Source organism: Haemaphysalis longicornis, unplaced genomic scaffold (genome assembly GCF_048455015.1).
Source record: "Haemaphysalis longicornis isolate Haplotype H1 unplaced genomic scaffold, Haemaphysalis longicornis Haplotype H1 scaffold_142, whole genome shotgun sequence".
NCBI classification, from domain to species: Eukaryota; Metazoa; Arthropoda; class Arachnida; order Ixodida; family Ixodidae; genus Haemaphysalis; species Haemaphysalis longicornis.
In genome coordinates this window covers 357,076-429,164 of record NW_027526248.1, presented here as the reverse complement: position 1 = coordinate 429,164, position 72,089 = coordinate 357,076, and the positions used below count along the sequence as shown (strand labels likewise).

Sequence of the window (72,089 nt, the reverse complement as noted above, 5' to 3'; positions counted from 1 at the left end):
TTACAAACTGAATCCTCTGCCTTGTTCCGTGGCATCACCTAGAAACAGAAAGAAGAGAAAACAGAATAGCAATTAGCCACTCCACAGAAATTTAAATTTAAAACTAAATTTATTTGTGTTACAACTTTCTCTGCTCCATACATACAGAGAAAAAAATTCCGCCATCTCCACGAAGTGAATGATGATGAGAGGGGCGAAGCTAAAATGCTTATCGGTAAAACCGTGGAATATTCGCCCGCACATCATATAAACACTCGACACGTCAAGCTTACCACCGCTCTGTTGACAAGCCCGTAGACGACGTTGATGTTTGTGTTGATTATGTAGGGCTTGTTTGGGACGATGAGAATCTCCATGGGTAAGTTGGCGAATTCGGTGTGTGACATTTTAGCCACCTTGGCTATTGCCTTCTGCAGACCGTCTTGTGTCGCGTACCACGGTACGTGTCTTGAGCTCGCAGGCGACGAACGACAACCTCTTCTTCTTCCTCTCCTCCTTGTTGGGTAGCAACGAACGCGTTGAACGTTTTGACCTCTTCGGCCAATCTTTGGTTGGCCAATCCCTAGGGGGACCCTGCCACAATCATCATTAATGTGCTGGATACAGCACTAGGGACGGGACAGGGCCCGAGCAAGAGAAGCTTCGCCCTAAAAGGGAGTAACAGAACAAAGGTCTGGTAGACAGCTTTAGTAGGCCACAGCCCCCTTTCTACTCAACAGCAGCGTCGTGAAAAAGTAAACACAGTTATGAGAAAGAAAAAACCTCCGTCACATGCCCCCGCGCGAGGGACACGAGTAAATGCAGAGCATTGGGGGTGGTAACGTGACGTAGGTTGTGGTAGTTGGCGGTGGTAGTTGTAGGTGTTGTTGTCGTAGGGGTTGTGTAGTTGGGTTGCGAGACGAGAGAGAGAGAGAGAGAGAGAGAGAGAGAGAGAGAGAGAGAGAGAGAGAGAGAGAGAGAGAGAGAGAGAGAGAGAGAGACGTAAGGACGTAACGTGTTATTTATTGCCATCGTTTGCACCCCACCCTCTCTGCGGGGCAATCGGTTGGATCTTTATTATTATTCTTTTCTTTCTTTTTTTTTCTTTCTTATTATCCCTCTCGGGAGGGCAGTGCGCCATCGTCGAAGTTCATAAGCGATGGAAGCAACACCTTCAACCAGTACCGCGACGCGAGCCAACGTCAGCGTTGCAGTACCAGTTCAAGACATCGTGCCATCCTCTTCATCGACGGCGGCAGAAGACAAGGCGGCGAGGCGGCGCGCTGCCGACGCCGAACGCAAGCGTGTGAAGCGCGCTGCCGACGCCGAACTTCCTGCACGAGAAGCCGCGTCCAAACGTCAACGTCGGGCCGCGGATCCTTCGCTCGGGCAACGAGTATATTCGTAGCGCGCGCAGTAGAGGGAGAGGAGGCAGAACCTGCTGCTGCAACGCCTCTTTCAGCGCCGGAGCACGCGCATGCGCGCCCGCACCTGTTGTTGAGAGCGAGGACGAGCGGGGGTGGGGCGCACGTGCTGGCTGGCTGCGGACGCCGAGTTACGGACGCATAACATCGTGAGTTAAACAAATGCTCTGCATTTAAAACAGTAAAGAGCTTCCAGTACTACATTCCTTTGCATCACACGTAATTCCCGTTAAATTGAACGGCTGCACAAAACTAAGCAAACAAGAAAGCGAGAAAAACACACAAAAAAAGGCTAACCACACATTTTGCTACACATGGCACATAGTTGATGCTTCGGACATGTGCACACATCAAAGTTAGCACACTCAAGCATATTTAAGTGAGAAGTCAGAGCACTCAGTAACCACTCTTTCCCAGTATTCAAACGCGTTATGGGGACCACCCAAGTATCTTTATTCTTTAAAAGGTAGTTTTTTGACGAAACTGCGCCAGATTAGGCATATGGTTTATATTAGCGTTTCTACTTTAAATGGGGCATGAAACTAGAATGCCAGTTTTGGTTCATTTGAATGCCTCGTTAGAGTAACACTGACTTAACAGAAACTTTACTCCCATAAGCTATATAAGTAGGAAAAAAGAGAAAGGTTATGCGATCAACTACATCATTTCCTGCACTCGAACCTATGACGTAATATGGGCAGCTGTGCGATTGGCTGAGGCCGCCAAAAGCAAACACAAGTTAAGCCAGCCTTATAAGCTTGCAGAATGAGCTATTACACTTAAATTAAATGCATATTATTTTTATAGCAGTAAGAATTGTTGGGCTAAGCAACGGAAGTTACAAAACTACGCTGTCCGCACTCGCCCTGTTTTTGAGTGCACCTGGTTTGTTAATGTTGTGGTTGACAGTAATCGTTTCGTGAAACATTGGATTTGCTCAACAAATAGTGTCCCGTAAGACAATGTCGCTTATTTCGATTGGTCAGTATCAGGTGAGACCAATCCAAAGGCGCCGGACTGCGCTGTGCAGCTGTAACTAGCATAATGCGCGCAGTATGCACTGGTGCTTCTAGTACATGTAAACATAAAACCCCAATCTGTAGTGCATGTACTATGCTTGTTATAGCTGCACAGCGAAGTGACATTGTCTTACGTGACCCTGTTTGCCGAGCCTACCCAATGTTTCACTAACAAATTACTGTCAGCTGTAACAAAAATAAACCAGGGGAAAATCTGGTCAAAAACCGAGCGAGTGTGGACCATTCAGGGTGCTGAGTGGTATTGTAGTGCAACCTATGAAGACTGCAGTAAACAAGGCTTTCCGCCATACACTGCAGTTCTAGCCGGCCTACTAATGTTCGCTTAAATACTTGCCCTGGATACATAATCTCACACATGAAGAAACAGGATTCAGCAGGAGAATCAAAATTTGGTCTTAAAGCGGCCACGAAGAGAAAATTCTTTTGTCTTCGCTTAATTTTGTCTGCTTGAACGACCTAGTAAGACCATCAATTCCAAATATTTTCCCAATTCATTGCTTATGGAATTTAGGAGACGTCTTTAAAATTCTAGTTTTGAGGCGCATCGCAAGCGACCATGTGGACATAGTCGGTCGGCAGCGCAACTAGCACCGACGTCACAGTACGAACATTCAAAAGTTAAACAATCTTTGTATATATTGTTCTGCACAAGTGCAAACCCGATATTTCAAAAATAATGCATTCTTTATTCGTTGCCATAAACAGTGTTCTATTGACGCGACCAGTATAGCGAGCGCTTCAGTTGTCTGGCAACCATTGCAGAAGAACTCCGGTCTACTGGCTGTTTGAACGATTTGTAGGCAGTTTCCCGGCTATAGTTTACGTTGTTTTGCCGAATTCTCGATGGAATCATATCTTTTTTGTAACACATGGCACAAAACCGTTCAAGCAAAAAAAGTGCCCCGTGTGTGATTTGAACTTGTTACCGCCGGGCCAGCCCAACGTTATGGCTAGCCTGCGTTGAAGTCAGATGGTTTGCTCCCCGCACTATCGACACGAAAAGCGCGCGTAGCAGAAAACTGCTGCATGATAGCCTCTTCACATTTGTAACGAAGCACTCTGGTGTGTTTTGAAAATTTCTAATCAACCCAGAGCTTCAACCGCCAACTTACTGTTCAACGTTTCTGCAGTAAACCAGTGGGGAGCATATCCAATCAACGAAACAAGGTTAACAGCATTTTTTATTGGAGGAAACCGGAAAGCAATCGAACTTCGGTATGGTGGAACTCGGCGAATCGGCTTATCACTAGTTTTTTTTTTGCGCTTGACGAGTAAACACAGGTTAGTTTTAAGTTCAGACTAATCGAAGTTCCTTCGATAAATGCGTTTTTGTAGTAAGTGCTCATTTTGAGCTATCGGTCAATTATCTCGTCAGGTCACAGGTGTCATGTTCTCTGTCAATTATCTTGTCAGGTCACAGGTTTCATGTTCACACAACTCGCATTACAGGCTACATGAAACCGACATCAGCAATTTAGAGTCGTGCGAAACAGCGCGAACAGTTTACAAGTACCCAATTTACTTCAAAGGGGGCTACTTCTGCCTGCGCCACTCACCCGCGTTATTGACTGAAATTTTGACCGTGTTGATCAGTCTGATCAGAGCTTAGACATCTTCCGTTCAGTTGCAGGGGGAGTTTCATCATGGCGCCGATGCTGTAGCTTTATCTGACCCTTTGCAAACCCGCTCTATGCCGATATGTTGTGCAGACGAGGGGTAACTGCGATTGGCTCCTTACCAAGACGTCACTTCTCGAGTTGACAAGCAAAGCCTCGGCGAAGCCGTAACTGCAAATCTTTATAGGGACCATAGTAACTGCATATTTTTTTCCTATTTGCCCATCTGGCGCAACGAAACGGGTATGCATTGTTTGTTCACGGCCTCCACGGTCGGCTGCCAGTAGCGCGCGGTTGTTCCGGCCGTCCTGTTCAGCGTGTCCTCGGCAAACATATGTAATTCGCCTCAATCCACAACGTGCCGCGAGGTGGCGTTGCTAGCCGATGGCTCGGCCACTCGCACCGATTCTGCTGAATGCTTGGCGGAGGTGGGCGACTGGATGTCTTCGCTGTCGTAATTCCACTTAACTCCCCCGCGGGCGTTAGTTTTGATGAAGTAAGAGACTTGACAATGATGTTATGAAGTCGCCTTGTCTCAGCAGCTTGGAGAAACTGAACTGAAGCAATGGTGTGCCAGTGATCAACGAAAAGTTGACCATATGTTTCAAGCGTGGAGCGAGCGTGCGGAGTGGTATGCAGTGCTTTCTCCGAGGGTATTTATAGTGTTATCATGGATAGTCATTTCTGGTGATGAACAACTTTGCGGTTGCCATGCCATGTTGTTGCAACGGCTTCATCCAGGCCCCATCGCGCAAGAAACTTTATGATCCAGGCCACTGCACCGCAAATTGAATATATAAGCATATATATGAAATTTTCTACCACACTGAAATGCGTTGAAATAGAACACAGAACCCACGACTTTTCTATAGAACCCACGACTCTCTGCGGACACTGCCTCATCGTCCTAAACATTTGGTGGGAACTCTTCTTTGTGTTTTTGTTAGGTTTGGTATTTCTTAGGGTTATGCACGTGTCGTTTAATTTGAGTTGTAACTGGCTGACGAGCGTGTGTTTGTTCAAGGATATATGCGTCTTTGTTCCGTTTCAACGCGCCCTCTTCTGGTTATTGGCACTGCGGCCAGCCCCAGTCGCAGCAGAGTATATCCGAAAAGATCCTGCGATGTTTTCCCTGACAATTCCAAGGATTTCCAAATGACGGGTGGTGGTCAATAACGGATGACAGTGTTTTCGATCATTTTGACGTCTTATTTCTCCTCCGGAAATACAAATTAGCGGTCAAAATGACGAACTTACGTCTTTTCATAGTACACGCGAGCGTCATTTTGACGTGTCCACGTCAATATAAAGTACTAATGACCCGTCATACTGACGTGTCATTAGGTAATATGACCAGTCAATTGCGCACATTGATGCATCACTGTCAGGTGCATCGGAACAGGGGGTGCAGAGCGAGCAATGGCTCCCCCTCTTTTACAGATGGAGTAGAATGGCTCCCCCAGTGAAACGGCGCCTCAAATCTCCTGCTGAGCCCCGGACGGCTCAGAGGAAGTAAGGTTGGTTTCAACAAGGCAAAATGCTTAAGGATCAGACAATATTTGGTCGAAATCCCGGTGGTGCTGGTAACTTCTTAGACGTTATTTTTCGCCTTTGTGTATGCCCTCAATTGTAAAAACAAAGTGATTTTGACCTTACCTCTTTCAGCAGATGTACAGTTTAAAGGAATTGGCATGAAACATTTGACAAGATAATCTCCCGTCTTAAATAATCGATGTTTGCGATATCAATCAAAGGATGGGTGCTATATCTTTTCGCTCTTTGTATCTGGTTTATACTATCATGATACGAACGAGCTCCTCTAGAAAGTATGGCCAGTATCTCTGTACACTAACCAGCGCAGATGTCTTAGGAAACCGTGGTTACATAAGCTGCTTGCACCAATCACACAATTCCTCACGCTCAAAAAAGTTGTCAGGAGAGATGTCAGCAGCGCGACTATATAGTCGAAATATGAATACAACCGCGTCGTACCGCTGCAAGTTTCCTAACATAATGGCATGCCAGACAATAAGAAATAATAGGAACAAAATTAACACACATGATCCGTTGTGCATAATCATATTAATGTACAAAAATCATGTTATAATTCTGCTTGTCTCATGACGCAATTTTTAAGTGCCATCAGTACTAAAAGGAATAAAATGTTCAGGGACTACTACTGATAAGTCATCGGTATTTTTTTCCCGCGTAACAAACGTTAATACCGTAACAATAATTTTATTCAAATATGAGGGGGGCCGTATTGCTTCGAAAGGAGAGGCTACGGTGGTGGACTTGAACTTCTTCTCCAATCGGTGAAGTGGGAGTGCTTAAAACTATGTATATTACCTGAATACCCATCGCTGTAATCAAATTACACACACCCATTTCCCACCATTTCAACAGCCGGCAGGGAAACCATGGCTGTTGCAGCCGGTCAACACGGCACACCAAAAGGCTGTAAATCCTCAAAATAGGCTCTTGGATCCCAAGAAAAGGGTGTAATGAGATCCCAGCCCCCGTATTACACTTGTACTATACCTTTTGTAGGAGATCATGTTGTAAAATAAATCATGCACCCCTCCGTCCAGCGACGACGATGGTTGAACGCGAAGCTCTCTCGTGACTGATTCTTTGGCTGTCGTCTGAGTTTGGAAGGAGTTCATAACGCGAGGGACCCGGGTTCGATTCCAGCCACGGGAAGCGTTTTTCTCCTTTCACTTCACCCGAGGTCATTCATCATCATCGTCAGAGGGAATTGGCTTTCCTGAAGGGCGCTTTGACGTTGCCGACGCCGCCATTGAGAATACCGAATCCTCCGTTTAAATGTTTAGTGTGTAATAATAAAATCCACATGGCTGAAACTACGTGCACGTTTTAACGCATAGCATAACTTCTTTGTTCAGCTGATCTGTGCGTTTAACTCTCTTGCTTTCCAATATTCATAGCGTAGGCCTTCATTTTCTAGCATGAACGCGCAAATGTCGTAGCATGTTCGCGGTTAGGAGGCATGCAAATAAATTTGCTGGAAGTACATATTCCTTTTGCAAAGCTTTTTTTTACTTTTCTAATTAAATGTACACTTTTTTTTTCAGAGAGGAAAAGGTCTAGAACCGTGGGTGCAGCCATTTCCTCGTGTAGAGGGTGCAGTCACCGTGAAGTCTATAACTGGTCTTTTTACTGTGCTCTCCGGCATCTGTGATCAATACTTGATAGGGTTTGATTTGGTTTTGTGCTGTTGGTTCTGTTTTTATTGGTTATGTATAGTATTCACTGTAGCACCGCTGAACAGCCACTGGAGAAGTACAAAAAGAAAAAAAAACGTTGGAATGTTTAAAAAACTACCATATTAATGATAGATTGATGATGGTGATGATGATCATGATGATTATGATCATGTCAATAGGAGCGTAATTTTTGCTCTCCCATGCAAAAAAATAACTGCGATGGCACTGATCAATGTACGAAATTTTCAGTGCGCTGTACGTCTTCCAGAAGTTTCCAATCTGATGTCTACATTTTCATACCCGTGTCGCTAATCGTAACTAGCAGATGCCATCCGAATATCTACTCCAGTTTGGTCGGCTTACCTGCCAAATGAAGCTCGCGTTCAAAATTGCCCTAAATATTCTACGCGACTTAGTTTTGTACTTGACTCTTGTCATTTATGATGTTAAAAGTTCGTTTTCTATTCAAGGCAAAATTTCCTCCTTTTTTTTTTAATGCGTGCATGTGCAATTGAGACTGTGCGGTCGCACCCATCATTGAATTGTTTACTGCTTCTTCGGGATATCTGCTCTACGGCAATGTGACTCGTAGATGCTTATTTTGTAACCTCTCCTTGCGTAATTCTAGTACGCGCTGTAAGTGTGATTGAAAATGAACCAAAGGAAAACACAGTCTCATGCACTAAGCCGGATCAGATCTTCAATTTATTGGGGTTCAGTAAAAAAAATTCTTCGCGGAGTTCAATTAACGTTTCAAGAGTTTCCGCCTTAGCTGTGTAAGCGCTATTTGTGTAAGAAGGAAGGTGGCAAGAAAATGTTACAATAGTCAGTTTCAACTTTGTTTCACCACATTTCTGAGAAGGGAAGCCCTGTGGACGAATGGGGACGAATGGGTGCGGTAGGCCAAGCCAATCTGATTTTGTTTGCTAAAGATGTCTAGCGTTCCTTTTAACCGTGAAGCTCCATTTCATCTGGATATCATCAAATTTGTATTCGCAGAAATCCTTTCTACATTGCGAATTTCCACTCCATTGGGTGACTGACAGATACTCTGTCGGACCAGCTCCGGCTCACCTGCAGGGCCGCCGATGCTAAAGCGACTCAAGGATTCCTGCGGAAAGGGAACCCCTGCTAAAATAACACCGCAAATGCTGGCAGTAAACGTTTTATCTCTTTCAAAAGGCGAGACGATAACACGGCACAGCTCAAGCTGACCCTTCACTCTATCTGCCACACAATGAACACGTGCGTGACATTCCAGTGTCTGCGTGCGTTTGCAAACGCCAGAGCGGAGTGCTTGCTGCTCCCCTTCGGGCGATCCTATCTTTTCGATAATGATGCACCGGCCCCAGTGGTTCCGGGTTCATCTATGGACGTCTCAGGCGTTCAACGCCAACCCAATCCCCCGCCCCTTACCCTTACTTTTCGCATGCTTCCCTCTTCCGTTCCCCCCTCTCCCAGCTCAGCTCCTCTCACCTCCACCTCTTGCGAATCATCAACCCTTGACGTTGTGGTAGGTGTGGGAAAAAACGCCCCCCCCCCCTCCCCCCCACTCCCATCCGGTGCTCTTGCTATCGTTGTGTCGTGCTCACCCAACAGCCAAGTGTAGCTTGCCTTTCTCCACACTCTTGCAACCCCCGAGAATACTTTCAGGTGGCTAATAAACGTTTATTTAGCACATGCTCGGCTTGTTTGTCATCCGCAGTTTGACAAATATCCATCCGCATCCGGGTTGTAGCCGGAGCCGCAGGCAGGTCGCAACCTACTTTGTCTTAAAATGGAGGACTTAGTAACTGAAAAAAGCAACGTACTCGGGAGGGGGGAGGCGCGATTGACATGAATAGCTTATCAGACGCCATGGGGACTATTTCTCGGGTGTGCTGAGCTAAACGTGAAACTACTTACAAAGCTGCACATTAATTGTGGTAGGCCTCCATTAACCTATTTAGAATATTGGAATGCCCTTAATTTTACTCAGGAAAACAACCCATAAGCCAGCCCAATCATCTGACAGCAACCTGTTGAAACGTGCCGAAACAACATTATAACCTACGTTCTTCTATGCACATCCGAGATGTTTGGTGACAGAGACACCTGTACACCTGTGAAGGTGGAACTCACCGCAGAGGCGCGTAGGGCGCATTAGTACTTTTTTCTGTCCGCCAACCACCCTCACTTGGCTTAATTTATTATAATAATCTGATGTCAGTTAGCGACATCTCTGCAACAAACGTCACGGGGCCAATGAATGCGTTTATCCTTGATTTGATTCTTAAAAGCCGCCTCGATTATGCGTAAGAGTAGATGATTTATCTAATACTTGAAATTTTGTACCCCGGGGACAGTTGTTGGGCGGTAGCGTTTTCGTGCGCGAGCGGGGAGCAGGTCCGAACAAAGCAATTACGATGGAAAGAGAGCACTTGTTCCATATAAACCCATCTGGTACACTCAAACTGTTCTTCGTATTCGTAAAAATAAAGGAACACCAGCTTTATACGGAACATTATTGGAACTTAAGCGAAACGAGATCAAGGGTGTACACGACCCTGGCAACATTCCACGCACGAACCCCCCTAGCGAGGGAAGGTTAGCTATAGTACTAGAGGAGCTCGCGGACATCACGGAGGATACTATAGCGTTAAACGAAGTTATAGAACTGGAGAGGGCTTTATGAATCTCACTAGCGGGCATATTTTGTGCACAGAAGACTCCACGAGAACAGACAACACGGAGTGAGATTCTTAATCCATAAAGAATTAGCGGGTAACGTAGAAGAATTCTTCAGCATTAGCGAAATAGTTGGAGCTGTTGTGGTCACACCAAATAAGCGTTACAGGTTAAAGACAGTGCAGGCCTATGCGCCAAAAACCGATTGTGATGGAAGACTTCAACGCGAAGGACGGTAAGAAGCAAATGGGAGAAAGGTCAGTGCGAAAAGTTGGAATAGACAATCGCACCAATACAGGAGATACACTGGTGGGATTTGCGGAGATAAGCAATCTGCGGTTGCTACAAATAAAGCAATAGGAAATGTACATGAAAAAGTTCCGATGGTACAACAAAAAACAATGCTGCCATTATTTTAAGTAACAACCAATGTAATCTGCAGGACGTAGAGGTGCTAAGTAGAATTCGCGGCAGGGACCATAGGATGATACGATAAAAGGTAAGGATTAATCTCAAGCGAAAAAGAAGAAAACTCGTGAAAACTAAGAAAGCCAGCATGTAGGCAGTCTGCGCCCGGGTGGAGGAGTTTAAAATAATTGCTCAACTCAAATTTGCGCTTCTAAACGGGGAGAAAAAAGATACTGCAGACAGGCTAAATGCCAACCTAACAACGGCAATTAAAGAATGTGCAGCAGATGTAGGAGAAGCAGCACGCAGAAACCAAACTGGAAAACTAAGAAAACAAAGGAACTATCTGCAAAACTTAAGAACATGACAGTGTCCACTACTGTGCACCAGGTTGAGTTAGCAAAGGTGGTGTAATTGATTAAAGGATGTAGAGGAACCGAAATTGGGGCCTATAACATGGCAGTGATCGAGAGAACGCTGGAAAGAGGAGGAAGTTGAAAGCAACTAAGTCGAAGGTACGCATCGGAAACGGCAGAATGTCCGCACTCAGAGACGAGCAGGGTAACATTACGCAATATATGGAAGAGGTAATAAAGGCAGCAGAACGATTCTACCCAAAACTGTATGACAGCGACGTTAAATCAGGGGAAACTACGGACAGTACAAGCTTAACTTGCGATGTCCCACTAGTTACTATAGATAAAGTAGCAAAGGCTTTCAAGGACATCAAAAGAGGAAAAGCCGTAGGTTACGACGGTATAATCGCAGGTCTTTTGAAGGAGGGGGCAGATATTGTACTGGAAAAGCTTGGTGCGCTTTTTTCGGAATGTTTGAGGACTCAAAACGTGCCCATAGCCTGGAAAAACGCCAACATTATTCTTCTTTATAAAAAAAAAAAATACTCCCACCTCCCCTCGCGGGAACCCCTGTGTAGATGTGACGCATAGGGGGTGCCGTTGTTGTTTCCGTTTGGTTGATTCTCCCATCGCGTGAAACGTGCCGTGAACCCCCTGCCGCGGCTAGGACGCAACGTGGCGCGGCTATGACGCAACACAATCCAACACAATCCAAGTCCAATCCAATCCAATACAATACAATCCAAGCCAGGCCAATCCAATCGAATCCAATCCAATGCCCCTCACGAGAGAGTGTTCGCTATCAGAGAGGAGAGGGGGTGAGCGGCGGAGAGCGCAGCTCGCGTGGCGAGGAGAATGGGGGAGGGGTGTGGACGGACAACGACGCCGTATGGAGGGACAAGGCGAGTGAATGAGATGCAGTCGCATCTAAAAGGGGGATACCAAGGACCTTACGAATTACACACCCATAAGCTTACTCCTAGTTGTTTGGAAACCATTTACCAAAATACCATTTACAAACTGTTTACCAAAGTGACTCGTATTCAGCCCGCTCTGTGAACGCGATTTGGGTATTATATAAAAAAAACTTCTTGAATAACAGAACATATTTATATCAGGGCTAACGGTAACCTCCTACCGCAAACAACCACTTGTCCAGTGGGGAACTCAAATCCATTCTAAACCGAAAAAAAAGTTTCTACAGACTTGCTAATACAAGAAAAACAACAACGCGGCCATATGGAGAAAATACAGCACGCATGCCAATCACTACATCAAAGTACTTACCGAAGCAAAGAACAGACTTCTTGTTCTGATCTACTATCACTTATGAAAACAAACCCCAGCAAATTTTAGGGTATCCTATTTCCAAAGTCCAGGGCCTGTTGAGTTTATTGTGTCGCACATAGCAAAGTAACCCAGAGGAAGAAGAGGAGATGGCTCGAGGACGTTAGGGAAGAAAGAAATTGAGAAGGAAGAGGATCTTTTGGACGCCATAATCGTAGTGACAAGCAAGTCAATGTGATTGAAATACAGTTATTCGGTCGTTGCGGTGGCTTCGGACTCCATTCTTCCTCAACATATGGTGCCTGTAAACCCGGGAATGAATTCGGAGCTACGAGATCGGCAGATCAAGAACCAAGCGGACTGAAAGCGGTGACTGTGTCTACCAGGTAGAGGCAAGTAACGCAGCATGCACAAGCTGAAAGAAAAGAGAACGGCTCGTAGGCAGCAAAATACCAGGCTCATCAATGAAGCTAAGACGGTGCTGGATACCGCGGATGTGCAAACGTTGGGTTCACTCATAGAGCGTCTGCAGTCGAACAACGATGCGTTGAGTAAGCTGAATGCCCAGTTTGAAGACGCTATACCAGACGAAGATTTCGCGGCTGAGTATGAATCAATGCTGAAATATGAGGACGCCGCCAATGGAATGCTGGGCCAGCTGAAGGCCAAGAAGAAATTACTTCGGAGTGGTTCACGCCTGCCTGGGTCGACAGCCCCAGCTACGCCGGCGGAGTCTCACTGTGACGAGCGTCATCGGCTGGTAGGCTCCGTGAAGCTCCCGACGCTGCAGCTGCAAACCTTCAACGGCGAGTTGTGCTAGTGGCTGAGCTTTTGGACGCAGTTCAAGGCAGCCGTCCACGAAAACCCCAGCCTGAACAATGGAGAGAAGTTCAATTACCTTCGGTCACTGCTGGGTGGGTCGGCGGGATCATCCATTGACCGGGTTGCAACCCACGGAAGATTGTTACCCACACGCCGTGGAAATTCTTTCGCGGCGCTTCGGTGACACCCGCCGCATTGTGCAGGAGCATTTAGCGCAGCTTCGAGTGCTTCCTTCAGTGGTGTCCTCGAATGATGTCGGCGGACTGCGACGACTGCTGGACCACGTGCAGTGTCATGTTCGTGGACTCGCGGCTTGAAAGTTTCCTCGGCCACGTACTCCACGATGATGACTGATGTGCTACTGAGAGCCTTGCCATCAGACATTGTCGTTGCTTATCACCGACAGATAGCACATAGCTCGCACAGATCAAGCCTTCGAGAGGGTGAGTCCTCCGTCGGCGGAGCAGCTGCGCCTGCGACACCAGCGTCCTTTGATGGTGAGCTTGACGCGCTTTTGACCCACCTTATGATCGAAGTAGAGTGCCGAGAACGGAGTGTGGGTGAAAGCAAAATGAAAAAAGCTCGGCCTAAAGCGCAAGATGGAAAGGGAGGTATGGGCATGCCGCCTACAGCAGCGGTGCTACATCCTAGCCCCTCGGGCGGGTCCAATTGTCTGTTCTGCGACTCAGACCAACACGCATTTATGCGACGGCAACATCAGTCATAAGGATCGGATAAGGAAGTTGGCTGCTGACAGACGGTGCTTTCGGTGCACTTTGAAAGGACATTTTTCTAAAGAGTGTCGCCGCAATGTCACGTGCGCAAACTGCAACGGGCGAGATGTGCCACCGGTTTGCGATCCTACCTGGCAGCGCAGAGAAACTGACAGAGCAAATAACGTGATCAAATTGAATGCCAGTACCCTTCACTCTAGCAATCAACATATTCTAGGCGCGGAAATACTGCTGCAAACTTGTCGGCTCTGGATTTATGGGGGTCGGCAGTGTGCGTACGTCCGTGGCATCGTAGATGGGGCAAATCAGCGCTCTTTCATCCCAGAAGATGTCTCCCGTAACCTTGGTTTGCGGGAGCTTGGGAACACCTGCTTGCAACTGAACATCTTCGGTCAGGATACGTCAGCAACAAAAAAATGCCGTCTAGTGGAACTGGCCGTCCGCAGTGAGTACAATGACGAACTGTTCTCTGTGGAAGCCATCGAAGTTCCTTTCATTTGCAAGGATATCGTGCAAGTGCCAATGGAAAGTGACTTTGTTTTGTCTCTAGAAGCTACCGGTCAGCCTATTGCGGACAAGCTTCTTCAGTCAGGCATGGCGCCGGTGCCTGGAATTAGCCTGCTGTTGGGAGCTGATCACCTCCGGAAGGTTATGACAGGAGAGGTGCATCGTCATCCCAGAAACAATCGATTAGTTGCACTCAACTCTGTCTTCGGGTGGATGTTCCAGGGTCCCCTTTCCGTACTCAGTTCATCGGTTGGTGCATCAAATGTCTGCGTGTTGAAAGTGAGCCCCAACTGTGAGGCGGTGGGCGAAGTGGTTAGTAGATTCTGGGGTCCTAGAAATCTCGAAATGTTTGAAGCAAAGCCACTAGATGACGAAAACGAAAGGAGCGTGCCTTCCAGACACTGTAAAGGCGACGACAGCAAAGAACCAACTCTGCGAAAATGGCATCAAGCTTGTGACCAACGCAGGCGTAAATCTTATAGCGATCAGTACCAGGAGCGACCGGCAAGTACGACAGGGCTCCAGTCAAAACGCAAGGATCGTACACTTTTCCGTAGCCAAGGTACACCATCTTCACAAGTTCAGTCTAAGAGCTCCCGCGGCAATTGCTTTCCACAAAAGGCGAGCCAAAATTGGAGCAGTGAAGTTGTTCCGAGTGAGCAATTTACCGTCCATGGCACAACGCGAAATGAAACAAGCTACAAAGAATCGACATTCGGTCGTCTCACGTCGTAGGTCACATTACGGTTCATCGCCTGAAAGCTTGTATTCTCAAGTTGCAGAAAACAATGGGGAACTAAACTGCGCACGTCGCAACGAGGGGCGGAAGATGAAAGGTAGCGAGAACAACAGAAGAGGGCGTACATCACTGAATGAGAAGGAAGTTTAAAAAAGTTGCACTTCTCGGTGGAAAGTAGTTGGTGTGACACCGAATAATTTTGCTCCACGAGACGAACTCGATGTGCAGTGTCTTAAGTATACCGGGAATGGCATTTGAGTCAAAGGCTGCACGGCCAACGCCAGGAGCTTGAACTACATTTTTTGTGAGGAGTGGATGATGTTGAGTTTATTGTGTCGCACATAGCAAAGTAACCCAGAGGAAGAAGAGGACATAGCTCGAGGATGTTAGGGAAGAAAGAAGATGAGAAGGAAGAGGATCTTTCGGACGCCATAATCGTAGTGACAAGCAAGTCAATGTGATTGAAATACAGTTATTCTGTCGTTGCGGTGGCTTCGGACTCCATTCTTCCTCAACGGGGCCATCCAACTCTAACTACCGAGCGCTGATGGCGAGCTAATACTCAGTAATCAATGTGCAATCATTCTGAACAATAACTGTACAGCAGTTTTTACTTCTAGCTACGACACCATCCCACGACGAGAATATCTTTCCTCGGACGCTTTCCCAGATATCCTGGTTAACCCTGAGACAATAACTAGCCTAATTCTTAATCTCAAGCTGTTATCATCAACAGGGTGCGACAAGATTAACAGCAAACTCTTAAAACACACAACATACGCCTCAATCCAAATCCTGTATTTAATATTTACACAGTCATTTTAGTAAGGCTGCGTACCAGGCGATTGGAAAATTGCCTCGCTTGTGCCTATCGTAGAAGCTGGGAACCGCTCACTAGTATCCAACTACCACCATATTCCCTTAACTAGTATATATTTACAACTACTTGAGCATATCTAAACTTCTATTGTAATGACTCATCTACAATGTGTTAATTATTTTACCCGCACTTGCGCGGCTTTCGCCAACACTATTCATGTCAGACACAACCTGAAGAATTCACCCACGACTTACTAGAACAAATGGACAGTAATCTTGAAGTAGGCGCTATCTTTTTAGACTTCTCGAAAGCCTTTGCCTGTGTCAGTCATAACCATTTGCTTGCAAAGCAATCCGCCTTAAACATTGCTTCTAACTTACTCTCATGGATGGAACAATTTCTGAATGCTCGCGCACAATTTACCTCTGCTAATCCTCGCGAGTCTGACCTAACCAACGTAACAACCGGTGTACAGCAGGGGGAAGTCTATCACAAGTACTTTTTCTAATTTATATAAATTACTTGCCCCTTAAACAACAAATCGAAACTCAGGCATTTTGCAGACTATTTCATTTTTACGCAATTATTCTCACGACTAACGATCATAATAACCTACAAACCGAATAAGACAATATCTCACTGTGGTGTAACAAATAGCACGTGCCATTCAATTTAACGAAGTGCAAATCACTGTAATTCGAGCGCATAAACATGTCTTATCTCAGTACACCTATCACATCAACTCTATTCCATTCCGCTAAGTCTCTTTATACAAATACCTCGGCGTGCACTTGAGCTCATCGCTAACATGGGCAACGCATATCAATATCATTTGCCCCGAAGCCCCTCGGACAATCGGGCACCTTCTCCACGATTTAAAACTTCTTTCTCCTGAAATTACGAACAAAACCAGCTTACGTAACCTTAGTAAGGCCGAAACTGGAATAAGCCTGAGCTATTTGGCATCCATCACCGACATATTTAAACCTCCAGTTCGAAACCAATTAAGAAACACGACGGCGGTTTTATCATCTCGCACTGTTCCCGCATTATCAGTGTCACCGCCCTTAAGCTGTCCAGAAAACAGCACAGCAAGCTTTTCCACTACAATATCTCCTCCCTCCTTCAAACGAACTACGGTCATGCCGTCATCTCCTCCCACTTTTCTTATTTTCGTGACATGAGAGCCTTTCCAACTTCCTCTTTAGTTACTAGTGGGGCATCGCAAGTTGAGCTTCAACTCTGAGTAGTCTCCCCCTGGTTTAACGTCGCTGGCATATAGCCTGGTGTAGAATCGTTGTGCTACTCTTACTATCTCATCCAAGTTTAGCGTAACGTTACCCTGTTCATCTTTTGTGCGTATCTTGTCTTTGCCGACGGCTAACTTTCTCTTAGTTGCTTTCAAGCTTCCCCCAATTGGCACCGTTTCCTCGGTCACTGCCTATGTAATAAGGCAGCTATCGAGGATCATGTAACTGGGATCATATAACATGACTTTATTCAGTAGCAAAATTAATTATAAAATGTTCTCCTCTCTGCATCCTTTTTGCCGATTTCCTGTGACGTTTCAAACGACGTCAAAACAAGATGGCTTGACTTGACTCCGGTACTGCCTGGCTCGCCGACCCTCCGATAGAATCCGTCGGTCAAGCATTTATCGACCGGCCGCCGGCGAGTCGTTGCAATTCGCTCGCTCAGTTGAAGTTAAGACCAGGCACGTTTGCGCCAGGAGGAATGTGCCTTTAGCTTGTTAATTTGGAGAATGTATGGAGAATAAGCCTGAGCTATTTGGCATCCATCACAGACATATTTAAACCTCCAGTTCGAAACCAATTAAGAAACACGACGGCGGTTTTATCATCTCGCACTGTTCCCCCCTTATCAGTATCGCCGCCCTTAAGCTGACCCGAAAAGAGTACACCAAGCTTTTCTAGTACAATATCCTCTCCCTCCTTCAAAATATCTATGGTTAGGCCGCCATCTCCTGCCACTTTTCCTATTTTCGGGACTTTAGAGCCTTTCCAGTTACTAGTGGGGCATCGCAATTTAAGCTTCCATTTTGAGTAGTTTCCCCTGGTTTAACGTCGCTGGCATACCGCCTGTTGCAGAATCGTTCTGCTACTGTACTAGCTCGTCCAAGTTGTGCGTAATGTTACCCTGCTCATTTCTAAGTGCGTACATCCGAACTTTGCCGACGGCTAGCTTTCTCTTGGTTGGTTTCAAGCTTCCTCTATTAGTACCATTTCCCGATCACTGCCTATGTAACATGGCAGTGATCGAGGACCATGTAACTGGGACCATATTACAAGACTTCATTACGTAGAAAAATTATTTAGAAGATGTTGTTCTCCTCTGTGCATCCTGCTTGCCGATTTCCAATGGCGTTTCGTATGACGTCAAAACAAGATGGCTTGGCTTCACTGCACTACTGCACGGCTTGCCGACCCTCCGACATAATCATTCGGTCCAGCATTTAGTCGACCGGCCGCATGCGGGTCGTCGCATTTCGCTCGCTCAGTTGAAATTAAGCCATGGCACGTTTGTGCCATAAGGAATGTGCCTTTAGCTTGCCAATTTTTAGACTGTATCAAGCTGTCAGTCCAAGTCGCTCCACACAAGTGCACATGCGGCGCTTCGGTGACTGGCACTTTATAGTTGAAATATCTAAGGCTAATTGAAGGCGGAAGAGGAGTCAGCGAAGCTAAAATAATTCCTGAGGAAGTATAATGAACCGAAACCTTTATCGTACAGCGTTAAATTATCGTGCGGGAAACACATTTTTAGCTTGCCGAACTAGCAAAGCGGTCAGCAGCACGACCAGACTTTTGTGAACGCTTTTCAGTCTAAGGAATGCAGTTGCTACACATGACCTATTGTGTAAATTTGGTTGACGCTAACTGTAGGAGCGCTATACAAGAAATAGTCATCTAAGCTGCCTGAAATGCTAAACCTAAATAAAAATGTGAAAGGGCTATACATTATAGTCTTTGTATTTCCGCCCCTCGCATCCCTAGTATATCTCATAAGATAAGATAATGGGTCTATGTCTCCATAGTATATGGAAAACAAGGATGGAAGTCAATCAAGCTGATGTGACTGCGCGACCTGTGCGCGAGAACTTCATTGGAAGTGTTGTGTATACCTGCGGGATGGTTATCACACTCAGACGGAACGGTTGCCAGTTATCGATCAGATAGTTTCTTTAAAAAAAAATTATGTAAAGGCGTCGGTGGCAAAATCACTGCGCGTTATTGTAGTGTTTGTGTTGAGTACCTCTTTTTTGTCTATGCAGGTCATAACAGAATAACAAAGGCTTATGTCTGAGTGGTCCGGGAAAATAGGTATATATTGGTTTTCGAGTCGGAAGTTCCAATCCCGGATAGTGCTTTTTTTAAGTTGATTTATTTGTTTTTGCGCACCGTTTTCTCTACTGAATGCAGCATTTTTTGCGCTTTAAAGGTCATTGCTGCAAGAACGAATCAGCAGAACGCGTGCAGACTGACACTGACATGCTGGCGAGTACTCGTTGGCGGGATGTTACCGTAAGAACCGTCTGCTTGCGGGTACAGTCCCGAATATGCCAACCCTTGGCCTGGTGCGAACACGCCTTACAATACAAGGACCAGCCAAGCAAGCCCCAAATGTGGTGGAAAAGCGCATCGCATTTGAGCGTCTGCGGTGACGCGGTGGGCGTTCATCCACTGCGTACGCCTTGGCTCCAGATTGTTACGATTCGAAACCGTGCTGGTTGGCTTATCTGACGTATTTTACAGCCGAAAATATCGCAGAAGCGCTGTATGCCGGTTACTGAGATCGAGAACGCCCATCCAACGATAACGCCGGATGCCAAGCATGTTGTTTCACTGATCTGAAACCGAAACTGATTTGAATTTTAATATTGCACATCGTCCAATCACGTAGCAGCTTGTACTGACGTCACTGCTGGTATCTGGTGTGGCGACCGCAAACGGCGCATGGTAGTTTGTCTTCTTTCAAGCTTCATAAAAGAAATACTGCCTTATCACCCGGATAAACAATGAAAAGTGTGTTTATTTCAGCAAGTCTACATAGTGCAAGCAATAACAGGAGCTTGACAAATTCACTGCAGTGTCCTTTTGAGGGTATAATAAATGAAATGCAATGAAGTTAAAGTTATAGTTGGCCGAATAGGTGACGGCCTGAATTTATAACAGCTCAGGGAGAAGGCTGCGTCTAGGGAAGGTAATCAAACATTGATCACAACCATGTTGTCAATCAAGTAATAAAACAATCCGCAAAATACACTAAACCATTTACATGGCATTTATTAACTATGGGAAAGCCAGCACAAACACCGCATCCATGCCAAAAGCATTAAAAGACCAGGGAATAGAAGAAGCATAATAAGACTTCTAGACGACATATGTAAGGGATCTATGGGCACAATAGCACTTCACAGGCAAAGAGAGAAATTCCCGATCTGAAAGGGAGTAAGAGAGGGAGATACCATGTGGCCAAAACTGTTCAGTGCATGTCGGGGAGGGGGGTGGGGTCTTCAGAAAGCTTGACAGAGAAAATACAAGATTCATGGTAAACAGAGAATGCTTGAACCATCTGAGGTTTGCAGACGACATAGTCTTGATGAGTGAGTCTGCAGAACACCCGAAAAAAGCTTGAGGAACTACAATCACAAAGCGTGGCCGTGGGGCTAAAATAAATATCAAGAAATTTTAAGTGATGGCAAATTAGTATTCCAATAAAGTCCTCTTCTCTTCAGCGCTGACCCAATCACGAGAGATAAATCCTGTGCAGAATATGTATGCCTGGAGAAAACTCGACAAGCACTTCGAAAAAATGAAAAGTAAACGACCTATATCACAGATTACAATAATATACCACCAATGCATCCTGCCGGCGATAACATATGAAGCGGAAACTTGGCGCCTGACTAAACAACTAGAGAGAGAAAACAACTAGAAAGCAAACTTAAGTCTGCCCAACGGGCCACGGAACGAATAATGGCAGAAGTAATACTAGGGACCGAAAATAAGCTACCTGTATCAAAGAACAAATCACAGTAGAAGACATCATCGTTCAAGTAAAGAAAAATAAATTGACTTGGGCTGACTATGTAGTGAGAGGAAGCGACAACCGGTGGACCATTAGGGTGATGGAGGGAATACCAATAGATGGGTCTAAAAGCAGGGGAAGGCCACTAACACGATGGAGAGACGATAGGTGAATGTGGTGGCCAACAGTGGACTCGAGCGGCACAGGACAGACGTGGCTGAAAGTCATTGAGAGAGGCTTTCACCCTTCAGATGACCTAAGTTGGCTGTTGTTGTTGCTGCTGCTGCTGCTGGTGCTGCTGCTTCTTCTTATGATAATTATGGCTCGGTACCAAACTGACATGCACGATTTTTTGCTGAAACCCTTATTAGGGCGTAGGCCCGTTCGACCCATGGCGTTCATGTATAGGCCAGTTCGTCACACCGAGTTTCGTCATAGGCCGGTTCGTAACAGGCCGTTTGGTCTCATAGACATATAGATGGATAGAAACTTTATTGTTCATGGTGTGGTGGGGACGAATCAGCCGCCTCTGTCCGGGCAGCCGCTGAGGGCCCTGATGAAGTGGGCCGCCAGTTCCCGTTGCTCTTGGGGACTCGTCGCAACAGCCAGTCACTCTCCGGTGTAATGAAGTGGTTGAGTAGGGTTGTTAGGGCACTCCCACAGAATGTGGTTGGAGAATAGCCGGCGGTGTCATGGCGGGTTGAGTTTTGCGCGAAAGCAACGTACGGCAACGTGACGTCTCAATCCAGATGGTCCGCAGAAATATACATCGCCAGCTAGTCGGTGATGGTCTCGTTTAGTCTTTTAGTCAATTCATTAGTCTTGCGATTGTAGGTGGTGGTTAGCTAGTGCTTAGTGTGACAGGAGCGAAGGGGATCGTCAACAACCTGAGGCAGAAACTACCGGCCACGGTCCGTAAGGAGCTGACGAGGAGCACAGTGGTGTAGGATGGCGTTGTGAAGCACGAAATCAGCAACGGCCGTGGCACAACTTGTGGGTAGGTAGACACGCGTAATAGCGTATCGGGTCGCGCAATCGGTCGCGACCGCGATCCAGCGATTTCCTGAACGGGAGAGAAGAAAAGGGCCGAGTAGGTCCAAACCATTCCGAAAGAAGGGTTCCTAAGGAATCTCAATTGGTTGGAGCGATCCGGCTGGGAACAAAGCAGAAGTTTTCCGGTGCTGGCACAGGTCACACGCCGTGGCGCAGCGGCGGACTGATCGGTAGAGTACCCCTATGTGTTCCGTTATAACACATTTGTTGTATAATTATATTATTATAAATGTAGTTTAGTATTAATATTTTTCATATTATTTCGATATAAATATAGTATTATTATTGCTAATATTACTTTAAATATATTTACTACAATAATTACAACAATAATTTAATATATAATAACAGCATAACAATATTTTAATGATATAATACTAATAATAATTATTAATACTATAATAGTAACACAATCTTGAAACACAATACAGTAGTAAGCACAGTGTAGTTGGGCTCGTTTCGTCGCAGACATTCATCGGTAGCCTTTCAATACCCTTTTCGCTTCCGTCATCGGTCCCTTGGAGGGGAGTAGGTGGCGCCACCTATTTTCCCTGGTTCTGCGCCGTTTCCGTTCCGGTGTTAGTAGTAGGGCTTCCCTGGTCTGTCGTTTGTTATCGGTTTTGGGGCGGTGCACGCTGCAAGCAATCTTTAGCTATGTGTTCGTACTCGCCGCAAGTACATTTAGTATTCTGCGCGCCTCCGCCCGCTGTCTCGACGGCTGGCGTTTAGCTGCACTTTCGTGTTCTGTAGTTGAGTTGTGACTTCCAAGAGGCGTTCTACCTTGTCTAACCGCGAACGAAGTTGCAGCGTTTTACTCTTGGTCTCCTGAACGCCATGAATCGCCGTGTGACTGCTGTTTACAACCCGCTCATTCCTTTCCTACCTTACCGCCGTTTCGACGGCTTTGCCGAAGGTCTCTTGGTGACACGATAGAGTAAACCTTCACACGGGGTCACGTAACTCGTTGAAACATTGGGTGCGTAGCTGCTCGTTCAATAGCTCTTTGCCAGCTTCGCTCTTAGAATCGGACTCCGAACCCTCAAACGTATCCACGGTGGCGGTGCCCAGCGTGCGGAGCCGGTTCGCAAACGACTGTGCCTCTTGCCTGGCAGAGAAAGCTTCACGTTGCTTGACGCGTTATAGTTCCGTGTCAACTCGTTTGGTGGCCAGTGCTTTGAAGTCAGACAATTTCGTTGCCGCAGCAACGGCTTTGTCGGGCAACGCAAAGTCATACGCGGCTCCAACCATCTTGCAGAGTGCAATCCCCATAAGCTGTGAATCATTCCATCCGCCTAGGCGGCCTGCCTGCTCCAAAGCATGTAGAAAATCCTGCAGGAAACCCCATCCATCTCCCGCGAAAGAGGGGACAACTCCCCCTAAAGCCATGGCATTTGCTCCTAACACGTTCGCTTGGGCGTCTGTTTCGTTTCCCCTCTGGCGGAAGGGTAACGTATCCCGCCGAACTCCGTTATTTCAATTAGGTGGATCCTACCGCTGCCACACCTGTGGTGGCCCCGATAGGGAGATAGCGGCACGCTACCCACTAGGTGTGTACACACAGAGTCGAGGGAAAACAGGAAACGCAGGTTTGGTTTCTGAAATAATTTAATTAACAATAAAGTTTGGCTGGTGCCGACGCACTCACCCGGCGAGTTGGTGTGACTCGTAGGAGCAGGTCAGAAAGCCGGCTGGCACTGGACCTCTTGGACGGGGCCTCTCGTTCGGGGACCGGGGTGCCGGGGTGCCCGTTGCTCTATTGTGCGGGTAAGGTCGGCACTCTCGTTCCGGGGGATTTTCTGTCCACGCAGGCTGCAGAGCCATGGGGGTGAACTCGCCATATCGACAGGAGTTCTTACTCTGAATATCAGTGATCATTTGCCAGTTTTCGTTTTTATCGAGACTCATTCTGTTATAGATGATCTATCCCCTCAACCGCGCTTCTTCCGTAAGGTCAACAATTGCACAATCGAACATTTCCTAGAACTAGTGGAATCGTTAGATTGGGAAATCGTCTATCGAGTGAGCGATGGGAATATCGCTTGTAATGTTCGCTTGTAATGTTTTCCTGCAATCCGTAGGAGAATGCTACGATGCAGCCTTTCCTCTACAACTTGCAAGTGAAATAAACAGAAATGTGCGGAAACCCTGGGTGGATCCAGATCTGTACAAACGCATAAACAACATTCTATGTTACACAATTTTTAAAAAACGAAGGATCCCAAAATACGCAAGACGCACAAAAAGTTTAGAAGCAAGCTACAAAGCGATTTAACGAGATTGAAAAGAAAATATTACGAACGGCTATTTTTTCGCATACGAGGCCAGCCTTATATATACGGGATACTGTTAACAAAATAACAAGTAGGAAAAGAATAGTACAGCCGCAACTAACGCATTTAGATCGAGAACCGGTATAGAGCCTTAATTTAGCCAACTGTATGAATACTCATTTTATTCATGCTGATGCGCACCCAACACACACTGATAACGGCCGCCGCGGCGCGACTGGCATTCCACGATTGTCCAGTGCTGTCTTTTTCGAACCGAACGATACCGAAGTACGGATGCTTATCGGAAAAATAAAAAATTATGCAGCGGCAGGAGTTTTATCGAGTGTATTTAAGCGCATGGCACTAGAAGTAAGTGACGTGGTAGCGTACATTATTAATTTATGCCTGTCCATCGGTGTTTTTCCAGAGGAAATCAAAGTTGTTAGAGTGACGCCGACTCGTAAAGGTTGATTGATTGTAGGGTTTAACGCGCCGACGCAACTCAGGCGATGAGGCGCGCCGTAGTGGAGGGCTCCGGATTAATTTTGACCACCTGGGGATCTTTAACGTGCGCCGAAATCTCGTACACACGGGCGTTTTTGCTTTTCGCCTCCATCAGAAAAGCGGCCGCCGCGGCCGGGAATCGAACCCGCGACCTCGTGCTCAGTAGCGCAGACTCGTAAAGGTGGAGCACACCACAATTTATCACATTACAGACCAATATCTGTCCTGATAGTTTTTTTCCAAGGTATTTGAGGGAATAATGTATAATAGAATATCGACTTTCATTCTTAAACACAATGCGATTGCGAAATATCAATATGATTTCCAGAAATTTAAATCAACAGAGGAAGCATTACTGTACACTAAAGATAAAATAATTGCAAACATTGAAAACAGGCAGTTCACAACTGGACTGTTTTTAGACCTTAAGAAACCATTGTATTCGATCAGTCATAAAATATTTTGCTAAATAAACTGGAGAGATATGGAATATGTGGCGTGGCAGGTAACCTTTAAAAAGCTATTTGACAGAAAGAGCAGTTTGTTAAACTAAACTCCATTGCATCAAACATTTAGAGCTAAGCAGGGTATCCCGCCAGGCTCCAAGTTATGTCCGTTACTGTTTATAGTTTATGTAAATGAAATCATGAGAAGGTCCGTTAGAACTTGTAATGTATGCGGATGACACTAACTTATTCTTCACATCTGATAACATAAACTCCACTCTATGGTAAATGTTTACTTGGAACAATTCTCAAATTGGTTATTAGATAATAAATTGCAACTTAACGCTACAAAGACAACTTACATGATATTTAGGCCGTACAATAAAAATTTCGAGAAAGAAATCCCGATTATATTTAACGGAACCAAGTTAAACCGAGCGACAGAACAGAACTTCTTTGGTGTTTGGTTTCAAGAACAGCTTTCGTGAATACGCATTTTGCTCACCTGTCCATCGAACTCTCTAAAAGTATAGGTCTCGTATATAGAATCGGCCATTTGATACCACTATGGTTGGATTAGCACTAAACCACTACAGCGGGTTGTTATTATATTTTTAACGTGAACATATGCTTACGCTATTTCCCAATTCACAGCAAGCGGACGTCGGGTAACCAAGACTCAACGTATGCATGTGGCGCGATTAAGTACTTACCACCCGCGCGCTGCTGAGGGACTCCCCCGCGAGGCTCGGAGCGGAGGGGGAAATGTTACACAACAGGACATTTTCAAAATTGTTGTGGTGCTGTCGATGGTATGCGATACTTGATGGACAAATATTCAGCCTGGACGACGAAGAGGAGAACGAAGCGCTCGTAGACGAACTAGTGGCTCGCATTCCATGCTCTCCGGTGAACCAGAGCTAGCCCTCTGAATAAACCCTGCTTCGCCCCTTACTCGTCTGATCAGCACCGTAACAATACATACCTTGCCCGAAAGTCTATTCATCTGCATACTTGGGAAAGATAACGTAGCAGGTCCCATTGGCATTGAGAAAGGTCAGAAGGGTTGTCCAAGGCGGAAACACCACTCTCGGGGTGTTGAGGTATACCAGTACGTCCATTTTATCCCGCAGAATATTTTTTTCGAGTACGACATTGACAGTCGCTACTAAAATTAGAAAAAAAGCATTTGTATTGTTCCCAGATACAAAATACACACGCGTCATACAATGCGGGCACCTTTGCAGGTAGTTCTTGTACTGGCGACAGTGTTTTTACAGCGTGAGTCACCACCAGTTCAGCAGATAATGCTAGGCCAGGAAAAGTTCTCCTCAAACCTGACGTCAATATTCGCGTGGCCATATCAGTATTATCTGTTGCCCATCGTAAACATCCCAAAATATGATTGTCTCAAAAATCCTGTTTCATGCGTTTTATTCACAGTCGATCGTAGCCGTTTAGCACCGGAGCTAAATCGTTTGCGAGTGCCCAACTTTAAACAAACGTAATAAATTAAAACAACGTGGTGCGCATACACAGTTTGAATGTTTTGAAGTGTGATATTTACAAGGAGATGATTTTATAGGCAGAGGTGCAGTCACTTTTCCTAAACGTCCGGCGTAGTCGTCGTGTCACGCAGTGTCCAAATGACGAGGTTTCGCACGAAGGTGAGTGGCACACAATTTTTCCACCAACTGACACGACATGAAGGGATGCTAAAGCTTAATTGCTTCATGTAAGAACGCTGACAAGGAAGCAGTTGCAGTCGTCGTCTCAAGAGGCTGCTTGTAGATGAACGATAATAGCTTGATCTCGGCGGGCTCACTGGAGGAGGTCATAGTACGGCGGTTCCTCTATCACACGTCTTCACCGCACATGCGCTTGAAGCTGCAATATAAAAGCATGCGTTCCGTACATTACGGTCAGTTTTAAAAAAATGGTCAGAGCAACTGATGTGGTTTCGCTGTAAGTCCCGGGACGCTCAGTGTTTTTTGGAAGTTCGAATTAGACTTTTCTAACGGAAGTTAAACTGGGAAAACCTTTCGCAAAACGCATGATCCTGACATTACTGTCGCTGTATTAACGCACATGAGGCGTCTTGCAGGAAGATCAAGACACTATAATGCTCACGAAAAAAATGGGCACGTAGCAGCGCTTTTCCCTGCCAATGTCGTCGAACGATGAACGTCTACTGCCGCATCTGCCACGTAACTGCCTCTTCTCTCTCGCCCGCCCTCCTCTACGCTTTTATGTTCCTGTCTCACCCGCTCCCCTTATCATAAACGCAATAGAGGTTTGCTCAAGTCCATTCCATTTTCCTGCATTCCCAATGCTGCGCCACCTCTGGTTTGTACTTTTTTCTATTGTTAGGCGTGGGGTGCCACCGCCTCGACCTCAATTTTCAGTCTGAGTACCTTGCACGAAAATGAAGCCCACGTCTATTTTAGTAGAAACAACACTACTTGCATTGATTATGTGTTGATGATTTGTCTCAATTATGACTAGTGTTTGCGTAGGTTGGAAAGGTTTTGCCTTTATTCTTTCAACTTTTGTGGGGGCCGGCGGCTCAATCGAAAACCGACAAAGAGACAGACAATTTTTTTTTAGTTTAAGTGCCCCAAGCAGGACTTTCGTCGTTAAAACTCATTGTTCAGCCCAACAAAGCCGGAGGACATCAACGTTTTTTACTGCACTTTGCTCATTAATGCGTCGGCGTTTGTTATTTGTTTTGGGAAAGAGGCACTAAAAATAGCATAATAAAAGCAAAATACATACATACTAAGCCTGTCGATCCCTGTTTGTTTTTTGTGTTTGACGTTCTCGTTCAAGCATATGTCAGAATGCCTTCAGAGAACATTGTGCGATTTTACTACAAAATAACGAATAAAGCAGTCAGAAATCGCACACTACCGTATTTCCAAAAACATTGATCGAGGAAGTGCAGGCTGCTCAACCTTCGCAGTGATTGCTGTCAGTTTTAAATATATATATATATATATATATATATATATATATATATATATATATGTATATATATATATATATATATATATATATATAGCAAGGAAATGAGGGGCTCGTTGAGGAAATATAGAGAGATACGGCAGCAGTCTACAACGCCAAAGGAGGCATAGAGGTGTGGTTAGGCTCTTTTTTCTTTTTCACTACGGGTAATGAAGTAAACATTTTTTTAATATACAGAAGAAAGAAAGAAAGAAAAACACGCGCCCAGAGTGGGGACCGAACCCACGCCTTTCGATTACATGTCGAATGCCTTACCAATTCGGCTATCTGGGCTTTTTTTTTTTTTTTTTTTTAATTGCCAGGTTTGCACTTTGCAACATAATACATGCAGGGTTCAACACATGAATGACACTAAACTGAAAAAAAAAGAAAAAAAAACCGCCACCAACCCGACCAGGGCTGGCGTTGTCATTTAAAAGGGTTTTAACGTTGCCAGTGGCTCGACACTTGAAAACCATTCCGGCACACATTCATGCAATTTCTGTTCTTCTATATACCTTGAAATATATTCCCCGAAATACACCCGCGACGACCGAGCGTCTACATCGCTGTAGACATAAGCCGAGCGTGCTCGCCAAATACTCTGGAGGCCCAACAACATTATCATGTCCAATGGCATACCATCATCGTCATCCACTGCCAGGTAACGGATTCCGTGTGGGCTCAGGGGGAGCTCCTTGCGCATAGTCCTCTGAAGAACGTCCCAGAAGAAAACACCTTCCCAACAGTGTAAGAACACGTGATCTACTGTTTCTGGCTTTTTACACAGCGTACAGTGCGTACCCCACGGAACAAACAGGCCCCTTTCTTCCATCCATGTCTTTGTGGTTAATGTGTTGGTGTGAAGTTTAAAAAAGAAAGACTTCACCCCTGACGGTACTAACATTTTCTTCACGCGCTTAAGAACGTTTTGCCCAGGGCCTCCAGCGTATAAGGCTCGGTACATAGGAACAGGAAGGATAACGCTACATACATCATTATACAATTTCCTCCGTGTAACAGTACTCAAATACTCTTTTGAAAAACGCACGCTCAGAAACCTCACCGCGTCGACTACTTCCTTTAAATAGCCATGGAGACCACCACTCATGCGGCCGCTCGTCACAACAAAATTGGGCAGAACTCGCCCGAGCCGCAACTGACAGACAGTCCTCAAAAAAGGATCGCGTACATCGCGAAAAAATAAAAACCTGTTAACAAGCTGTCGCACGAACAAGTGGGTCAGCCCTAGCCCACCTTCCTGAACTCGCCTGAAAAGATTTGTTCGGCTACTTCTCTCCCAACTTGAGGCCCAAACAAACACCGCGAACACGCGGTGAAGTTTCTGCACATTCACTCGCGAACAATGTAGAACTTGCATCACGTACCACAATTTGCTGGCAAGAAATACGTTGCATACGTTTGCCCTTGCGAACATGGATAAACCAGAGCCCCTCCAATTGTCAGCCTTCTCGCGCAGCTTTTGAGCTTGCGCACGCCAGTATGGCTCACTGTCTCTATAATACTCCAGTGGAGTGCCCAAGTACTTGACGGGGTGAGTAACCCAATTGATGTTGGCAAAAAACTCTGGGGTTGTTGGCCAATCGCCGTGCCAGAACCCGACACACTTTCCCCAGTTTACCAGGCTTCCTGTGACAACGCCGAACCTTTTCACGATTTCGACTACGTGAACGACACTTTCCTTGTTGTGACAAAACACCGCGACATCGTCCGCATAGGCAAGAAGTTTCACTTCACGCGTATGTAAACGGAAACCTCGGATCTGATCGTTCTTTATAATAGTTAAACACGACATTTCAATGTATATGCAAAAAAGCAATGGGCTGAGTGGGCAGCCCTGGCGTACCGAACGTTGCACGTTAATGGGCGCTCCCAGTGACTTGTTTATAATTAACCGCGTCGTACACTTGTGGTACGCCAGGGTCACTCCATCTCTAATGACGGCTCCCACTTTGATGTGGTCCAAAATAGAGAGCAGAATATCGTGTGAGACGCAATCAAATGCCTTTTGAAGGTCTAGTTGAAGAAGTGCAACGGCATCTCCAGTGGCGTCACAACACTCGAGTACACACCGCGCGGTGTGTATGTTTGTTGTGATTGTGCGTCCTTTGATGCCGCACGTCCGGTGCGGTCCAACAAGGGTTGTGATAACTGTTTGCAGCCTTTGCGCGAGCACCTTCATAAAAACCTTGTAGTCTACGTTGGTCAACGCTATTGGTCGGCATGAAGTGACAGACTTTAATTTTTCAGTTTCCTCTGTTTTAGGTATCAAAACTGTGTGCGATGATGCATACGATGGTGGAAGGGTTTTCATTCGGAATGCCTCATTAAACATTGCCGTTAAAATTGGTGAAACCTCGGCTTTGAAATGCTTATAGAAGGCCGCGCTTAGCCCGTCTGGGCCGGGCGACTTTCCAGAGTTTAAATTATCTATAGCTGCCTTCACTTCTTCAACAGATATGGGTTGTTCCAAACTGTCTTTTGTTTCGTCCTCAAGAATTGGCATGCAGCTGAGATACTCCCTTCGAAAGGTTTCTAGATTACAGGGCCGATACGCGAATAACTGTTGGTAATATTCAAAGAAAAACTGGTGGATGTCCTCTTTTTTGCTTGACGTGCGTCCTTCCCATTCGATTTTATCTATCGTGTTTTGTCGAACACGTGCTTTTTCAATTCCAAGCGCCCATTTGGTGGGCGTTTCCCCCATCGCTAATCGCTCAGCTCTCGCACGAACGAGCGCTCCGCGATAGCGTTCTTCGTCCATTAACTCAAGTTGATGTTCCAGTTTGCCTATGTCATCTTTAAACACACCTGGTGTTTTCCCTTCCTCTATAGTTAATCTTTGTAGAGTGTGACGTAGCATCCCTTCTTTCATTTTTTCCTCGTATCTTATGCAGCTTGATCTTTCGATGGCTTTAACTTTAATTGCTTCTTTGAATAATTCCCATTGTTCTCCGATTTTATTATCCTCATTTTTAAATTCTTCAATTTTTTCCTTAACTGTGTCGGTGAAGATTTCGTCCCTTAAAAGTTTAGCGTTTAATTTCCAGAGGTCCCACGAAAAGGTCGTTTTTTGTTTTCTGGGCCCGACGCTACATTTAACAAGGCAGTGATCTGAAAATGATACTGGATGTACACTATATGATTGGCATTTGGGGATTAATTCAAGCGACACATAAAATCTGTCAAGCCGCGCGTGACTGGTTCCCTGAAAGTGGGTGAAGCGCACGTCTCGACCGTTCTCAAGGCATTTTGCCACATCTACCAGCCCAAACTCGTCGATAAGTTCGGCCAGCAAGTCCGTACTTGCGTCCTTGTAAGGACTGCTGCTTGTCTTGTCTTGCGGGGATAACACACAGTTGAAATCTCCCATCATTATAATTTGCCTCTCGTTAGTGAGGTATTGACGTAGAGTGCGAAAGAAATTCTGCCTATCCTCTCTCGGGTTCGGTGCATACAGACAAATCACACGCCATTCAACGTTATTCAACGCGAAATCACACACAACGAAACGACCCAAAACACACGATCGAACACTTTCAACCTCCAGGCCTGAATGCTTTTTCAGAAAAAGCACACAGCCTGCAGAGTTTCCTACAGCATGACTGACACACGCAAAATACCTGGCCGTGAAGCGCTGCACCATGCTCCCGGTCTCATCCTCCCCTTCAACTTTCGTCTCCTGCAATGCCACCACGTCTAAATCCTGCTCAGTAAGTAGGCGGTGCACCTGACTTTGCTTCTTTTTTGCTGAGAGCCCTCGAACGTTAAGCGTAGCAAAGGTCAACTGAGCTTCAGTAGGCATTTAAACAAAGACGAGGTGTGGAGGCCGGGAGCATGGTGCTTACCGTTCTCGTCACGCCGTCGCTAGGCGTGTCCGTCCGCTGTCGGGCCTCCCGGAGGCTGTAGTTGTCCCGGCGTTGTATCCGGCTGTTTGTGGTCGGCCTGAACTTTCGGCCGTAGTCGCAGGGACGACCGCCGCGCGACTGCCGCCTTTTGCGGCGGCTCTCCGGTGCCACCTTCTTCCACCCCCTCCTTGTGGCCGGCCTCTTCGTGGGGCCGCTTGGCGGTCGCGTTGACGCTGCTAGCAGGAGAGGCGAAGTTCGTTTCCATCTCGTATGGCTCAGTTGCATCCGTTGTGACTTCCACAGAGGGGGCGTCAACACCACCTTCCGCCTGTTGGACAGGCAAAGGTGGGAACGCCTCTGTCGGTTGCAGGCCGTTGCCTGGGTCCTTGAGACCGTCACCGCTGGGTCCACCTGGAGCAGTCGACGCCTCCACCGTCGAATGCTCCCCCACACCTTTCGCTGCTTCCTCAGCTTCCGCTGTGTCCATAAGCAACTCGATCGAATCCTCTCTCTCTGTGGACCCGGTCACATTCGCGTACGTCTTGACGCATTGCTCGTCTCGGTGTCCGAACCGCCGGCATCGGGAGCAGCGCGGCACCTGGCAGTCCCTCCGTACGTGGCCGGCGGTGTGACAGCGCAGGCACTGCATGGGACGACCAGGGGCCACAACGAGAGCCAGTTCACCTGCCACACGAATTTGGTGGGGCAAGTCGTCAACCTTCAGTCCGGCCTTCAGCTTGAGGAGCACGGTGCGGGTGGTGGAACCTTTGTCATGCACACCTTGTACTCGCCAGCGTTCCCGGGTGACTTCGCTAACTTTGCCATTTGCCGCAAACGCCGCCCGAATGTCTTCGTCCGCAACACCGTACAACAGCCAGTGAAGTTTCAATTTCACCTCTTGGTCCTGCGGGTCGATGACCAGGCAGCGCCGTCCCTTCACTTGCAGTTCGCCGGTCGCAAGCATCTTTTTCGTCGCTTCGGGGCTGTTAAACGTCACCGCCCAGATGTGGTTTATCTGATATGCCCCCAAGGCAACTACCTCGGAAAGCATACCAGACTTGGCCAGCGTGTCCCTGAAATCTTCTACTCGAAAAGGTCGAGCGCGCACGTCACCATGAAGAAAAACTGTGTTTAAAACGATACGCCCGGTAGGCAGAGATGGCAAAATAATCTGATACTCTTCGTTATCATTCGCGTCGATCCTGTTTCCGCGGCTAGGCTGCGCCGCAATTGCCGCCCCTTGGGAGCACATGACCCTACGTCCTTTCACTACGGTGGCCGGAAGTAGAATGATTCGGCTATCTGGGCGACTGTGTTCTCCTTCACTTTCTGGGCTATTTATATTTACTAGAAGTGTATCTGACGCTTGAGGGTGGTAGCCAGCGCCACTCTGACTACACGGGGAGAAGGGGACCTTCTTTTCAACCCCCGGGGCGTGACTCGAGCGTCTACAGCCTGTCATGAGCGGGTAACTGGCGGGAAGCCCTGTTATGCTACCTAGGCATCAAGGCTGCCAGAACCGAGACCCTCGCTAGGCTTTCGCAGAATAATATAGCAAGGAAATGAGGGGCTCGTTGAGGAAATATAGAGAGATACGGCAGCAGTCTACAACGCCAAAGGAGGCATAGGGGTGTGGTTAGGCTCTTTTTTCTTTTTCACTACGGGTAATGAAGTAAACATTTTTTTAATATACAGAAGAAAGAAAGAAAGAAAAACACGCGCCCAGAGTGGGGACCGAACCCACGCCTTTCGATTACATTTTCTTTCTTTCTTTCTTTCTTTCTTCTGTATATTAAAAAAATGTTTACTTCATTACCCGTAGTGAAAAAGAAAAAAGAGCCTAACCACACCCCTATGCCTCCTTTGGCGTTGTAGACTGCTGCCGTATCTCTCTCTCTCTCTCTCTCTCTCTCTCTCTCTCTCTCTCTCTCTCTATATATATATATATATATATATATATATATATATATATATATATATATATATATATATATATATATATATATATATATATATATATATATATATATATAACACAGAAATAATGGTTGGCAGTCGAGAAAACCTCGGAAAGCAAAGGGGAGGATGTGGTAGATCATTGAAACAGATTAAGAATTTGGAAAGAAAGAAAGAAAGTGAAGAAAAAATCCCACCTGGCGGGCATTTTTTCTTCACTTTCTTTCTTTCTTTCCAAATTCTTAATCTGTTTCAATGATCTACCACATCCTCCCCTTTGCTTTCCGAGGTTTTCTCGACTGCCAACCATTATTTCTGTGTTATTTTCAACGAGCCCCTCATTTCCTATATATATATATATATATATATATATATATATATATGTCTAGTGCACCTGATCTTTTGCTTTTCTTTCAGGCACACTGCGCATCCTTGTGAGCCACCCACAGCCCATGAGAGCTGGGCATAAGTCATGACTACGGTTGTAGCGGATAATTATAGCTATCATCGGCTGTGGTTGGTAGGCGAATACAAAGCGTAGTCTTACCAACCGGAGACTACACACCTGGGCCATATAGAGGATAGGGGGGTTGTCGTTACTCCACCCAAAATGTTTGACGTCCGGTGCTGTCACTTCCTTTTATTTTGTTTTTATTGGCTCGGTGGAGTATAAACCCCCCGATACATATTTCAGGCTACGTCAATGCGTAACTCCTTACACCAATACCCTGAGATATATTTGTTTGTTTGTTAATTTATTTAGTTATTATGAATGTCCGAAGACACTGAAGAGGGGTGTGGATGCATAATTCATACAACTAGAAATTACAGCAACAGAAAAAGCAAGTACAGCTGCTTTCGGGAAGAAGGAAGCGGTTAAGCCCGCCGATACTACGCCTTCAAAACGTTCCCATGCTTTTGCTCAGCATCGCCGCATCCAGCTAACCCATTCAAAAACGGTTAGAACCATAAGCTCACATACAACTATCGCACCAACACCGCACTCACCGGTGAAAAAGCTAACAGTAGTTTTCGTTCAACCTGTGGCATTTTGTACAGCGAATAGAGTCCATTGTGCACTATTAAGTCTTAAAACCCCTTTGCTCTCAAATGTCAGTGTTTAAATTCGCTACAGCTACTGGCTGCGAGGTATTTCGACACGTTCTGATATAAAACTTGCGCTGAAATCTCGACAGAGAGATATGCTCGTTTTCATTTTCACCAGAAAACAAGCCCTCCACACCAGGGATCCGGCCCGTTTATTAGGGTCCATCAGCAAACAGCCTCAGTAAATGAGCCCCTGCGGCCGGTAAGGGTCCGGTAATTTTTTATTATTCTTTTATACATTCAGTTACACGTTATAGGTATTTATATTACTCTCGTGAGGTGAAAGAATGAAGTGGTGTGTGTGTCTGACAAGGCAGTGACGACGAAGAAATTTATTAAGATGTGAGGAGATGGGATACCGTGACCAATCGCTATTAGTAGGTCTGCGGCGGAATAATGAAGAGGAATAGGAGATCGTGGCTGGGGACGAAGCTAGGAGGGGTTCGGAGGCGCAAGGCTACTGAGGGCTGCCCGCAGGGTGCGGTAGCCGCGGTCTCCCGAAGCTGTCGTTGAAGACGCCCGGAAACCCAACCTGGCTGCAATGCCAGATGTGTCTAATAGCTGGCCGTCGACGACCGCGCATTGAATCGCCGGCATCGACTGTGTGGTGTGGTGTTCTTCGTGCCGATCTACCAACAGCCGCCGAGAACCGGGCCTGCCCAACGCCTCAACATGGAGTGTGCCCTACCATGTGAGACGCTTAATCAACCACGGGCAGGTTGGTAGACTGAACTGTGTACTGTTATTATTTCTTGGTTGCCCCACAGAATTTTGTTATCTTAGGAAATAGTTTAGTATCTCATTCTTCTCTTCACTGCAACGTCCGTTTCGTTAACTCGTCTCGTCCAGATAAATGTTCGTCTTGGTTTACTACACCCTTTTTCAGCGCATGGGTCATTTATGCGACGGGAATATCGAGGTTTAGCCACCAAAACCACCACGATTACTTATTCAATTGAGTTATTTCCAAAATGATGTTATTAGTTGATACGCTTTCAATTAAAGGTTTTAGGATAAGGGTCCTGCATATGATATGGAAACCACACGAATCACGTTCGCCTAGAGGTAAAGTAATCAAAGATGGCGAAATAGTGGTGACAGAAAGGTGTTCACACTTAAAATATGCAGGGTACAAGCTCTTACCCTTTCCACGGGCACTTTAATGTCTGGTCTACTCAAATCTTGAAAATTGCTGAGAAATTGTTCGACCCAGTCTCTTTGTGCCGTGGGTTGTAGTGTCCTCGACGAGCAGTCTGCGTTTACTTCACTTGCACCGCCGCCTTCTTTAGAAGTCTGCCCACCACGGTACTTTGTGAAGAAGTGAAAAATGGCATCAGATGTCGTCTTCACCTCTCCTACAAGCTCCTGGAACGGCAAGCATGCAATTATTACTTAAATTCACTTTCAAACGACCCTTGTGGGAGTCCTAAACATTTTGAGAAAAGCTGGAGGCAAACACTCATTTTCAACTCGACGCTGACAATTCGCTTCTGAGGATGCGCCATCAATACTGAGGTCATTTCAAGAACCCGTGCTTTACGCATCGTTCCTGATGTCCAAAACTTCATTGCTAAAAATCGCGCAAACACAACGAACTTAGAAGTTGATGACACAAGCACACAGAATCAGCAACATATTTACGCACACATACACGAACTGTCGAAGTGTGCCCCTTGGGTGAACATATCCACGTGAAAAAGTCAGGAGCGATTCAATTTTATGCTGGTAAATTATCAGTGAAGCCGCTTATCCACTGCAATACAGAGTTGGACTAGAGTTAGACTAGGAATTAAAAGGAGAGATAGAATAAACTTTACTCAGTTTGCCAACAGTGATGGTTAAAGAAGCTGGATTACAACGGGCTAGACCATAATGCGTGAATTTATTCTTATCTTGTCATAATAGCAGTGACAATATCGTTGCGATTATTGTGGTATACGCTGCTTGGTTTTCTCACAATTTTAAACAGATTCGCGGCCAATGTAAAATACATGTACGATGGTTGTAGTGTTTTAGAGTCGCTGGGATTGGTGGGCTGTTCAAACTGAACTTTCCATTAAAAACTGAGTAAAACATGTCTTTTCTGGTTTAAAACGTCTCCAACGATAATAATGCATTTGAATCTCGTTATAAGGAACACTGATATAACAAATTACCGGCTATAGCGAACTAAATACGAAATGTCGTTGGTCCCGCTTTATTTCAATGACACATTCTTTTACAACAAAACTGAAATCGCGAGAACCGCGCGATAATAAATATAACGAAGAGATATTGTACCAGGAGGGTGAGAACCTACCTGGAAAGACCCTACGGAAATGAAACTGCATAAGTATAAAGACCCTCTTGTTCGTCGGCACAGTGGAAAACCCCATTCTGCTCAGTGCTGCGAGTAGCCACCAGACGAAGGTCACAACATTCATCAAAAAATAAAGACGCAGGCCTGTTTTGCCCAGTGAACTTTGTTCTGTTGTAATTTCATGTACGCATCCTCCTGTTCAGAGAGCTTGAAATGCAACAAGGAGAAAGTCTTTGGAGCCAAAAATACATTTTTGTGTCAAGTATACATGCGCGAGCCAGATTGTTGATCTGTTAGAGACGATTTTTACCTGTACTGTTACAAAGAACATCGGATATAACGAACTAATTTGTTGTCCCGACACTACTTCGTTACAACGAGGTTCGACTGTGACAGTGCAGTGTCATTGCGGCTGACCTATGCATGTACGTCGCCATTAGCTTCGCGATGTGTTACTCGGGTGTGATAGAGAGTATGATCGGGTGAGATGTCCAATTCATCCCGTCGTTCGCATTGCACAGACATCCTCAATAGTCGAAGTCATTGTCCTCTTGCGAGTCAATGGCTCCTGGCTTTTTGGGAATGCTACCATTATACATTGCATTATATTTCTATACATGACTTTACCTGTATGAACTAAGTCTTATTTTGTTTGGAGGCATCAATATTGCAACCTCAAAAGATGTTTTCGGATAGTTGCAGTGTGTGTAGGTTCTTGCACGGTATAGGTACAGTGGCTGGTAGATGGGAATCTTTGCGAGGCCGCAGTACCAACTCTACCTTCATGAACTGGATCAACCACTTCACGTTTGGCTTCAGACATTTACACTACACTCACCGACGGCTGCAACCGGAATGTGTTATGTCTGGAGCTCGAGTACCTGCCTTCTCATATTGCATCTTCTGTTCCCGTCGTCGCCCTTCATTTACACGAACACTTTTCGAGTGTTAATTACACGTCACCTTCTCGTAGTGTTTCCACAAGATTACAAATTGGTTGCCCCATGTATGTAGCGGATTTTTTTTTTGTGGGAACGCGCCCATCATCACGCGCTACAGAGATATGCACCAAGAAACGTGGCTCCTATATACACAGACGCGACAGATTGTGTGGCGGGTTTCCGCTCCGTGTCAGGGAAAAAACGCATGCACAAGTCAGTCTTCGGAGGTCCTAAAACCTAGATCTGCTCATGGAACAGCTACGGATAGGTCAGCTCTTCAAAGGACGTGGAAATCATCCACAAAATCAGGCGTACACCCTGAGAGACGATATCTGGAGGCCTCGTTTATTCGCCGTGTTTTGGTGCGCACACTTTACAGTTGTTCAGCTGATCGCACTCAGGATACGTTTTTTAAGTGCGAATGCACTTCTTAAGCGACCCTGAACCTGCGTCCACCGGCGATGTCCGCATAGCATACCCACGTGGGGGATTGGCCAGGAATCTCCTCGTCTTCCTTGGCAACGGGGGGAGATGGGCGCGCGCTGCCTGGCCGCTGACATGGCACATACCCACGTGGGGGATTGGCCAGGAATCGGGCGTGAGAAGGGCTAATGCACCCGCTTAAAGGAGTACTGACACGAAATTTCAAAGCTGAGATCCGCTCTAGCAATCAAGTACAACGACAACACAAATAAGTGCGAATGCACTTCTTAAGCGACCCTGAACCTGCGTCCACCGGCGATGTCCGCATAGCATACCCACGTGGGGGATTGGCCAGGAATTTCCTCGTCTTCCTTGGCAACGGGGGGAGATGGGCGCGCGCTGCCTGGCCGCTGACATGGCACATACCCACGTGGGGGATTGGCCAGGAATCGGGCGTGAGAAGGGCTAATGCACCCGCTTAAAGGAGTACTGACACGCAATTTCAAAGCTGAGATCCGCTCTAGCAATCAAGTACAACGACAACACAAATAGGTGTCTGTGAATAAATGCATCTTTCTTTCTTTGTAGTTGTGTGTGTGTGTGTGTGTGTGTAATCTCTCTTTCGCGAACATTACCGAACCGCGCAAATTCAACTCGTGCATTCGCACTTTTACATTCTTCCCCTCGGGGAAATGCGGGGAATTTTTTATGTATCTGCTTTGGCTTTTCTTCACCCCAGTCACCGCATATATTTGTGATGGGTATATGTTATATAGGAATATGTAGTTATATAGGAAGAGCACTTGCACGATATATAAATAAATACTGTGTATGCGAATTTTAAAAAAATATAGGTTTATGTGTTTGTTTATGTGACTACACATATATGTATTTCTCGTTTCACTGCGGGTGAAGCAGCAGTTGGATGCTGCTAACGGGGCAATCGTAGAGGAACTAATTCATCTACTGGCACTTGAGGATGCGACAACTGCGTCCTTTGACATTAGAGAACGTTTAATGCGTCCTCTTCTTTATTTAAACCCAATGTACAAGAGGTTGTATACACATTCTTCTGTGCATATACACATGCATATACCCTGCACATACAGCTTGTATACACATTCTTCAAAGTATTCTGGGCAGCCCAATCAGAGAAGAGCAATATCCCTCGGTAGACCGTTCGATTGGCTGCAGTAGAAAGGTCCGCCCGCAATTTCGTCCGGCCAGTTATCCGGTGCCAAAGTGCCTCCCTCAAGGCGATCATTAATCGCGTGTGGTCTTGTGGGGTTCTTTCTTCTACTCTTACTTATCGGGAGGGTCACTTTGGCTTGCATGAGTTCCCTGTAACCCGAAGCACTGTGCTAAGGTGGCACAGTCATCGCACCACGGCCGAATGCGCCATTTCACGCGCCCCTGCACGAGCATTGTTGGTTTCTCCGGCTTCCGTAAATCCTGGGAATATCGAATGCCCACAGTGCACTCGCACGAATCCCTCGCAGACCTGAAGCAGTACATGTGACCCAACAGCCAGCGTGGTTGGGCGAAAGGACGAGGTGGCTCCTTGTCCTTTCGAACCTAAAACAGCCTTTACCATTTGAGCGACGCCAGCAACCCAGAAACGTAATTTTCGAAAGTTGTAATGTATAATAAAGCACCGCCATAAAACTTTTATTTCTATCTAGTGGAATAAAATCTCTACATGAAGGTGAAAAACGTGAACGACATTATGCTGAGATTTTGGCACACACTACCGGATGCCATTTGACGTAAACTAGCCGGTTCATATGCCTTACTCCGTTCCTCGTACTGCCTATTCAATGCTTGAAACCCCGGATTTTTTAAAACCAAATGTGCCCTGGTCGCGTCAAAGTTAGCCTGCAGTTGCCAGCAAACCTCGCGGTTTTGCGTATTACATGTATCATTTTTGGTTTCTTGGTGTGCGGCAACATGTTGACAAAAAATACTTTTATTTTCTTGAGCATACACGCGCCGAAAATGTACTCCCGTACTCTTAGCGCTCGAAATGTGCTGCTTCCTAAATAAGGAGTGAGCGTGGCAGTTCGTTGTCACCATGCCTGTTATCGGCGTGATTGTATCCATCGTCTACAGATTTTCGAGATTCTTATTTGTGGTCACAGTCCAAACAAGATGGCAGTAACTTGGACTGGATGAAAGCAAGGTATTTATAAATGAGTGTCATATTATAATGCGATAAGATTAACACATGTTCACGAACCAGACGATATACGGCCAAAGGGAAGACACGGTATTTCCGCAACACAGGGCGACAAAACCGGCTGTTTCAGTATGTAGAGGCGCCGCCTTCATCTTCTTCAATCTTGTTTCTGACTGCGTCGTTTTCCTTTTCTCTATGTGGCCACAACTGAAAGGCTCACCAGCCACACTTCTTAGCCGTAGATATACGCTATTAGTTTCAACATGCTTGGCACTATTGTGATTAGCATGCTTTCGGGCATTCAGTGGTGCGATTTTCTTCTCTGTTTATTATCTTCTCCTTCGTTCTTGAACGCCCTCAAATACGCTCTCCACGTAAACCTGCTTCACTTAATTGGCATTGCCACGCTCAAATTACTACTCTCAGCAACAGCCCAGGTCTCTACAACAGGTCTCTAAACCAAAGCCCATAACGCGTTTGCTGAGTCCACCTTCAGTTAAGTTGAGCGAAGGAGCTAGAAGGGGGTATGGTTTACGTGTTAGATGCACTCCGTAGACCGTGGTTTTGACTTCCAGACTGAAAGTCCCTGGTTTTTTTCTTTTATTTTCTTTGCACTTTTGGTCGTGTTTCAACCATCGATGGTCACACCAACGCGTGGTTCGGCGGTACTGGGGAATGTAATACCTTAAAAATAAAATGTTCATTTTATTCCTTCCAACTCAGCTAAAAAGTACATGAACAAAATGCACTCACCCTGTGTTCTCCAGGAAGGGCCAGGCCTTTCTCTGTAGACGCCTTCCCAGCTTGAAGGTGGCCTCTCAGTGAGCCATTGTGGACGCCCGGCTCGTACCGCACGTAATCACCGTTCGGGAACCAAAACGCCACAGCCCAATGGCTTCCCCCAGAATTCCAAATGTCAGGGTATAAAGAAAAGACGCGCCCCATTATCTCCTGTAGGAAGCTTTTCCTCGGCGAAGCAAGTAAATACACTTTACAACGGGCCTCCATGGAGTCCGTGAGAGCTGGATCCAGACTTGTGCAAAAATTTGAGCTATGTTCTTGCAGTTTAAAAGCCAAAGAAATACACAAAACAGAGATTTTGCTCATTAGTACACCTGACGGTTGTATATTGAAGGCGATCGCGTGCTTATGCGTTAAAGGTACGAGTGCTTATATGTGTTCGGTCGCTCATCTGATCCTGTCCTCCGCCTCTCATGTCTATCCTTTCCAAACTTGCTCCTCTTCTGTTCTTCTATCTTTCCGTGCATACCCTCCTTCCTCACATCCTCCTCCATTTCGCCCTCCATTATCTTCGCTCAACCCACCTTATCTTGATAACTGTGGCGAGGGCCTGGATTTGGCAGACCACATCCCTTGCCTTTGCCCGGAAAGTACCCAGTGGTTGGTTAAAGTCGACTAGAGGAGTTTCAAGTAAATGCCGAGCAGGTCTTTATTTTGCGAGAAACAATCAGCGGGAAAGGCGCCCGCGTGTTTATTATTCCTGCAGACTTCACCCATAAAGGAGTGCAAACAAAGCGTGCGACGAAGACGGTGCTCACAGAAGCCGCTAGTGATGGGTGTTGGCGTAGCTCCGGGAGAGACCTGCAGTCATGGACAACTGAAATGAGAACCGAAAATAATGAACCAGAACACACAAAATCAAAGAATATGGACTGTGAAGATAAAATAACGGCCCAGTAGTGGTATATTTGGAAATACGCATTCTTAGGCATTGTTGCTGTTATAATCGAACGCGAAAATTCGACTACCACAGAAAAAAATGGCGCTTTTTGTGTGTTCTGATTGATATCTTCTTGTTCGCGTTTCATTTTTCCATGACTGAACGTGGAATTTAACGCGCCGTCGTAACCCTCGCACTTCATATTTTCTCCCTTTCGTGGGCGTGCTCTGAATGAAAGACGCCCAGGGGGCGGGTCGACCTAGTGTCGTAACGGCGACTGATAACAGAACATATATTCCGGCCCTCCGTTATCGTCATGGTGCTTAGTAAAAAAGCACTTACTGTCGTGTTATCAAAAACTGTAGAGACTGGAATGTGGATCATCAGTCACACCTATCTCAGAACGAGTGTTCTCTGTATTGCAGCAGCAGTGCATTGCTCTGCGCCCTATCTGACTGCCTTTCATTATACTGGCTGGCTGTCAGCCATGCAGTTTCGGGGAACTCCCGACGGTGTGGGAGTTTGAGGAAATGCCAATACTTCATCGGCCTATACAGCTCTTTCAGAAAACTTTGCGGTGAACAGGCAGAACATTTCGTCCTGTGTCAGAGTCTGCGAAATGTTTGCGCAATGAAAAGGGGGCGCCCAAACAACCGGAAAGCCCAGCAGCGTCGCAACTTAATATTCCAACATTTTCTTGTCTCATCATGAACTCGTGTAACTTTAGAACGCCTCCGCGTGTGTAGCCAGCTGAAATGCAGTAAAATTTATAACCTGATCCTGCTTATCGCAGGCGACCCTCTTCACACGTTTTGTACAAACAGTGTTTTGTGAGATGGCGTTGAAATGCCATCTCAGAAGGCTAGAATGTCATCTGGGAATACCATAAGTTAAAATTTCAAAAACGATACATTAACTATTTACATGATCAAGCGAGCTGGAACAATTGATTTGTCGTATAGCACTTATAGCTTGCGTCTGATTGCACACGTGCGACTGCACACGTCAATAAATATTTATCTATGTTACCACCTGAAATGAAAGCGATTGGTATAAAATTTCATACTTCAAACGCGTGAAGTGCAAAAAGATAGGCAAGCAACATTTATTACACATTTAGAGATTGAAAGAGTACTAATGGCCGGAGAAGACGACTGGAATGGGGGAAATATCTTGACAGCTGCAAGTGTACATCAGCGACGACGGGATAATAAAGACGAATAAAAACAAAAACGCAGACACATAGGCACAGAAAAAAAATTACACCTTCTTCGCGTAGGGGAACAGTGAGTAGTATGCGAAGCAGCCATGGGGTCGACAGAAGTTACCATTAGTTTTCAGTTCGTCGTTTCCATCGACGTGCAGCTTCGCGTGCCTTCGCTGTATCAGTAGCTTCTTGCCGTAGTTTGAATGAGTGAAGGACATACGGCGCGTTCGTAGCACATGCTTCCGTCTGGGTTTGTAGCGCAGTGGGAAGAGCGCCACGTACCTCCCGTTGCGGCCAGAGAGTCGTGGGATCGAAACCGGGCGTCGCCTAGCTATTTCTTTTAAAGACGATAGTCTTTCTTGGGCTACTTAAACCCAGAAATTTGGGTATGTCTGTATGTCTCTCTGTCCGTCTGTCTGTCTGTAACTCGATTCATCCACCCGGCCAAAGTAAACTTGATATTGCGCAATAGCCTTATATACTCACAGCCAAATGTGAACGTCTATGCCCGGTTTATATGTTCTTACTTGTCAACTTTGTTGAACAAGAACAAGACATTACGCAAATATAAGACAGGAAATTGGTACACAAGGGATGTTTACAGTGTTCCTTTATAAAAAATTCATGGATGCTTGGTTTTTCGATAACAAATGATATTCTACATCTACTGCAGAAAACCGCCGCCTCCTGGCGGCATATGAAAAATCACGCGGCAACAGCAACGAAAGGTTCCACTAGCTAGGTTCCACGTTCTGCTTGGAACGAACGTAGAGCACGGCCACGCGGTTCTATAAACCTTGTAGTCGGCCGCCTCCATTCACGCGCGTCTCCGCCGTACTGTAGCGCTGGCATCGAGGAACCCGACCTGTAGCAGTGGAACGCGGTAAATTCAAATCACCTTGCGCAAACCTTTAGAGTGTTTGCCTTGGGATGAGCGCGAAGGTACAGGAACAGCATGAGGGGTGAGCGGGAAAGCAAAGGCGGGCATTTCCTTGGCAAATGTCTACAAAGACTATCGTCTTTTGACGACATTTGCGACGAAAGGAGCAGATACGCCCGCAAATTTTTATAGTGTACTGCGCTGACGTCAGCCCAAACGCTGAAGGGGCTGAAGAGACGCGCATGCGGAGTAGAGTGCGGACGGTGGACAACGACAACGAGGGAAGGAGGCACACAGCCCCGAGCATGAGATGCTTCGCATCTAAAAAGGAACTGGCGATTGCGATACTCCCTAATGCGATATTTGGGGGCAACAGCAGTGCACTGAGGCCGCACTCAGTCGTGGATTCTCTCGACGCCAGCTATGGTGAGCCTCTGCAGCGGCGGCGCGAAGTGCGTCTTAGGAAAGGACCGCGAACTGCGTCTTAAGCGATCGTAAATCATAGTCACGCGCAGGCCCCCCTCACTTTTTCGCCCCAGCGACACGCCGTCGGGCGCCTCGTGCAGGCACAGCATGCTGTCCCCTCCCTTCCCTCCGCCGCATACTTTAGGATAGCGCTGGATAGATAAATAGATAGAAACTTAATGTTCATGGCTCGCGCCGCCATGGCGAACCGCCCTCCCCTCCCAATTTCGCTACTCTCCGCCTTTGCTTTCTTTCATTGTTTCCAATTTCTTTCACTCGTAGATCCAGGCCACCGTCCCCTTGGTTATAACGACAGCCAGCTCAGCTCATAGACGGCCGCCAAAGGTCGGCACTCTGAAACCGGCCTCCTGTGCCTGTGTAGCATAAGTTGGGGTGTGAAAGCGTGCGGCCGGGGCGCTGGGTCATTTTGGTCCAGTTGAACACTGGAGACGCTATGCTTCCGTTTCGCGCTTAAGAAGGTCTTCATAGTCTTGCCGCACAAGACGCGCTTGCTTCCCGATTCGAGCGTTTCTGTGTGCTGTTACGCTACCTTGTTATCTGCGGTGTACTGGTAAGACGGCCCTGTACCGCTGCTGCCGTCTTAGGCTCACGCTATAGAACGTTTACCAAAGATGTGTCGCTGACACCGGCTATTTCACTCACAATGCCATATACTGATTTCATATTACTTTAAGATGCAGGGGACAAGCACATTTCGGTCTTAGATGTGGGATACGGTAGCGTTGCTTCGCAATCAAAGGAGCATTTGGGCACGCAGCTCTTTCATTCCGCAAGTATGATCTCCAAGCACTTAGCACGGGAAGAAAGAACGATGCTAGTAGAGACGATTTTTAAAGTGTGCCGCACAGAAAAAACAGGCCTCCTGTGCCTGTGTAACATAAGATTGGGTGTGAAAGCGTGCGGTCGGGGGAAAGGGGGGCGTGGGAGAGTTTGGTCCAATAGGCGACAGTGTCAGCATTTCAAAGTGTTCAATGCAAAGCGCAATGGCGGTACTTAGCATTTTGTCTTTTCGCTCCCATTTGGCCGCGTAGCAGCGTCCATCCTTTGCGGAGGACACCTTGCGGTGGCAAGTAGACGGTGGTAAATTATACAATCATTTAACTTTCAGATTCGTTTAATAAGACGCTATTTGCCGAGCCCTGAAAACGTGCATCTTTCACACCAAGCGGGACGTAGGGAACAACGCGAGCAATCTCTGCACAGCCTACCCGAATCAGGCCCGGCGAGGAATATGCGAATGCTTCAGAATATAGGCGCTGCAACACCTACATCATCTCTGCGATTAATGACCCCAACAGCCTCCCACTCCCCTCACTCACCGTTACCACTCTCCACCCAGCCACTGTACAGAAAGCGACAAGCTGTCTCGCAGGTGTCGCATTCATCTATTATAATCTCTCATTGACAAACGTCCATTCCAACGGCAGACTATTGCCCATGCAGTTCAGTAATACAACAAAATACCCCCTATTCCTCATTATGGAACTTATCATGGCTCATGCACGCTCGGTTTTTGTGATCTTTCGTGATCTAGCTGTACTCGTGTTCGCGCATAGCGCCCTCTCGTGTAGTTCGCTTTAGTCTGGGGGAGACACCGTCGGACGGCGGACGGAAATTGCGAGGCATTAAGGTGCTTCGCACGTAAAAGCGACCTATGAAAGACAGCAAAGGAGGAGAGTATCGCGAAATTGGTATGGGAAGGCGATTCGCTGTGGTGGCGCGAGCCAGCGCTCTCCGGAAGTATGCTGTGGGGAAAGGGATGGGGCAGTATGCTGTGCCTGCGCGAGGCGCTCGACGGCGCGATGTTAGGGCGAAAACGTGAGGGGGGTCGTGCGCGTGAATGTGATGTGCGTTTGCTTAAGACGCAGTTCACGGTCTTTTCCTCAGACGCACTTCGTCGCGCCGCGGCAGAGGCTCACCATAGCTGCCGTCGAAAGAACCCACGAGTGAGTGCTGCCTCAGTGCACTGCTGATGCACCGAAATATTGCGTTAGAGACTATCATAATCACAAGTTCGTTTTTGTTGTTTCAGTTCAACCTCGATCATCCATCATCAGAGTCAGAAAAAAAATACGCCCACCTCCCCTCGCCGGAACCCTGGTGTGATGCGACGCTGAGGGGGGTTCAAGCGCACGGGGAGAGCAACCGTCGACCGAAAGGCCGCCGGAGAGTGGCACACCGGTTATATGCGCAGCGCGCCCGAAGGAGAGGAGACCGCGGAGAGAAAGAGTACTGCACTTGCGCAGGATAGGGTGCCTGGATGTTCCTCCTCGCCCGCCCCTCCGTGAAGGGTGGAGACATTCTTTGCAGGGTCCCTCGCCGCGGAGGCTCCCTCTTCGGCGGCGCGCGGAGCGGACGTGTTTCTCGGAGCTCCCCGCCAGCCCGCCCCTGTGCCGTGCTGGACCCGCATCGCACGCTCGGCTAGCCCTAGCCGGGGCACTGGACCATCGACATGTGCGACGGTTCCTCTCCACTCGGGCGTGTGATGACTGGCCTACTCAGCAGTCGCAGCCCACACCGTTACCCCGCCGGAGAGCTGCAGCAGTCCCATGCGGCCGTACTTGCGTTGATGACGCTTCGTGGCTTCCTGAAGTCACGGAGGGGCACGGCAGCGAGCGACCTTCGACAGCGAGTCCGAGATTCCCTCGCTGACCTCGCAGCAGAGGCACGGGATGATCTCCTACGCGACGCGGGACGGAGCGTGGGGCACACGCTTCCAAACATGACCTCGTACGGGCGACTCAACCACGATCCCAACCGACCCAGCGAGGAAGCTACCCCGGGCGACAAAGAAGGAAAGCGTGGTCAGGCAACCGCCGTAAAAATACACATGGCAATGACTTCTACGCTGTTATTTTCAAATAACACATCTATATAGGCGCTTGTGAGCCTTGGCTTTATTTGGAGGATGTAATAAAGTTACATCTATCTATCTATTTGGAGGAAGAGGAAAAAAACATCCCCCATCGCGAGGGGCACGATCAAATGCACAGCATTTCCGAGGGGGTGCGCCGGCAAGTCGTATCTCTTGATCGCGGGACCCGTGTCGCCATCTTTTGGAAGCGCGGGACAACTTGTGGCGCTTTCGAAACAAACGAGAAAGGAGTGAAGGATATAAGGCGCGTTCGGTGCATCGAAATCTGTGTCGGTTTCGTGGCTCGGTCGGTTGTGCGCCGGGCACCTTGCGTTCCGCCCGCGGCGTCATGGGTTCGAAACCGGGCGCCGGAAACTGTTATTTCTTCCTGGCTGCGGACTACGACAAGGCGCGCCTGCGGACTACGACAGGGCGCGCATGCGGACTACAAGACGCGCATGCGGACTACGACAGCGCACGCCAACGCCGCGTGACATTGTGAGTTACTAAAATGCTATGCATTTAAAAATCGGCCCGGAAACCGGTATGGCGACGGACAACACCCCCGAGGAAGAAAGCCCCTCACGCCGCGCCACAAACGCGCGCCTCACCACCCAGAAGGTACGCGGCACAGCTACGCCGCCATTGCGGCGCGCGGGGGGAGTGACGCAGGGGCCCCAGCAAAAACGGCGGAGAGCAGACGACGCGAGGAAGCACATGAGGCCCGAGCGCGCCGACAGCAGCGCCGCTCCGAGCTGCGCCGTGGTCTTGAAGCAATCGAGATGGCGTGGGCTGCCGCTGCTCCCCTCGAGCATACTGCGACCGGGCGTACGCCGACACAAGTGCTGCCGGCTGTCGACGGCACCGAACCCCACCCTGCGCGACAGAAGGAAAGCAACATGGCTGCGCCCAGGCCTGACGCCACTCCTACTCCACCACCCCCGACTCCCCAATCCTTCGCCGTAGATTCCAAGGAAGACGACGCCACGGCAGGCCCCTGGCAGATTCAGAGCAAGCGACGGCGGCGCCGTCAACGGCAGACACCGCTTTTGTTACCGGCCAGGGAAACTTCGGGGACCGTCTTGTTCCGCCCTGCGGGAGGTATCTCTTTCCTCTCCGCATCCCCAGACGCGATTTCGCGTCAACTTGCAGCGATAGCGGGAGTGCTCGAGGTGCGGGTGAACGTGCAGCGAAATGTGGTGGCTGCCGACGCCTCATCTCCGGAGTGCCTCGCCAGACTCCTGGATGTGACCTCGCTGTGTGGCTTGACGGTCCGCGCACGAGAACCCATCGGCCGCAACTTCAGCCGCGGGATCATCTACGGCATTGATGTGAACATATCCACAGCGGATCTCCTTGCTGGGATTGAGACGACAGTCCCTTTGATCTCCGCCGGGAGAGCCGGACGGAGTAACCTTTGCCTGCACTTCGCCGGGCCGACCCCTCCACAGCAAGTGAGACTCTTCAAGAGGCCTGTCTGGGTGAGAGCTTGTCGCCCTCGGCCGCTGCAGTGCAAACGTTGCGGGCGGTTGGACCATGCGACGGCGTACTGCCCAGGCCCCGCGAGGTGTGCGCGCTGCGGGGGACCGCATCGGCCCGTCGACTGCGGTGCCAGAGTGCCCACCTGCACAAACTGCCGTGGCCCCCACTCTGTCAATGACCCTCAGTGCCCCCGTTGGCAACATGCACGACGGGTGATGACAGAGCTGGTGCGGGCTACACAACCTGTTTCACGAGTGGCCCTCCAGACCTCACTCCGCCAAACTACACCTCCTCAACCAGGTTCACAATCCGTCGTCCTGCAGCCCTCCTCAGCCCCCCAGGCAGAGCCAGGCTCCTCCACCCTGACACATGGCCAGCTCTAACGGACCAAGACCACGCGTTCTCCAGTGGAACGTTCACTCACTGCGGAGACGCAGTGCAGAGTTGGCCGACCGCCTCCTACGGGCTGACTTCGATGTACTGGCCCTGCAGGAGGTACGGTGAGGGGGGAGCCACCCCGGCTCTCTGGATTCGTAGGCTACCTCAGCCGCACCTCGTGTGAGCTAGAGTCCTGCACCACGACCCCCTGCCTGGATCTCAGTCACCCACAGGGACCGTCACGGGCGGCCCTGTACGTGAGACGGGACCTATCAAGCCTGGCTTTGAACCTGGATAAATCAGCTGGTGGCCCTATGGAGTGCGTCGGCGCTACAGTACGTATGGGCGGCACAGACACCTCGGTTGTCAGTATTTACATCAGGCCAGGGGAACATTGGGACGCCAGCCAACTGGGCCGACTGCGGAGCCTCCTGGGTCGTTACTGCCTTATCTGCGGGGACTTCAACGCCCACCACCGACACTGGGGAAGTCGCCGGAGCAACAGACGGGGTAGGGACATCCTCGATGCGTCGGTCGCTGCAGGACTGCTGATAATCAACACTGGCAGCCCAACTTTTGTTCGCCGAGCCTGCCAGACGTGCATTGACCTCACGCTGGTGTCCGAGCGCTGTACCTACAACTGGGAGACGGCAAACGATACCTGGGGCTCCGACCATTTCCCAGTACTCCTCACCCCGTCCTCCCTGTGCCGACGTTTTGACACCAGACGCTGCAGCGTGATCAACTGGACCATCTTCAGGCAAAAACTGAGCGAACGACTGGAAACAGCAGACGACAGCACCCTCCTAAAGGAACTTGTTCCCTGCACTGAAGCTGCCACTACCTACACCGAAGTGACCCGGGGAAAGCCGGTGCCTGATATTAAGGCACTCAACCTTCGGGCCGCCAGGACCAGAGCCCAGAAGCAGGCCATCCGCCACAACACCCCCGCCCTTTGGACGGCCTTCAGACGACTGGACGCAGCAGCCAGACGGCACGCCAGGCAGCAGCGCAAGAGATGCTGGCAAAGCCTTTGCAGCTCCCTTGACAGCAGCCGGGACCCTGCCCAGGCGTGGAAGCTGTTCAATTCCATCACACAGCCGGTCTGCGCTCTGCGCCCAATCCACTCAGTGGCCATAGGGGCAGGGATAAGGGAGCAGGAGCTGGCTGAGCTCCTTGCAGAGCAGTTTGCCCCTTGCGTCAACCCGATACACCCGCCTCCAACGCCGGTCCCTATGGCCACTATCTTCGGGCTGGCCCACACGAGAGCCGGCTGCTACCTGCTACCATACAGAGTCCCCCTCGCCGAGCCGCCACGGAGACCAGCTGACCCCCGTGTAGAAGCGGCCTGCAACGCAGACATCACACTGGCCGAGCTCCTGACGGCTGTGCGGCGCTGCCCCCGGGGGCACAGCACCCCCGGCGCCGACGGCATCACCTATGCCATGCTACGAAACCTGGACACCGACCAGCAACTGCGTCTACTGGACCTTTTCAACCATGTCTGGAGGACCGGCACCATCCCTGAGGACTGGAGGACGGCTATTGTGACAGCGGTGCTTAAGACTGGCAAGCCACCTAGCGAGCCTTCCTCGTATCGCCCCATCTCTCTGACCTCAGCGGTGGGGAAACTCATGGAGACGGTGGTTCTGGGCAGACTAGAATGGCTAACAGGCCTACGAAATGCCCTTGATGAAAAGCAGAGTGGCTTCCGAAGGTCTCGCTGCACCGCTGACGCCCTCGCGGATGTGGTGTCGTTTCTAGAGCAGGCCCGACACGAGAAAGAGGGGGCGTACCTCCTGCTCCTGGACGTCAAGTCAGCTTTTGACGCGCTACCGCACCAGACCATCCACGATGCACTTGACCGCCTGGGAGCGGAGGGAAGGCTCAGAAGCTACGTAAGTGGCTTTCTCAGAGACCGCACACTGCGTGTACGTGTCGGCAAGACCCTGAGCGGCCCTCGCGGAGTGGGGACTGGTGTCCCGCAGGGCAGCGTCTTGAGCCCACTCCTCTTCAACCTTGCCATGGCGGACCTACCCAGCTGTCTACCGGAATCCCTGGAGTACCCGGTAGAGATGGCCATTTATGCCGACGACGTGGCACTCTGGACCCGGGGCCCCACCAAACACGGAAGGCGGGTTCGCGCGACCCTACAGGTGGCTCTCGACGCAGTGGCGAATCACCTGACAAGAAAGGGACTCAGACTCTCCGAGGCCAAAACGGAGGCCATCGCAATCCATCCGCGCCCAGCTCAAGTTCGACGCACTGCTCCACTGCATCTCAACGGACGACCCCTCCCCTGGCGACGCAAAGTCGTCTACCTCGGCCTGGCCATCGACGAAACCCTCTCATGGAAGTCTGCCGTTGGGGCACAGCTGGACCAGATGACCCGCGCCGTTAGGGGCATCAACCAGCTCGTGGCACAGGGTAGAGGGTGCTCGCACCAGTGGGCGCTCCGGATCTACAGAGCCTGCGCTGTCTCGCGTGTTCTTTACGCACTCCCCCTGGTGAACCTCAGGGACGCCCAATGGAAGACCCTGGAGCTGGCCCATCGAAAGGCCATTCGGCGCTGCGTCGGCCTCCCAAGAGACTCCCCAGTGGCTAGCACCCTGACGGAAACTGGAAGCTGGCCCATCCAGCTGCTCGCCACGCAGACAGCGCTGCGACATGTGGAGCGCCTGCACCGAGCACCTGGAGGTGACCACCTCCTCGCCAGGCTCCGCTCGAGAGGCCAATCCCGCATGGGCAGCATGGCCGCTCTATTCGAGGACTATGTCGAAGTCCCTCAGAGGGCGTGCCTTCTGCCCCCACCGCCGCCGGCAGCCGCACCCTTAGACATAACCACCACGCTGCCAGGAGTTAGGTCCCGGGCGAGACTGCCGGAGGTTGGGATTCGTCAGGAAGCGGCTGCCCTCATAGACCTGGAACCGCCGGGACAACTGCTGGTGTACACAGATGGCTCGGTCCTTCCATGTGAGGGCCGCGGAGCAGCTGCCTGCACTGCCCCGGCCAGGGGAGCTCATAGGCAATGCCGGCTGCCGTTCCCCACCAGCTCCACAGCGGCCGAGCTGGCAGGCCTACACTTGGCCGCGGACATGCTGCGAGAAGACCCACCACCAGCGGCCACCATCTTTTGCGACTCCTGGCCGGCGCTACTTCGCCTGAGGGAGGCATCTGCACCACGGGGGCAAGGTGGCCACCCCGAGATGTTCCTGGTTGCCAAGCTGCGCGACCTGCAGGGACAAGGCTGCAACCTCCGACTGCAGTGGCTTCCTGCCCACGTCGGTATACCGGGGAACGAGGCTGCAGACGAATTAGCCAAAGCAGCCCACCACTCCCCAACGGCCCCAATTTCTGCGTCCCTGGTGCGCTATGATGTTGCCAGGGACGTCATCAGGCGTGAGGTGACTGCCCGCCACCCCTGCAAACGAGTGGCCACCGGCGAGGCCCCGCGGCTCCTTCCCACCAGAGGGATAACCCAGTCTGAGCGGTCCCTCCTCCTCCGGCTCCGCACCGGCTGCTACAACACAGCAGCACGCCTCCACAGGCAGGGCCGCAAGGCCACACCCACCTGTGCCCACTGCCCCGACCCCGAGACACTGGATCACGTCCTCTGCTCCTGCCCTGCGTACGCTGGTGCCCGGAACAAACTGGTGTCTGGGTACCGGCGGCTGGGGCTACCATCAAGCACCGCAGAGGACATCCTGCGTCCTAGGGGTCCCTTCATGCTGCACCGGGAGGCCTTCAGGCTGCTTCTCTCGTACCTCGACGAGTCAGGCCTCAACACCCGCCCATGAACTGTTAAAACCAGAACCCACCGGCCATCCACCCCCTGTTAGCCCTCGTGTGTGCGTGGCTGTGTATGTGTGAGTGCGTGTGTGTGTAAATAGGCTGCAGGTAACCTGAGAGCGTATGTATATAGTCTGTACATAGCCTTTCATACATAGTCTGTACATAGCCTGTTATCATACTTAATCAACGATTCCCTCTCACTCCTTCTTCCCCCGGCGAGACCTGTGCCCTCTACCGAGAGGCAAAACTTCGCCCTGTAAATATTTTCATGTTAATAAACACTCTCTCTCTCTCTCGCCGCCTCGACCGGTTTTCGGAGCCACCGACCGCCATTACGAACCCCGCTACTGCGGCGGAACCGCCGAATTGTGCAGCGGCCGACGTGCTGTAACTGTCTGGCCGCGATTAGCGGCTCAAAATGCCTGGTTGCTGCGTGCCTCTGTGCAAAAACCACTGCAGGAATGGTTGGCGAATGTTTCTGTGGTGGTATCTTGTGCAATATTTTTACCGCCAAATTGTGCAGCGGCCGACGTGCTGTAACTGTCTGGCCGCGATTAGCGGCTCAAAATGCCTGGTTGCTGCGTGCCTCTGTGCACAAATCACTGCAGGAATGGTTGGCGAATGTTGGCGAATGTTTCTGTGGTGGTATCTTGTGCAATATTTTTAATTGATGAAGTGAAGGTGCTGAACCAGACACATACTTTTGGGATTTCATTGCATCATTTTGAGTATTATAACGATATGTGGCTGTGTGTAGCAAACTGGGAGACTTTCTGTTGTAATCAGTTCCCCTTGAATTATATTTCATGACTTCTCGCTTTGTTTGGTTGTGTTTGTTTGTTTTTAACTTTTTACCAAATGATCTCCAATTCTTTTACTTTTAATTATGAATCGATTGTGAATCGATCTTTATTTTTTCTGATAGTTTTCTTACAAGTTCCCCTCCTCCATTTTTGGAGGTAGGTCCACTAGAGCTGTGCACGGGACCGGGCCGGCCCGAAAGTCCGAGCTCGGCCCGACCCGTGGGCTGGGCTCGGGTCGGGTAGCATGCAATATTTCGGGCCCGGGCCGGACTCGGGCTTGAACCAAAAATTTTGTCGGGCCGGGCCGGTCCGATCCGGCCCGGGCAGTTCCTGAGGCACGGCTATCCTGTGCAGCAAATTCTAAATTGTTGGCAAGCGAAAGTTTTTTTGTTGATATTTCAGGTAAAGTGAAAACAAAAAAAAAAGGAAGTGCTGATTCACTACCGCGCCGTTAAAAGATGTGATAAAAAAACGATTGCACTTTGAAAGCCTTCACATCAACAAAAGAAACGTCTGGGTCGCACCAGCTTAGTTCGTGCTGCTGAGCACGAGGTCGCGGGTTCGATTCCCGGCCGCGGCGGCCGCTTTTATGATGGAAGCGAAAAGCAGAACCGCCCGTGTGTACAAGATTTCGGCGCGCGTTAGATCCCCAGGTGGTCAAAATTAATCCGGAGCCCTCCACTACGGCGCACCTCATCGCCTGTGTTGCGTCGGCGCGTTAAACCCTACAATCAATCAAACCATCAGCTTAGTGGGAGAGAGCGGGCCAGAAAACGAGGACACTCCAGCCACCGACTACAACATGATTGTATTTGCTCTCTCCTTTTCAAACTAAAACAAACAGAACAAACGTGGCCTGGATTTCGCAGTGTGTGCAGAGTTTGACGAACCAATTTTCTAAGCAGAGCCCATAAATATTTCGCGCAAGAATTTCTTTAGAGCCATGACTAAAGGCAAGAAAGAACTGAAGCGCAGATAAAATTATGCTGCCAACGTAACTAGAGGGAAAGACAAAAATTAAACGGTGAAACCGGACGCATCGTCTGATCAACTTTCAGCAAGGAATGGAAGAACGCAAGGTGCAATATCTGTTGAAGAATTATAATAATAAAAAAAATCTTCCCTTACTCGGAATCATTTAAGGTATCCTCGGGTGTGCCTTGATTTCGAAGGCTGTCAAATGAAGTTACACGGCTACCGAAAAAAAAGCTTCTAAGTAAGGATAAGTTGTACAAAGTTCGGTCCAAGTTTAAAGGAAATTTAAATCTCACACAGTCGTATTCGCTTTGTGCTTACGCTTTTTAGGTTAACAACAAACATCTTCAAGTTCATGTTAATATCCTGTCGGACTAGGGATGATATTTAACTACACTCTGGCGGGCTCGGACCGGGCTCGCGCTCAGATTTTAAATATTCGTCGGGCTCGGGCCGGACTCAATTTTTATAAATTTCTCGGGCCCGGGCCGGGCCCGGGCTGTGTCTCTAACGGGGCGGGTCGGGCCGGGCCTAGAAATTTCGGCCCGTGCACAGCTCTAAGGTCCACCCCCTCACCCAAAATTAACTTCTGCATGCTGCGCCACTATTTACTGTACCTATTAAATGGCTTCGCCGATTAGGCATTTTTGTTCATTTACAAAGCGTTCACATTTGGTGCTTCTTGGCAGATTTTTCTTTTTTTTTCTTTATGTGTTAACCGCGGTGCTTTAGATAAGCCTCTGCTATTTCGTCCATTCACTTTTAGCTTTTGTTTTCCCCTTGGAGAAACAACTACATACACTACTACAACAACTGAGTCCTCGCTTCGCCATTTGCGCATTATCTTGCATATACAAGGTATGCTTTTTGCGGCTATGATTTTCGGCAAAGAAGGCTCATGATTAATATCAGCTAACTGCGAAATCAGACAGACTTCAGGGCGATTCATGTAGCATACCTCTCCCGCGAAGTCTTTTCACAATACATTGCCGGTCGAACGCACTTATATAAGACGCAACTTCTTCGCAGATGAGATTTAACACCAAAACTAACGATCAAGAAGCGAGCCTCATTGATGCATTATTGTGCGTGTTGCATTTAAAAGTGTAGAGACATTGCGCTGACTAAACAAAAAAGTAGGAGACGCACGTATAGGCGGTAGGCACGGATGCGCCTCTGTGTGCCGTGTTTCTCCCGCTATTTCGTCTTGTCGACTCAGCTAGCGCAGTGTTTTCACTGTTAAGACGTACAAACAAGCCCACAAATAAGTTCTCCTTCCCTCTGGAAGCGGGTTGTGGCCACGGAATGCGTGTGCATATAAGAATCCGATAGGACAACCCCGTGCTTGCAGCGCGCTGCCCCAGCGGCGGGCATCACTATGGCGGCTTCCGTAGCAGACGACGCAGTTGTCTCCACCCGTCACGGAGGGGCGGCGAGGAGGAACATCCAGGTACCCTAGCGCAGGACCGCGCGCAGCGCCGCCCACCGGCGGAGTGAGAGCGCTCTGAGGCCGCCGGAGAGCGGCACACCGGATATGCGCAGCGCGCCCGAAGGAGAGGAGACGGCGGAGAGAGAGAGTACTGCACTTGCGCAGGACCGCGCGCAGCGCCGCCCACCGGCGGAGTGAGAGCGCTGTGGGCCGCACACCCGCAGATGTTGAGAGAGTGTGTTTGCTCTCACCTGGGCATGCGCCGGTGCCAGTGCGTCTGCCGCGCTATGACGCAACACAATCTGCTCTAATCCAATCCAATCCAATCCAAATCCAAGCCAAGCCAAGCCAATCCAATCGAATCCAATCCCATGCCCCTCGCAAGAGAGTGTTCGCTTATCGGAGAGGAGAGGGGGAGAGTGGAAAGGCTGCGGACAACAACGGACGCACGCAGGAAGGACAGGGCCGCCGACAAGAGATGCTCTCAGCGTCGCATAAAACGTGCCTTTCTGCCGGGCATATTGGCGCACAACTGCATTAGCGAAAACACTAAAGCTTCGCTTTAATAAACTACAGCACCTCATGACATCAACGATTTGACGCACATCGTAAGGCCTTTTTTCCTGCAGTGGACACAATGCACAGGTAATAGCGCTGATAATGATGATCACCAAAAACAAATCGGCAAGCCTCACGTTGCAGCCACAACAGAAATATACTATCTTCGAGCCCCCATCCTAATCAACGGAGAGTATAGCCTGAAATGTATCCCTGAGAACACGTGCGGTATGAGGAACTGCGCAATCGGCTTTTAACACGACATATGCACGGACCGAACTTAAGTTCCTTACGACCTTCCCTAGGTCCTAAGTAACGAACATCCTTACACGCCTGTGCTCACGGACGCAAACACACGCGCATACACAAGACCGAAAGAAGTATAACGCGGAACGAATGCAGCTCGCAACAAACTTCTTTGTGTACATTTTCCCATCACAATGTGGCATTTAAGGGCAACGGGGCAGGAATCAAGGAGAGCACATAACATGAGAACTGGTTCAGCACCTTCTGCCTCATTTTGCTCCGGTTTTCTCGTTTATTTTCGGTTTTTAGCGCTATAATTAGAACGTCTGCTTAGTGCCTTACCGCTTGTGCTCCTCTTTACATTAACACCACTCTGTAAGATCCTTCAACCGGGATTAAAATGATGGCCTAGTTCTTCGGAGCCATTCGTTTCCCCTTCTGGAAACTACTTTTCGTCATTCACAAAATTGACGGCGTAAAACTATTTGTTAACCATAAAGAAGCACGGATTTCATTTCATTTTTACTAAAATTTATCCAGCTGAAAGTTGTCGTTTCTTAAAATCAGACATCGTCGCCTGCTGCTTCTATTTTCTCCTACCACAGAATGGCCACCTACCGCAATATCTTCCTAACGAGTTTTCCTTCTAAATACCTCAACTAATCATAACGTTTAGTAATTCACTCACCCTTAAGTGTTTTCTTACCCACACCAAGAAGGCTTTTCCAAACTCTACTCATAGCAGACCGAGCTTGTGAAAGTCACGGATGATATATTGCAAAGACGAAACAAAAACCTTCTAGTAAAATGGCACAATTTTATGTTCTTCTGATCACCATTCTTTATCACCACCTGATAAAATTCTTTTGCCTATGCCCTGCTGCTAGATAAACAGGCATGAAAACAAAGCAATCTTAGATTTTTCAATGCTTTGATCAACTCATCAACTACCATATTGTCGCAAAACTTGCTTTCCTAAGCATTCCTCTTACGATAATTGCATTGGTTGAGCACTTATTCAACATACGTGCACACTTTATCTCTGCTAGTCGCCACAAGCCAGGTGTAACTAATGTAGCATCCGGAGTCCCACGAGATGACGGCCTATCAGAACTACTTTTTTATGCCTGTAAATGGCTTTTACAGTAACTTAATAACGAATATTAGACGTTTTGCAGGTGACTGCGTTTTTGTACGAAACCGTTCGCAGCACTTAAGACGTTTCTAGCCAGCAAACTGACTTTTTTATTTCATTCTAAAGTAAAAATGACACTTTCCATAGAACGTAAATTCCAAATCAATGCCATTTCCCGGAAAACATGCTTTATCCCATCGCGCTTATCAGATCAGTTATGTACCGAACAGCATGCCCGGTGACACAACCGTAGGTGCGCACATGGCCTCATCGCTATTCTGGATAACGTACATCACATCCCTATAAATTGTTCTGAAGCCTCTTGTACACTGGGACATCTGCACAGAAATCCGGAAGTTGCTTTGCATCAAATTAACAGTAGCTTATCTCCCCTGTGTAACGAAATTCTAATACCCTCAGCCATCCAGCATCCATCACAAAAATTTTTTTATTATTTTACGTGTAGTCTCTAATAGCAGCCGCATGATGATGAAATTATGCTCAGCACTTGTGGCAATAAAAGGTTTTCCGCAATAATCCGGGGAAGTGGTTCAGTTTCATATTTCGGTTGGCAACAAAGAATGATTGGTGATTCCATTTGTCTGAACGTGGCTTCAGCTTCCGCTGTGCGGTAGTCGAGATTTCGGCGCACGTTAAAGACCCACAGGTGGTCAAAATTAATCCGGAGCCCCCCAATACGGCGCGCCTTATTGCCTGTATAGCGCCAATGGGTTAAACATCATAATCAAACAACGGAATGAATCGGTTCTGCGCAGGAGTGCGGAAGAATGACGAGTGCACAATAATGTCTTTGCAATCAGTTGAGAAATATTGCGCAATATTCAACAAACAGAAAACAGGTGACGTTTAGTCCTGTCAACACCGTTTTATCTTTCTCGCACAAACATTGAAATGGAGAGGCAATAACAAGAAACGGTTGCAATTTACAGTTCCGACTATTTGTTGGGCTAGTACAGCGATTGCAACGCGTTTCCAGCAGGGTGTGACTAATTCATCCCATTCCAGTCTATCCATTGTTGTGATAACAATACACGCAGCCCTTATTTCTAAATGTCGTGTGTTGTTTGTGCCACGTCCTGGTATTTTTACTTTCGCTGGGAAATCACCAGCAACAATAATGATCATAATTGCAGGATGTCGTGTTATCTGGGCCATTGGCTTTCCAATGTGCTTACATTGCAGAAAAAAATCGACTGCTGCAGTCACGCTAAGGTTTAAAACCGAATATATCGATATATGTTCGGATGTAATGGTGGTTATTACGCCATTACGGGCACTATCCCCGAACTCTGAATTAAGTTTCAAATCCCATTTGGTAGGCTTTCAAGAATATTTCACCCGCGTATGACACTTCAGCGCGCCTTCACGCAAAACTGGAGGCAATGGGCCTTTTACAAGTTATCTGCGCATGCGCTGGGAATCGCCCCGATTACTTTTGGTGGCTCGGTGTTATGTAAATCACTGCTGATGATTTGTGGGTGTTGGCACACAGGGCAAAACTCGAGACAGATTGTGGCTCGTATTTGGAGGGGGCTGAAAAATTGCCAAGTTGTCAGACGGACGGTAGCTGGCGTTGGGAAACGTATACAAATATGTCACCAACGCACGCAAAAAAGCGAGCTTCGCTCATGAATGTAGAAAGTAAAGCGCAATACGCGTGCCAAAGGAGCCTCGAAGGCTATCCACATGAGCGTGCTCGGTGATTAGCCATACAGTGAAACGGCACCACCAGCAACCATGGTTGAAAGAGTCCTTGTTTGCTCTTTCACGACTTCTTGTATCCTACTGCTTTGTAATCACACGGAACAGTAATTTGGCGACCACCAAAGGAAGGCTTACTGGCTGCGCTTCGGCCGCCGACCGAAGCAGTATCGCAGAGAGCGTTTGAAGTAGGCGTGTGAACGGAACAGCACTTCGCAATTAGGACATTTTGCAACATGCTTTGGTTTATTTACTTTAAATCACATCCTTGATTGCCGGCTCTCTTCTTACCCTCTATGTACCTGCTGCCCGAGCATAAGAAACCTAAAGCTACACTGGCCGAGGTTGAGCAGTCTCGCTTGTACCTTGAAGGGACGTGCTGCACGAATGCGAGGAGCATTGGATTGGATTGAATTGGATTGGATTGGAAATCCAATCAAATTGCAGTGCGGGCGCGTAGAGAATTTCGTGTGCACATTCGCCGGTCTGCGCATTTTAGAGGAGTGCCGCCATTGCCGCGGCAGTCGCAGTCGCGCCTGCGCGTGCCCAGCTGTGCGCCTCCGTTGCGCAGTAGCCAAGTCTGATGCTGCGCCGGAGCCGCTTGATAGCCGTTTCGCGTGGCTCCTGGAGAGCCGTGCTGCGCGTGCGCGAGGAGCAGTGACTGGACTGGACCTGAGCGGACTGAACTGGATGGGATTGGATTGGACTGGACTGGACTGGATAGGATAGGATTGGATTGGATAGGATTGGATTGGAAATCGTTTTAGCAGGAGTAAGCATGATAACCAGCTAATCCTAGAAAACCAGGAAAGCTAAGAATAACCAGCTGGACCTTATCTCACGCTACGTATATCCTGGCATAAGCCACTGCTAATTTTTTTACCCTGCAAATAGGTTTGTTTTTTTTTAATTCGTTTCTAGCCCAGTTTACTTATATTATATTGACTTTATACCTGCCGTAACCTTGCTGGAGCGGGCAGTGTTGCTCCCTTTATTCGGGAGGTGGGGAACACGGAGTTTTTAAAAGGACTTAAAAGCGTACTGGCCACGTATCCGACTCCATGGGAGGCCAGCGGTGTTGACAGCACTACTACGACAAGCTGCAACAGCGTCCCGCGGCCATGGAAGACAAAAATAGGGATGACATGATAAACCTCAATGCAAAGTGTCAACAGGTGGCAGTTTTGACATAGCAGCGACACAGACAAATATATCAAAAAGTACTTCGTAAGGGGCGAATGCCGAACGACATGAATTTTAGGCTTCGCTTCGGGTAGATTCCCACCAACGCGTGAGATCTGCAAAATTTCAAAGCGAAACTTCCTTCGGCTCTTCTGCAGGATTTTCGGGCACTGCTGTGTGCTAGTCATACACCACGCTGGGTTTCTTTCTTAAAACATCAGGTGGTGCTGAATTCTTCGCATCGAGGTCTGGTGAATGTAAAGTCTATTGGGAGACGGTGGACTAGGATTTGACTTATGGTATCGAAGCATCGAAGAGCATGTAGAGCAGCGAATCCCGAATCGATGTACGCTGACAACGTGGTGTTACTAGCAGATAATGGGGAAGACTTCCAGAAACTGACCGATATCTCCGATAAAGCAGCGACAGACCTGGGCATAAATCTTAACCCAGAAAAATAAGCGGTCACGGTGTTCAACGGTGAAGCTGATGCCGCGCCATTAACAATTCGTCAGAAAGGCCTGCCGTTAGAAAAAGTATGAATAATTGGGTGTATGGCTGAAAATAAAAATACTGCTGCAAAACCCATGAAGAGCCCTCTAATATTAAGTGGAGGTAAAACGCGGCAATAATAAAACATACGGGGTTTGGGGGCGCAACACGCAGGAGGTAGTGAGAGAAATTTGAACAGAAAGTTGTGCCGGCCCACAGGCTGTGAAATGTTGTTCTGAGTGTAAAAGCAGATATCCTGTTGGAGCTGGAACTTAACCAGGATAGTATCGGCCGATTAGCGCTTTAAGAGCGCAAAATGGGCTGGTATCCTTTTGAAGCCACGTAAGATGAAAGGAAAATACGCTTTCAGGAGAGGCTTTGTATAGGGGAGCAGACAGCGTGCTAGTTACCTGTTCCTTAAGTGTGGACACCAGATGACTAAAGAGGAGTCGAAAGCTGATGACAAAGTGCTAGATTACCTGGGTCAACAAACAATATGGCTCAGTTTTTAAAAAGAAAGGGAAAAATACACAGATGGTTATGTGGGCGGCTGGAGGAAAACGGAAAGCCGTCGGGGCTCTGTAAAAGTGGGAAGTAAGAGATCAGTGATCATAGTCTTTACGATAATATTAAAAGCAGCGCGTTGCTTTTGAGGCTCTAGATGGCTGCTTGAAGACAGAGAACTATAAGAGCAAATACTCGACTCAGAGAGAAGCATGTGCATATGGCAAATATGAATAATCCACCACATAATAATGTAATTATGAAGTACACATCCAGTCCGAAGTTGGCGAGGGGAAGTTCTCCTTTCACGGGAGCTGGGTTTTGCCACTGATGAAAAGATTAACAGGCCTGCAGGGAATATCAGTAACAGCCGTTTCAGTATTCGTGGAGAAAATATTGGCCGCGTGTCTGCTCACTTTGCTGCAAATGTCGTAAAGAGACGACAGCCTACTGCCGCGCTTGCTACCCAAGTACCCCCGTTCTCTGCCCCAACAACCTCTCGTGCTATTTCTCTCTCTTCTCTCGCTCCCCCACTTCTCGCTCCTCAATTTTCGCGCGTTCCACAACTCGCGCGCAATCTAATAGAACCTTCTACTACCGTTGTATCTGGAATTCCGCTACGAGGTGCAGGCTTGCAGATGAGCCTATTTTTGTATTATAGGGTGAATAGAATATTTTCAATGTTTATTTTCTATTTACTGATGCGAAAAGTCAAGCACACATCTTTTCTCAATAAAAAGAACTCTGAGAGGGCCGGTTACATATTGGCGTGTTGCATCATATACTTCAAATGTTTTTTTAAGACGATAGTTTTCTTTCCGCTGCTTAAACGCAGAAATTTTGGTCTCTGTGTATGTCTGTCTGTCTGCGACTAAATTTAGCCACCCCGTCAAAGTGAAATTGAATCTGCGCAATAGTCATATATGCCCACAGTCAAATCGACACGTCTTAGTCCGGTGTCAGTGTTCATAGTTGTCAACAGTGTTGAACAAGAACAAGACATCACGCAAATATAAGGCAGCCAATTAATACATTCATAAGTGATATTGGCGGCGTTCCTTTATTACGAAATTCACGGATGCTTGGCTTTTGCGATAGCAAATGAAATACTACGTCAACGACGGAAAACCGTCGCCTGCTGTTGCCAGCACTACCTACGGGAGGCATTTAAAGGAGCCATGAAGAGAAAACACAAGTTTGGTTCATTCAAAAGATTGTCTCGTTAGAATCACACTGACACCACTTTTAACGTAAACATCGCTCAAATAAGCTACATAATTAGGAAAAACGGGAATGGTCATGCGACCCACCAGATCATTTCCCGCAACAGAACCTATGATGTCACATGAGCTAAGCTCTGCGATTGGCGGAGGCTGGCAGAAGCAGACGAAAATTAGGTAGAGCTTACAAACTAGACGAACCAGCGATTTGCGCTTAAATTTAGGGCACATTCTTTACAAAGCAATAAGAATGATGGGACAAACAGTAGAAGTTACGAAAGCACATGTAAACATAGAAGTACTGATGCGTTCTGCTGTTCGTACTGCGCACAGCATGCTTGGTTTAGCTGCACAGCACTACGGGGCTTGGGGTTGTCTCAGACGACACTGGCCGATTGACGCAAGCAACGGTGTCTTACGTGACCCCATTTGTCGAGCGAGCACTGTTTCAGGGAACGAATATTTTCTCCCAGAACAAAAACAAGCCAGGTTTAAATGCGGGCAAAAACAAACCAAACGCTTGCCACGGTATGGTGGCGCCATCTAGGTTACGGAACGTAAAGAAACGCGGGAACAAACCAACACCGCTGCACAGGGTGGAGACAACCTTTGAACGGTCCCGTGCCGCCGCAATTGGGCCAACGGGCTCAACGCGTTATTCTTTTCGTTTCCCACGAGACCTAGCAACGCGAAACAGACAATATGATTCAAACTTCTTCAGTAAACCGCGTTTCGGCGATAATTTTAGCGCGGTTTTGACACAATGACTTGCTTCTGCGGCGAGCGAGCAACCGAAAATGGCGGCGCCAGCGTATACGTGTCTCTACCCTGTACGGCGGATGCGTGAATGAAGGTACTCTAGGCTGCAGAGCGGTCGGTTCCTGTGATGTCATTTGGGACCACGAAAACGCACGATTGAGCGGGAAAATCAAAATTTTAACCTAAATTGTTTAATTTCTCAGTGAATAAAGCACCGTTTGTATCCGGAAAAACGCTGGGGGCACTATAAAACACGAAATCTTTCGAATAAAACCAACTTGCATTTTCTCTTCATGGCTCCTTTAAGAAATCCAACGGCAATAGCAACGAAAGGTTCCACTAGATGGTATTCACGTTCCCCTTGGAACGCTCGTGGAATAGGGCAGCGTGGTTCTATAAACGTTGTAGTAGGGTGCTTCAATTCACGCGTGTCTCTGCCATACGGCAGCGCTGGAATCGAGACACCCGACTTGCAGCAGTACAACGCGGTAAATTTAATCTGGCTTGAGCAAACCTCTACCGTGTTATCTTGGGGCGGGAGAGGAACAGCACGAGAGGTGAGCGAGAAAGAGAAGGGAGGCATTTACTTGGCAGGAACGCCTGTCGACTGCCGTCTTTCGGCGACATTTGCAATGAAAGGAGCAGATACGCGGCCAGTTTCTTTTTTGCTAAACATGAATTCCTGACAAGTATGAAGCACGGTTCCAAATTTAGTTTATGAAAGGGTTTTGCCTACGTAAACTTCTCGTTTCAAAACGGACATACCTCTTTCACAGGTGGCTGAGTCGAGGACTGACTGACTGACTGACTGACTGACTGACTGACTGACTGACTGACTGACTGACTGACTGACTGACTGACTGTCTGACTGTCTGACTGACTGACTGACTGACTGACTGGATGGCTAGCTGTTTAGATGGTTGGCTGACTAACTGGGCTGACTGACTGACTCAAATGACTGTCTGGCGGACTGTCTCACTGACTCAACACTCAGATGACTGACCTACTCAACTGACTGACTGACTGACTGAATGAATGAATGACTGAATGAATGAATGAATGAAAGAATGAATGAATGAATGAACTGACTGTATGACTGACTGACAGAAAGACAAACAGACAGACTTACAGACAGACAGACAGACAGACAGACAGACAGACAGACAGAGAAAGCAAATTTTTCGGATAGAAGTCGCCCAAGAAAAACTATCGTCATTAAAAGCAAGTAAAGGACCGATCAATGGCCTTGTCCGCCGTTGGCAGCGCCGGGCCACTGTCTGACACAAAACATGAGTAGAAGTTGAAAAAGAGGTATGGGCTGGTGTGCAGAAGCGACCTATACTGGTGAGATCGTGCCTACCGTGATACCCATTAAAAGGGGAATTTTTGTAGTCATCCCAATCATCATCGAGCCTGAGGGGCCATGGAAGCGTCAGGGGGCAGGTTCAGGGATGCATCCAGAAAGAAACCGTTCGAGCATGTATCATGCGCTCTGGGCTTAGACCTTGCGTCCAAGCAGCGTGCTGGCCAGCAGGAGAGTCTTGCGTTTTGCGAACAGGGAATGCCGTCTACCTCTTAGACGGAGGCAAGAAAAAGGCGCGTGGCGGCAATGAAAGACCACCAGCGTCGTGAGTAGTACGTCCTGCATCGAACAGTGGAACGGTTATTTGATAATTGCACACCTGATGTATGGGGGACTGCTTGGTGTCGCCGGCCAAGTCGTGAACGTGAACGTGCAGGTGGACGCGAACTACATGGTTACGGCCCTTCAGTTTGCCCTTGTCAGAGACGCGGTAATCTACGTTCACGTTAGAACGTCGAAATCGTGCTGCCAGGGTACAGGCACACAAGTCCCAAAATTTGCCTAACGTCGATTCTCAGCTATGCCTTGGTGAGGGCATAAAGAACGCCAGTGTGTCCAGACATTCGGCCCGGTAAATATTTCTAGATGGGCTAAATTGAGTTGTTGCCTTTGGGTGCAGTGGGCCGGAAGCACGTGCCCACTTCTGCATGCAAAACCTTAATTAGAAGCCAAAAGAAGTCACATCTCCGACGTACTTTCGGCCAAACATTATTCAACAGCGGATATAGATGAACAGGCCTGCAAAATTTTGTTGAGGGCGATGATGTCCTAGAAGAATAATCTGCATCAAGACCTCAGTGGTATTCCTTTTTTCCACCTATAAGTGTCAGCACATTATTCCCTCTAGGAAATATTTTGTTCATGTGTAAAACCAGGCAGTTCGAGTAACACGAATGCCAGCGATAATCTAGAGTAATGAATGACGAGCCTGGCCGCTAACTGCCAACAAAGGAAACAAAATATTGGTTGTGATCATTCCGATCGCTGCGGTGCGCCGTGCGCATCAGGGCCATTCCAGTCGCCTGTCGAATTTCTGTTAAAGCTCAGTGTTCAGCTACACCTCTCTGTCCTTCATGTGGCTTCCCATACACCTTGAGACCTCCCTCTTCCCTCGTTCACCACTCTCCCTAACGGTCCAAGTTCTCCGAGACTCTGAACCGTTAGCTGGAACGACACAGCGTCTGCATACCATTGCCATAGGCGCTGCCGGCATGCCGCACAGACAAGATGGCATTTGGGCGACATGGTTTAGTGTCATGGCACCCTCCCAACCGAAACACAGCGCACTTTCCTGGCGCCTTTTAGGCTGCCCTTATCTAATAGCCAAGGGTTCTGAAAACGCCAATAGCCTCTAGGGCTGACAAACAGGTATACCCCGTGACCATTGCTATCAGCGTAGGCAGATTCCTGGCGGCCGTATGAGTGTTTGCCGCACCCTTACAAGGACAGCTGTGGTAATATCTTTTTCTGCGATGTCTGCAACGCTGATAAGATACCACACTCACCCGATGTGGGCGAGAGCTGTGCTGTGCTCTGCGGCTTTAAGGGGGAGGGATAAAAAGTAGTCCGCTGAACTGCTGACACCGCAGGGAGATAAGAAGCAGCAGCTCTTGTGCCAGCATGCATGAAGGACGCCGAAAGAGCAGCGGTAATCCTTTCAGGTACGCATGTTGCACTGTACAGAGTAGGCTGCAATCGCAACCAGTTTCATTTTGTCTGCTGCAGTCACTGCTAAGGCATCGATGAACAGGAGGCTTTTCCAGGGAGCCTTGAATGCACCATCCCGAGAAAAACGCGGTTGGTGTTGCTGTCTGGCCAAGGAAATGGCCATCGCGTGTAAGGATTACATACAGAGAACACACGTGTGATCCCGTGGGATTTCTACTCTGGTATCCCCAGTAGCAGCCCCATACTCTACCCACTGTGTTATCCAAGCATTCGTTTTATTCTTTGCCTGATTAGACATATATCAACTAAACAGACACCTACAGGCTAAATGGCGCCAGCAGAAACTCCACTGATGGTTGCACCTCTAAAATCGCTTCATAGAGAGACGAATAGAATTATTAATGATACCCATTTAGCGCGATAATTGTGGAGACTGAAGAGCTCTAGCGTTTGCTCCTTAGTTTTGATGAAGTTTTCGGGCACCGGTCGGGCAATTACAACATCATCGTAGTCTTTCATAGGCAGCGATGTTCCAGAAGCGTGAAAATGAAAAAGAATTCCTCTAATATTTACAAGGGTATCGATACCCGATATCGAATATTAAATTTCCGAATTGGTAATTGCATGCAGAAATTCAGCGCTCAGAACTTCAGCTCTCCAGATGCGCGTAAAGCGCTTGGGTCGGCATCTGAGCGCCGAAAAGCCGCGCACATGTGCTCATGGCACTCGGAGCTGTACACGTCACATGCACGGCGCGCTTTAATTAGTCAACCCGAACAAAGGCAAGGGAACCTGAACAGTCGAAATGCATCTGATAGCCGGATTTCGAGATTTCAAAGTCCCCAGTTTTTTTTACTTGTATTTTCTTTTACTATATTTGCGCATGCATCGTGGCCGCCGCACGCTAATGGCGGCAGGTCACAGCCGCATTCAGCAATTGCTACGACAAGTCGCATTTGGGCGGGCGAGGAGGTTCGAGCGGATGATGCACACGACGCTGCTTGCCTCCTGCGGGTCGAAAGATAAAGCGCGGCGTGCGTGTGACGTGAACAGCTCCGAGTGACACGAGCGTATGGGCTTGACTATGCAGTGCTCAGCCCCCGCCCGAAGCCCGTTGCGCGAATCTGGAGAGCTGAGGTTCTGAGCGCTGTAGCCCTGCACGTAATTAACATTTCGGAAATATATTAATCTACACCGTATTTACTCATGATCCTCTACAATTTCCTCTTTACATTAGAACAATTAAAAAGTTAAGGAATTCCACGTAATTAGAACAATTAAAAAGTTAAGGAATTCCAGGTAATTATTCCCCTAAATAGTACTTGAAACCCGTTTCATAGCGGCCCCTGATCCCTTCGCACAAGAAAAACAATTTTACCCCCCAAAAGCCTCTTTTTGAAAATTACTAAAATCTTCCAATAAACACCCTGTATACCAAAGAGAAGCGTGATCAAAAGCAAAGACATTTTCTGAACAACAGCTCAGGGGTCCTGTGTAAGCATGCATTTGCGTTGACATTTGACCGGTGAATTAACAGCAAAGGCATGACACTGTTGGTAGCGTTGCGATCTCGAGACGACTAGAGGAGCAGGAAGAGGAGAAGGAGGAGAAGGAGGAGTGAAACTTTATTTTATGATAAGAATAAAAGAGAGTTAGAGGATGTGGCCCTCCGCCCAGGTACAGTCCCTATTCCGGGACCCCATTGGCCAAGGCTGCCGCTCTTGCCCGTTGAGCTAGAGCCCTTTGAGACGCCAGCCCCGAGCAATTGACCAGGGCTGCCTCCCATGCCTCCCCTCTGCCTCCCTGCCTCCCCTCTGGTAGGGGAAGGGTTCGGGGATAACGCAGGGTTGCTCTGGAATGCCCACACCATATGGAAGGTGTCGGACCCCTCCCCACAGTGCAGGAACCGCCCCATCTATTTTAGTGTCGAATTGCTTTGCTACTGCAGGGCACGTAAATGTGTTCGTCTGCTGACGCCCCAGTATTCGCTCATCGACCTTGCTCAGACCCTTTGCAGGAGCCGGGTAAAGCTGGCAGTTAGCGCAGTAGTGTTTAATGATTTCTCTAAACCGCAGAAATGGTTTGCTAATCTCCGAGCCGGAAGAGCATGGGTGAGGCGCCGTAAGCTCACGGGAAGCCGCGTGAGCGGCCTCGTTACCTCTCCGACCCTGATGCCCCGGAGACCACAACCGCACCACTCGTTTTAAAATACTGCAGGCAAAGGGTGGTACCCTGCCCGCTAAATAGCTTTCACAGGCTCGGCTGGAATCTGTGATTATTGTCCTTGACTCCGGGTCCGAGGCAGAGAGCGCTATGGCAATCGCTTCGGCTTGCGTGCAGTTGGGAGCGCGGTAGGAGAGCCCATCGACTGGCTGGTCATTCTGAATTACAGCGGCTGTCAAGAACCCTAGAGGTGACGGTCCTGCCACATCAACGTTGAACGCACCTCGCCTATTTCCGTATTTCCGTTCCGGGGACCTAGCGCGTGCTTCCCTCCTCCATGCTTCGTGAGTGAGCCTTTGCATGTTACGGGGAAGTGGATACACCCAGAGCTGTGCCGCCACAACTCTAGGAGTTTGCATGTCTCCTCTGCAGTGCACACGTGTTTGATTTGTAGGCGATCTAGCAAGTGGCTCCCAGACGCCGTCTGTGCGAGTCTCGTGAACTGATTTGTGGGATGGTCCTCTTTCAGCTTTTGAAATGAATTGAGCACTCCCAGCGCCGATAACCTGGTGCTGGAGGTAGCCACCGGGAGGGCTCGTTTTGTGGCCTTCCTAGTGATAACGTCAATACAATTCTCATGTTGTTTGGTCGTACGTAGGTAGGGTATGAAGAAGAGGATTCTACTGGTTACAAAGGCATGGGCGAGCCGGAGTGCGTCCCTGCTCCGTAATCCGCCGTGTTTGTTGGATACGTGTTGTTTCATCCGTCGGACCTGTTCACCTGTTCGCTTCAGTTTGGCAATGGTGGTCTCTGGGCGACGTTTGTTGTGAATAAGCAGACCCAGGGTCCTGATTTCGTTCACTTCCCTGATATGACCACCTGTTAAAGAGATTCAAAGCCATGTGTTGTCTTCAGGATTGGCTTTAATGTGTAAAAGTTTTGTTTTTGTTGAGGCGCATTGGAGGCTGCAGTCGTTAGCATAGCTTTCGAGAATCCTGGCAGCTCTTTGAAGGAGGCCCTCGATTTCCCCTAGGCGGCCATCTGTGCTCCAGATTGTTATGTCATCGTCGTAAAGGGTATGTTGTATGCCCTCTAGCCTAGCTAATTTGTGCGGCAGCGGCATCAGAGCGATGTTAAAGAGTAGCGACGACAGAACCGCTCCTTGTGGAGTGCCCCTTGTACCCATGTAATCTGAACCATACTCCTCATCTCTGATCCGAAGGAATGCTTGGAATTTGGAGAGGAAATCTCTGACCTACGCCAAAGCTTTCTCACCCCAATCCGTCGTGCTTAAGTTTTGTAGTACGCTGCTGTGTCGGACGTTGTCAAATTCCCCTAGGGCAAGAATGCCTTTATTGTTTGTCGCATTGTAGTTGGACGAATTACGTCGTGGTGTAGCTGGAGAAGGACGTCCTGTGCTAGCATGTGGGCGGAACCCGAACGTAGTGTCTGCAAAGAGGCCGGTGGACTCAATGTGTGGAGAGAGACGATCCCGGACAATCGCCCCTCATGAGCTTACCCGCGCTTGAGGTGAGCGAAATTAACCCGAGGTTACAAATATTACCAATTTTTCCTGGTTTGGGTATAAAAGTGACCAAGGAGATCTTCCATTCTGTGGGTAGACGACGGCCGTCCCAAATTTGATTTATGTAATGTAACAGTTGGAAGTAGGCCAAGTCCTGGAGGGTCGCCAAGAGTTGGACTGTTATACTGTCTCTTCCCGGGGCTGTACTTCTGCGCATCTTAGCTAAAGCTGCCCGAAGGTCTTTTAGTGTAAAGGGGCATCTATGTTTGGGTTCGTTCTGTTAGCCTGCGTACTGATACTCAGGTTCACGGGGGTCTTCCGCGCGGCAGAGATCTCTGTCACATAGAGTATCCGCGAGTTGGGTAGTCGTACCTTGGTACCCGTGTAGGGCTCTTCAGAGTTCACGCTGCGTTTCCCCTCCCGTCTGAGTTAAGTCAACGAGACTACGAGAAAGGCGCCATGTCCCGTTTCATCCCATTTGACGCGCAGCCGAATTCCATCTCTCTATCCAATTTGCGTCGCTGAGTTGGACAGCGCATTCCGCCGCTTTTCCATTTAGATCGCTTATGCGGGCTCGAAGTTTGCAATTAAGTTTCTGTTTCTTCCATCTTTAAGTAAAGCACCGGCGTGCCTCCCATATATGCATGAGACCGTGCTACAAAGTTAGGTTCTTTTCGGTGGTCTGAAGTGTTGTAACGTGTTGCTGTTGTAAGGCAGTGATCGGTTTTGCCCGCACCATATAGCTATCTGTGAGAAGAACAGGGGGAACGTCTTGAAGCCTAAATTCATGCCAGTTGGTTAGTTTCGCCTGGCCCCACTTTCTTCTAGCAGCCTTCGCCAAGATGGTGATCCTAAGGAGGCAG

The 72,089-nt window shown here is 48.3% G+C and overlaps 1 protein-coding gene and 1 long non-coding RNA gene across 2 annotated transcripts; both read right to left on the bottom strand.

Annotated features, from left to right (window-relative positions):
- Positions 1–26,117: 26,117 nt before the first annotated feature.
- On the bottom strand, positions 26,118–41,960 carry LOC144165668 (uncharacterized). The gene is made up of 3 exons (XR_013321476.1): positions 41,476–41,960; positions 36,027–36,248; positions 26,118–26,835 (listed from the first exon to the last, which is right to left on the bottom strand). It is a non-coding gene; the product is annotated as an uncharacterized LOC144165668 (long non-coding RNA).
- Positions 28,820–33,458, bottom strand: LOC144165666 (uncharacterized). Its single transcript, XM_077695480.1, has one exon. It carries the CDS (start codon positions 33,280–33,282, stop codon positions 31,840–31,842), a length of 1,443 nt encoding a protein of 480 aa, XP_077551606.1. The 5' UTR covers positions 33,283–33,458; the 3' UTR covers positions 28,820–31,839.
- Positions 41,961–72,089: the final 30,129 nt, after the last annotated feature.

Excerpts from the sequence above, each read along its gene's own strand:
- LOC144165666 (XM_077695480.1), bottom strand. The coding sequence starts at position 33,282 with ATGACAGGCTGTAGACGCTCGAGTCACGCCCCGGGGGTTGAAAAGAAG.